Source organism: Heterodontus francisci, chromosome 24 (assembly GCF_036365525.1).
Source record: "Heterodontus francisci isolate sHetFra1 chromosome 24, sHetFra1.hap1, whole genome shotgun sequence".
NCBI classification, from domain to species: Eukaryota; Metazoa; Chordata; class Chondrichthyes; order Heterodontiformes; family Heterodontidae; genus Heterodontus; species Heterodontus francisci.
This window is the reverse complement of record NC_090394.1, coordinates 971,028-1,038,646: the sequence shown is the minus strand read 5'-3', so window position 1 is coordinate 1,038,646 and position 67,619 is coordinate 971,028.

Here is a 67,619-nt window from a genome sequence, read left to right as displayed (position 1 = left end):
GAGTGTCAGAGAGTGTCAGAGAGTGTCAGAGAGTGTCAGAGAGTGACAGAGAGTGACAGAGAGTGTCTGAGAGTGTCTGAAAGTGTCAGCGAGTGATAGAGAGTGGCAGAGAATGTCTGAAAGTGTCAGAGAGTGTCAGAGAGTGATCGTGAGTGGCCGAGAGTGTCTGAAAGTGTCAGAGAGTGTCAGAGAGTGATATTGAGTGTCAGCGAGTGGATGTGTGTGTCTGAGAGTGTCTGAGAGTGTCAGAGAGTGTCAGAGAGGGTCAGAGAGTGATAGAGAGAGTCAGAGAGTGTCAGAGAGTGGCAGAGAGTGTCAGAGTGTATCAGAGAGTATCAGAGAGTATCAGAGAGTGTCAGAGAGTGTCAGAGAGTGTCAGAGAGTGATAGAGAGTGTCTGAGACTGTCTGAGAGTGTCAGATTGACTCAGAGAGTGATAGAGAGTGGCGGAGAGTGTCTGAGAGGGTTAGAGTGTATCAGAGAGTGTCAGAGAGTGAATGAGAGTGGTAGAGAGTGTCTGAGTGTGTCAGAGAGTGTCTGAGAGTGTCAGAGTGTATCAGAGAGTGTCTGAGAGTGTCAGAGTGTATCAGAGAGTGTCAGAGAGTGTCAGAGAGTGATAGAGAGTGTCAGAGAGTGATAGAGAGTGTCAGAGAGTGTATGAGAGTGCCAGAGTGTATCAGAGAGTGTCAGAGAGTGATAGAGAGTGATAGAGAGTGATACAGCGTGATAGAGAGTGTTAGAGTGTGCCAGAGAGTGTCTGAGAGTGTCTGAGAGGGTCAGAGAGGGTCAGAGAGTGTCTGAGAGTGTCAGAGAGTGTCAGAGAGGGTCAGAGAGTGTCAGACAGTGTGCGAGTGTCAGAGAGTGTCAGAGAGAGTCAGAGAGTTTCAGAGAGTGATAGAGAGTGGCTGAGAGTGATAGAGAGTGATAGAGAGTGTCAGAGAGTGTCAGAGAGTGTCAGAGAGAGTCAGAGAGAGTCAGAGAGAGTCAGAGAGTGATTGAGAGTGATTGAGAATGATTCACAGTGATAGAGAGTGTCAGAGAGTGATAGAGTGTGCCAGAGAGTGTCAGAGAGTGTCAGAGAGGGTCAGAGGGGGTCAGAGAGTGTGAAAGAGTGTCAGAGAGTGGCAGAGAGTGGCAGAGAGTGTGCGAGTGTCAGAGAGTGATAGAGAGTTGCAGATAGTGTCTGAAAGTGTCAGAGAGTGTCAGAGAGTGTCAGAGAGTGTCAGAGAGTGATATAGAGTGATATAGAGTGATATAGAGTGATAGAGAGTGATAGAGAGTGATAGAGAGGGTCAGAGAGGGTCAGAGAGGGTCAGAGAGTGTGAAAGAGTGTCAGAGAGTGGCAGAGAGTGTGCGAGTTTCAGAGAGTGTGCGAGTGTCAGAGAGTGTCAGAGAGTGTCAGAGAGTGTCAGAGAGTGTCTGAAAGTGTCTGAAAGTGTCAGAGAGTGATATAGAGTGATATAGAGTGATAGAGAGTGGCAGAGAGTGTCTGAAAGTGTCAGAGAGTGATAGAGAGTGTCTGAGTGTGTCTGAAAGTGTCAGAGAGTGATAGAGAGTGTCTGAGTTTGTCAAAATCTGTCAGAGAGTGATAGAGTTCGTCAGAGAGTATCAGAGATTGTCAGAGAGGGTCAGAGAGTGTCAGAGAGTGTGAGAGAATGTCAGACAGTATGAGAGAGTGTCAGAGAGTGTTAGAGAGTGTGAGAGTGTCAGAGAGTGTGAGTGTCAGAGAGTGTGAGTGTCAGAGAGTGTGAGTGTCAGAGAGTGTCAGAGAGTGTCAGAGAGTGTCAGAGAGGGACAGAGTGTGTCAGAGAGTGTCAGAGAGTGTCAGAGAGTGTCAGAGAGTGTGAGATTGTCAGAGAGTGTCAGAGAGTGTCAGAGAGTGATAGAGAGTAGCAGATAGTGTCTGAAAGTGTCAGTGAGTGTCAGAGAGTGTCAGAGAGTGTCAGAGAGTGTCAGAGAGTGTCAGACAGTGATAGAGAGTGATAGAGAGTGATAGAGAGTGGCAGGGAGTGGCAGAGAGTGGCAGAGAGTGTCTGAAAGTGTCAGCGAGTTATATAGAGTGATAGAGAGTGGCAGATAGTGTCTGAAAGTGTCAGAGAGTGTCAGAGAGTGATCGAGAGTGTCAGAGAGTGTCTGAGTGTGTCTGAGATTGTCAGAGAGTGTCAGAGAGTGATAGAGAGTGTCAGAGAGTCTCAGCGAGTGTCAGGGAGGGTCAGAGAGTGTCAGAGAGTGTGAGAGAGGGTCAGAGAGAGTTTCAGAGAGTGATAGAGAGTGGCAGAGAGTGTCTGAAAGTGTCAGAGAGTGTCTGAGTGTGTCTGAGATTGTCAGAGAGTGTCAGAGAGTATCAGAGAGTGTCAGAGAGTGTCTGAGTGTGTATGAGATTGTCAGAGAGTGTCAGAGAGAGATGGAGAGTGTCAGAGTGTATGAGAGGGTATCAGAGAGTGTCAGAGAGTGTCAGAGATTGTCAGATAGTGATAGAGAGTGTCTGAGACTGTCTGAGAATGTCAGCGAATGTCAGATAGTGATAGAGAGTGTCTGAGAGGGTTAGAGTGTATCAGAGAGTGTCAGAGAGTGTCAGAGAGTGAATGAGAGTGGTAGAGAGTGTCTGAGTGTGTCAGAGAGTGTCAGAGAGTGTCTGAGAGTGTCAGAGTGTATCAGAGAGTGTCAGAGAGTGTCAGAGAGTGATAGAGAGTGTCAGAGAGTGTATGAGAGTGCCAGAGTGTATCAGAGAGTGTCAGAGAGTGTCAGAGAGTGTCAGAGAGTGATAGAGAGTGATAGAGAGTGTTAGAGTGTGCCAGAGAGTGTCTGAGAGTGTCAGAGAGTGTCAGAGAGGTTCAGAGAGGTTCAGAGAGGGTCAGAGAGTGTCAGAGAGTGTGAAAGAGTGTCAGAGAGTGTCAGAGAGTGTGCGAGTGTCAGAGAGTGTCAGAGAGAGTCAGAGAGTTTCAGAGAGTGATAGAGAGTGGCTGAGAGTGATAGAGAGTGATAGAGAGTGATAGAGAGTGATAGAGAGTGTCAGAGAGTGTCAGAGAGTGTCAGAGAGTTTCAGAGAGAGTCAGAGAGTGATTGAGAGTGATTGAGAATGATTCACAGTGATAGAGTGTGCCAGAGAGTGATAGAGTGTGCCAGAGAGTGTCAGAGAGGGTCAGAGAGGTTCAGAGGGGGTCAGAGGGGGTCAGAGGGGGTCAGAGGGGGTTAGAGAGTGGCAGAGAGTGGCAGAGAGTGGCAGAGAGTGTGCGAGTGTCAGAGAGTGATAGAGAGTTGCAGAGAGTGTCAGAGAGTGTCAGAGAGTGTCAGAGAGTGATAGAGAGTGATAGAGAGTGATAGAGAGTGATAGAGAGTGATAGAGCGTGTCTGAAAGTGTCAGAGAGTGATGTAGAGTGATGTAGAGTGATATAGAGTGATAGAGAGTGATAGAGAGTGATCGAGAGGGTCAGAGAGGGTCAGAGAGTGAGAAAGAGTGTCAGAGAGTGGCAGAGCGTGTGCGAGTGTCAGAGAGTGTCTGAAAGTGTCAGAGAGTGTGAGAGAATGTCAGAGAGTATGAGAGAGTGTCAGAGAGTGTTAGAGAGTGTGAGAGTGTCAGAGAGTGTGAGTGTCAGAGAGTGTGAGTGTCAGAGAGTGTGAGTGTCAGAGAGTGTCAGATAGTGTCAGAGAGTGTCAGAGAGGGACAGAGTGTGTCAGAGAGTGTCAGAGTGTGTGAGATTGTCAGAGAGTGTCAGAGAGTGTCAGAGTGTGATAGAGAGTAGCAGATAGTGTCTGAAAGTGTCAGAGAGTGTCAGAGAGTGTCAGAGAGTGTCAGAGAGTGTCAGACAGTGATAGAGAGTGATAGAGAGTGGCAGAGAGTGTCTGAAAGTGTCAGCGAGTTATATAGAGTGATAGAGAGTGTCAGAGAGTGTCTGAGTGTGTCTGAGATTGTCAGAGAGTGTCAGAGAGTGATAGAGAGTGTCAGAGAGTCTCAGCGAGTGTCAGGGAGGGTCAGAGAGTGTCAGAGAGTGTGGGAGAGGGTCAGAGAGAGTGTCAGAGAGTGTCAGAGAGTGATAGAGAGTGTCAGAGAGTGTATGAGAGTGATAGAGAGTATCAGAGAGTGTATGAGAGTGCCAGAGTGTATCAGAGAGTGATAGAGAGTGATAGAGAGTGATAGAGAGTGATAGAGAGTGTTAGAGTGTGCCAGAGAGTGTCTGAGAGTGTCAGAGAGTGTCAGAGAGTGTCAGAGAGGGTCAGAGAGGGTCAGAGAGGTTCAGAGAGGTTCAGAGAGGGTCAGAGAGTGTCAGAGAGTGTGAAAGAGTGTCAGAGAGTTTCAGAGAGTGTGCGAGTGTCAGAGAGTGTCAGAGAGAGTCAGAGAGTTTCAGAGAGTGATAGAGAGTGGCTGAGAGTGGCTGAGAGTGATAGAGAGTGTCAGAGAGTGTCAGAGAGAGTCAGAGAGTGATTGAGAGTGATTGAGAATGATTCACTGTGATAGAGTGTGCCAGAGAGTGATAGAGTGTGCCAGAGAGTGTCAGAGAGGGTCAGAGAGGGTCAGAGGGGGTCAGAGGGGGTCAGAGGGGGTCAGAGAGTGGCAGAGAGTGGCAGAGAGTGGCAGAGAGTGGCAGAGAGTGGCAGAGAGTGATAGAGAGTGTCAGAGAGTGTCAGAGAGTGTCAGAGAGTGTCAGAGAGTGTCAGAGAGTGATAGAGAGTGATAGAGAGTGAGAGAGAGTGATAGAGAGTGTCTGAAAGTGTCAGAGAGTGATATAGAGTGATATAGAGTGATAGAGAGTGATAGAGAGTGATAGAGAGGGTCAGAGAGGGTCAGAGAGTGTGAAAGAGTGTCAGAGAGTGGCAGAGAGTGTGCGAGTGTCAGAGAGTGTCTGAAAGTGTCAGAGAGTGATATAGAGTGATAGAGAGTGGCAGAGAGTGTCTGAAAGTGTCAGAGAGTGATAGAGAGTGTCTGAGTGTGTCTGAAAGTGTCAGAGAGTGATAGAGAGTGTCTGAGTTTGTCAAAATGTGTCAGAGAGTGGTAGAGTTCGTCAGAGAGTATCAGAGATTGTCAGAGAGGGTCAGAGAGTGTCAGAGAGTGTGAGAGAATGCCAGAGAGTATGAGAGAGTGTCAGAGAGTGTTAGAGAGTGTGAGAGTGTCAGAGAGTGTGAGTGTCAGAGAGTGTGAGTGTCAGAGAGTGTGAGTGTCAGAGAGTGTGAGTGTCAGAGAGTGTCAGATAGTGTCAGAGAGTGTCAGAGAGGGACAGAGTGTGTCAGGGAGTGTCAGAGTGTGTGAGAGAGTGTCAGAGAGTGTGAGATTGTCAGAGAGTGTCAGAGAGTGTCAGAGAGTGATAGAGAGTAGCAGATAGTGTCTGAAAGTGTCAGTGAGTGTCAGAGAGTGTCAGAGAGTGTCAGAGAGTGTCAGACAGTGATAGAGAGTGATAGAGAGTGGCAGAGAGTGTCTGAAAGTGTCAGCGAGTTATATAGAGTGATAGAGAGTGTCAGAGAGTGTCTGAGTGTGTCTGAGATTGTCAGAGAGTGTCAGAGAGTGATAGAGAGTGGCAGAGAGTGATAGAGAGTGTCTGAGTGTGTCTGAAAGTGTCAGAGAGTGATAGAGAGTGTCTGAGTTTGTCAAAATGTGTCAGAGAGTGATAGAGTTCGTCAGAGAGTATCAGAGATTGTCAGAGAGGGTCAGAGAGTGTCAGAGAGTGTGAGAGAATGTCAGAGAGTATGAGAGAGTGTCAGAGAGTGTTAGAGAGTGTGAGAGTGTCAGAGAGTGTGAGTGTCAGAGAGTGTGAGTGTCAGAGAGTGTGAGTGTCAGAGAGTGTCAGATAGTGTCAGAGAGTGTCAGAGAGGGACAGAGTGTGTCAGAGAGTGTCAGAGTGTGTGAGAGAGTGTCAGAGAGTGTGAGATTGTCAGAGAGTGTCAGAGTGTGATAGAGAGTAGCAGATAGTGTCTGAAAGTGTCAGAGAGTGTCAGAGAGTGTCAGAGAGTGTCAGAGAGTGTCAGACAGTGATAGAGAGTGATAGAGAGTGGCAGAGAGTGTCTGAAAGTGTCAGCGAGTTATATAGAGTGATAGAGAGTGATAGAGAGTGAGAGAGAGTGATAGAGAGTGTCTGAAAGTGTCAGAGAGTGATATAGAGTGATATAGAGTGATAGAGAGTGATAGAGAGGGTCAGAGAGGGTCAGAGAGTGTGAAAGAGTGTCAGAGAGTGGCAGAGAGTGTGCGAGTGTCAGAGAGTGTCTGAAAGTGTCAGAGAGTGATATAGAGTGATAGAGAGTGGCAGAGAGTGTCTGAAAGTGTCAGAGAGTGATAGAGAGTGTCTGAGTGTGTCTGAAAGTGTCAGAGAGTGATAGAGAGTGTCTGAGTTTGTCAAAATGTGTCAGAGAGTGGTAGAGTTCGTCAGAGAGTATCAGAGATTGTCAGAGAGGGTCAGAGAGTGTCAGAGAGTGTGAGAGAATGCCAGAGAGTATGAGAGAGTGTCAGAGAGTGTTAGAGAGTGTGAGAGTGTCAGAGAGTGTGAGTGTCAGAGAGTGTGAGTGTCAGAGAGTGTGAGTGTCAGAGAGTGTGAGTGTCAGAGAGTGTCAGATAGTGTCAGAGAGTGTCAGAGAGGGACAGAGTGTGTCAGGGAGTGTCAGAGTGTGTGAGAGAGTGTCAGAGAGTGTGAGATTGTCAGAGAGTGTCAGAGAGTGTCAGAGAGTGATAGAGAGTAGCAGATAGTGTCTGAAAGTGTCAGTGAGTGTCAGAGAGTGTCAGAGAGTGTCAGAGAGTGTCAGACAGTGATAGAGAGTGATAGAGAGTGGCAGAGAGTGTCTGAAAGTGTCAGCGAGTTATATAGAGTGATAGAGAGTGTCAGAGAGTGTCTGAGTGTGTCTGAGATTGTCAGAGAGTGTCAGAGAGTGATAGAGAGTGTCAGAGAGTCTCAGCGAGTGTCAGGGAGGGTCAGAGAGTGTCAGAGAGTGTGAGAGAGGGTCAGAGAGAGTGTCAGAGAGTGTCAGATACTGATAGAGAGTGTCAGAGAGTGTCAGAGAGTGGCAGAGAGTTTCAGAGAGTGATAGAGAGTGATAGAGAGTGGCAGAGAGTGTCTGAAAGTGTATGAGATTGTCAGAGAGTGTCAGAGAGTGTCAGAGATTGTCAGATAGTGATAGAGATTGTCTGAGACTGTCTGAGAGTGTCAGCGAATGTCAGATAGTGATAGAGAGTGTCAGAGAGTGTTAGAGTGTATCAGAGAGTGTCAGACAGTGTGAGAGAGTGATAGAGTGTGGCAGAGAATGTCTGAGTTTGCCACAGTGTATCAGAGAGTGTCAGAGAGTGATGGAGAGTGCAAGAGAGTGTCAGAGAGTGTCAGAGAGTGATAGAGAGTGTCAGAGAGTGTGAGAGAGTGTCAGAGAGTGTGAGAGAGTGTCAGAGAGTGTCAGAGAGAGTGAGAGTGCCAGAGAGTGATAGAGAGTGTCAGAGAGTGGCAGACAGTGACAGAGAGTGTCAGAGTGTGTCAGAGAGTGTCAGAGACTGTGTGAAACTGTGTGAGAGTGTCAGAGAGTGTGAGAGTGTCAGAGAGTGTCAGAGAGTGTCAGAGAGTGATAGAGAGTGCTAGAGAGTGAGAGAGAGAGATGCTTTGGAGAGGGTGCAGAGGAGGTTCACCAGGATGTTGCCTGGTATGGAGGGCGCTAGCTATGAAGAAAGGTTGAGCAGATTAGGATTATTTTCATTAGAAAGACGGAGGTTGAGGGGGGACCTGATTGAGGTGTACAAAATCATGAGAGGTATAGACAGGGTGGATAGCAAGAGGCTTTTTCCCAGAGTGGGGGTTTCAATTACTAGAGGACACGAGTTCAAAGTGAAAGGGGAAAAGTTTAGGGGGGATATGCGTGGAAAGTTCTTTACGCAGAGGGTGGTGGGCACCTGGAACGCATTGCCAGCGGAGGTGGTAGATGCGGGCACGATGGAGTCTTTTAATATGTATCTAGACAGATACATGAATGGGCAGGAAGAAAAGAGATACAGAACCTTAGAAAATAGGCGACATGTTTAGAGAGAGGATCTGGATCGGCGAAGGCTTGGAGGGCCGAAGGGCCTGTTCCTGTGCTGTAATTATCTTTGTTCTTTGTTCTTTGTTCTTCTTTGAGTGGCAGAGATTGTCTGAAAGTGTCAGAGAGTGTTAGAGAGTGATAGAGAGTGTCAGAGAGTGTCTGAGTGTGTCTGAGATTGTCAGAGAGTGTCAGAGAGTGATAGAGAGTGTCAGAGAGTGTCAGAAAGTGATAGAGAGTGTCAGAAAGGGTCCGAGAGTGTGAGAGTGTCGGAGAGTGTGAGAGTGTCAGAGAGTGTGAGAGTGTCAGAGAGTGTCAGAGAGTGTCAGAGAGTGACAGAGAGTGACAGAGAGTGATAGAGAGTGGCAGAGAGTGTCTGAAAGTGTCAGCGAGTGATAGAGAGTAATAGAGAGTGGCAGAGAATGTCTGAAAGTGTCAGAGAGTATCAGAGAGTGTCAGAGAGTGTCTGAATGTGTATGAGATTGTCAGAGAGTGTCAGAGAGTGTCAGAGATTGTCAGATAGTGATAGAGATTGTCTGAGACTGTCTGAGAGTGTCAGCGAATGTCAGATAGTGATAGAGAGTGTCAGAGAGTGTTAGAGTGTATCAGAGAGTGTCAGACAGTGTGAGAGAGTGATAGAGTGTGGCAGAGAATGTCTGAGTTTGCCACAGTGTATCAGAGAGTGTCAGAGAGTGATGGAGAGTGCAAGAGAGTGTCAGAGAGTGTCAGAGAGTGATAGAGAGTGTCAGAGAGTGTGAGAGAGTGTCAGAGAGTGTGAGAGAGTGTCAGAGAGTGTCAGAGAGAGTGAGAGTGCCAGAGAGTGATAGAGAGTGTCAGAGAGTGGCAGACAGTGACAGAGAGTGTCAGAGTGTGTCAGAGAGTGTCAGAGACTGTGTGAAACTGTGTGAGAGTGTCAGAGAGTGTGAGAGTGTCAGAGAGTGTCAGAGAGTGTCAGAGAGTGATAGAGAGTGCTAGAGAGTGAGAGAGAGAGATGCTTTGGAGAGGGTGCAGAGGAGGTTCACCAGGATGTTGCCTGGTATGGAGGGCGCTAGCTATGAAGAGAGGTTGAGCAGATTAGGATTATTTTCATTAGAAAGACGGAGGTTGAGGGGGGACCTGATTGAGGTGTACAAAATCATGAGAGGTATAGACAGGGTGGATAGCAAGAGGCTTTTTCCCAGAGTGGGGGTTTCAATTACTAGAGGACACGAGTTCAAAGTGAAAGGGGAAAAGTTTAGGGGGGATATGCGTGGAAAGTTCTTTACGCAGAGGGTGGTGGGCACCTGGAACGCATTGCCAGCGGAGGTGGTAGATGCGGGCACGATGGAGTCTTTTAATATGTATCTAGACAGATACATGAATGGGCAAGAAGAAAAGAGATACAGAACCTTAGAAAATAGGCGACATGTTTAGAGAGAGGATCTGGATCGGCGAAGGCTTGGAGGGCCGAAGGGCCTGTTCCTGTGCTGTAATTATCTTTGTTCTTTGTTCTTTGTTCTTCTTTGAGTGGCAGAGATTGTCTGAAAGTGTCAGAGAGTGTCAGAGAGTGATAGAGAGTGTCAGAGAGTGTCTGAGTGTGTCTGAGATTGTCAGAGAGTGTCAGAGAGTGATAGAGAGTGTCAGAGAGTGTCAGAAAGTGATAGAGAGTGTCAGAAAGGGTCCGAGAGTGCGAGAGTGTCGGAGAGTGTGAGAGTGTCAGAGAGTGTGAGAGTGTCAGAGAGTGTCAGAGAGTGTCAGAGAGTGACAGAGAGTGACAGAGAGTGATAGAGAGTGGCAGAGAATGTCTGAAAGTGTCAGAGAGTGTCAGAGAGTGAAAGTGAGTGTGAGCGAGGGTCTGCGTGGGTCTGAGAGTGCCAGAGAGGGTCAGAGAGTGATAGAGAGGGTCAGAGAGTGTCAAAGAGTGTTAGAGAGTGTCAGAGAGTGATAGAGAGTGGCAGAGAGTGTCTGAAAGTGTCAGAGAGTGTCAGAGAGTGATAGAGAGTGTCAGAGAGTGTCTGATTGTGTCTGAGATTGTCAGAGAGTATCAGAGAGTGATAGAGAGTGTCAGAGAGTGTCACAGTGTATCAGAGAGAATCAGTGAGTGTCAGAGAGTGTCAGAGAGTGATAGAGAGTGTCAGAGAGTGTCTGAGAGTGTTAGAGTGTATCAGAGAGTGTCAGAGAGTGATAGAGAGTGGTAGAGAATGTTCTGAGTGTGTCAGAGAGTGTCTGAGAGTGTCAGAGTGTATCAGAGAGTGTCAGAGAGTGATAGAGAGCGTCAGAGAGTGTGTGAGAGTGCCACAGTGTATCAGAGAGTGTCAGAGAGTGATGGAGAGTGAGAGAGAGTGTCTGAGTGTGTCTGAGAGTTTCTGAAAGTGCCAGAGAGTGTCAGAGAGGTTCAGAGAGTGATTGAGAGTGATTGAGAATGATTGACAGTGAAAGAGAGTGTCAGAGAGTGATAGAGTGTGCCAGAGAGTCTCTGAGAGTGTCAGAGAGGGTCAGAGAGGTTCAGAGAGTGTCAGAGAGTGTGAAAGAGTGTCAGAGAGGGTCAGAGAGTGTGCGAGTGTCAGAGAGTGTCAGAGAGTGATAGAGGGTGTCAGAGAGTTTCAGAGAGTGTCAGAGAGTTATAGAGAGGGCAGAGAGTGTCTGAAAGTGTCTGAGAGTGATAGAGAGTGTCAGAGAGTTTCAGAGAGTGTCAGAGAGTTATAGAGAGGGCAGAGAGTGTCTGAAAGTGTCTGAGAGTGATAGAGAGTGATAGAGAGTGTCAGAGAGTGTCAGAGAGTGTCAGAGAGCTTCAGAGAGCTTCAGAGAGCTTCAGAGAGTGATAGAGAGTGATAGAGAGTGTCAGAGAGTGTCAGAGAGTGTCAGAGAGTGTCAGAGAATGTCAGAGAGTGATAGAGAATGTCAGAGAGTGTCAGAGAGTGTCAGAGAGTGTCAGAGAGTGATAGAGAGTGTCAGAGAGTGATAGAGAGTGTCAGATTGAGTCAGAGAGTGATAGAGAGTGTCAGAGATTGCCTGAGAGTGTTAGAGTGTATCAGAGAGTGTCAGAGAGTGAATGAGAGTGGTAGAGAGTGTCTGAGTGTGTCAGAGAGTGTCAGCGAGTGTCTGAGAGTGCCAGAGTGTGTCAGAGAGTGTCAGAGAGTGATAGAGAGTGATAGAGAGTGATAGAGAGTGTCAGAGAGTGTCAGAGAGTGATAGAGTGTGCCAGAGAGTGTCAGAGAGTGTCAGAGAGTGTGAAAGAGTGTCAGAGAGTGTCAGAGAGTGTCAGAGAGTGTGCGAGTGTCAGAGAGTGTCAGAGAGTGTCAGAGAGTGTCAGAGAGTGTCAGAGAGTGATACAGAGAAGACTGAGAGTGATAGAGAGTGTCAGAGACTGTCAGAGAGTAATTGAGAGTGATTGAGAATGATTCACAGTGATAGAGAGTGTCAGAGAGTGATAGAGTGTGCCAGAGAGTGTCAGAGAGGGTCAGATGGGTGAGAGAGTGTGAAAGAGTGTCAGAGAGTGGCAGAGAGTGTGCGAGTGTCAGAGAGTGTCAGAGAGGGATAGAGAGTGTCAGAGAGTGTCTGAAAGTGTCAGAGAGTGTCGGAGAGTGATAGAGAGTGTCTGAGAGTGATAGAGAGTGTCTGAGAGTGTCAGAGAGTGTCTGAGTGTGTCAGAGAGTGTCAGAGAGTGATAAAGTTTGTCAGAGAGTGTCAGAGAGTGTCAGAGACTGTCAGAGAGTGTCAGAGAGTGTGAGAGAGTATGAGAGAGTATGAGAGAGTGTCAGAGAGTATGAGAGAGTGTGATAGTGTCAGAGAGTGTCAGATAGTGTCAGAGAGTGTCAGAGAGGGACAGAGTGTGTCAGAGAGTGTCAGAGAGTGTCAGAGAGTGATAGAGTGTGCCAGAGAGTGTCAGAGAGTGATAGAGTGTGCCAGAGAGTGTCAGAGAGGGTCAGAGAGGGTCAGAGAGGGTCAGAGAGCGTCAGAGAGTGTGAAAGAGTGTGTAAGAGTGTCAGAGAGTGTGCGAGTGTCAGAGAGTGTCAGAGAGGGATAGAGAGTGTCAGAGAGTGTCTGAAAGTGTCAGAGACTGTCTGAGAGTGATAGAGAGTGTCTGAGTGTGTCAGAGAGTGTCAGAGAGTGATAAAGTTTGTCAGAGAGTGTCAGAGAGTGTCAGAGAGTGTCAGAGAGTGAGAGAGAGTGTGAGATAGTGTGAGAGAGTGTCAGAGAGTGTCAGAGAGTGTCAGAGAGTATGAGAGAGTGTGATAGTGTCAGAGAGTGTGAGAGAGTGTGATAGTGTCAGAGAGTGTCAGATAGTGTCAGAGAGTGTCAGAGATGGACAGTGTGTGTCAGAGAGTGTGAGAGAGTGTGAGAGTGTCAGAGAGTGTCAGAGACTGTCAGAGAGTGATAGAGAGTAGCAGAGAGTGTCTGAAAGTATCAGAGAGTGTCAGAGAGTGATAGAGAGTGTCAGAGAGTGATAGAGAGTGTCAGAGAGTGTCAGAGAGTGATAGAAAGTGATAGAGAGTGGCAGAGAGTGTCTGAAAGTGTCAGCGAGTGATATAGAGTGATCGAGAGTGGCAGAGAGTGTGTGAAAGTGTCAGAGAGTGTCAGAGAGTGTTCGAGAGTGTCAGAGAGTCTCAGAGAGTGTCAGGGAGGGTCAGAGAGTGTCAGAGAGTGTGAGAGAGGGTCAGAGAGAGTGTCAGAGAGTTTCAGATAGTCATAGAGAGTGTCAGAGAGTGGCAGAGAGTTTCAGAGAGTGATAGAGAGTGATAGAGAGGGATAGAGAGTGGCAGAGAGTGTCTGAAATTGTCAGAGAGTGTCAGAGAGTGTCAGAGAGTGTCAGAGATGGACAGAGTGTGTCAGAGAGTGTGAGAGAGTGTGAGAGTGTCAGAGAGTGTCAGAGACTGTCAGAGAGTGATAGAGAGTAGCAGAGAGTGTCTGAAAGTATCAGAGAGTGTCAGAGAGTGATAGAGAGTGTCAGAGAGTGATAGAGAGTGTCAGAGAGTGTCAGAGAGTGATAGAAAGTGATAGAGAGTGGCAGAGAGTGTCTGAAAGTGTCAGCGAGTGATATAGAGTGATCGAGAGTGGCAGAGAGTGTGTGAAAGTGTCAGAGAGTGTCAGAGAGTGTTCGAGAGTGTCAGAGAGTCTCAGAGAGTGTCAGGGAGGGTCAGAGAGTGTCAGAGAGTGTGGGAGAGGGTCAGAGAGAGTGTCAGAGAGTTTCAGATAGTCATAGAGAGTGTCAGAGAGTGGCAGAGAGTTTCAGAGAGTGATAGAGAGTGATAGAGAGGGATAGAGAGTGGCAGAGAGTGTCTGAAATTGTCAGAGAGTGTCAGAGAGTGTCAGAGAGTGTCAGAGAGTGTCAGAGAGTGTCAGAGAGTGATAGAGAGTGTCAGAAAGTGATAGAGAGTGTCAGAGAGTGTCTGAGTGTGTATGAGATTGTCAGAGAGTGTCAGAGAGAGATAGAGAGTGTCAGAGTGTATTAGAGAGTATCAGAGAGTGTCAGAGAGTGTCAGAGAGTGATAGAGTGTGCCAGAGAGTGTCAGAGAGTGATAGAGTGTGCCAGAGAGTGTCAGAGAGGGTCAGAGAGGGTCAGAGAGGGTCAGAGAGTGTCAGAGAGTGTGAAAGAGTGTGTAAGAGTGTCAGAGAGTGTGCGAGTGTCAGAGAGTGTCAGAGAGTGTCTGAAAGTGTCAGAGACTGTCTGAGAGTGATAGAGAGTGTCTGAGTGTGTCAGAGAGTGTCAGAGAGTGATAAAGTTTGTCAGAGAGTGTCAGAGAGTGTCAGAGAGTGTCAGAGAGTGAGAAAGAGTGTGAGAGAGTGTGAGAGAGTGTCAGAGAGTGTCAGAGAGTGTCAGAGAGTATGAGAGAGTGTGATAGTGTCAGAGAGTATGAGAGAGTGTGATAGTGTCAGAGAGTGTCAGATAGTGTCAGAGAGTGTCAGAGATGGACAGAGTGTGTCAGAGAGTGTGAGAGAGTGTGAGAGTGTCAGAGAGTGTCAGAGACTGTCAGAGAGTGATAGAGAGTAGCAGAGAGTGTCTGAAAGTATCAGAGAGTGTCAGAGAGTGATAGAGAGTGTCAGAGAGTGATAGAGAGTGTCAGAGAGTGTCAGAGAGTGATAGAAAGTGATAGAGAGTGGCAGAGAGTGTCTGAAAGTGTCAGCGAGTGATATAGAGTGATCGAGAGTGGCAGAGAGTGTGTGAAAGTGTCAGAGAGTGTCAGAGAGTGTTCGAGAGTGTCAGAGAGTCTCAGAGAGTGTCAGGGAGGGTCAGAGAGTGTCAGAGAGTGTGAGAGAGGGTCAGAGAGAGTGTCAGAGAGTTTCAGATAGTCATAGAGAGTGTCAGAGAGTGGCAGAGAGTTTCAGAGAGTGATAGAGAGTGATAGAGAGGGATAGAGAGTGGCAGAGAGTGTCTGAAATTGTCAGAGAGTGTCAGAGAGTGTCAGAGAGTGTCAGAGATGGACAGAGTGTGTCAGAGAGTGTGAGAGAGTGTGAGAGTGTCAGAGAGTGTCAGAGACTGTCAGAGAGTGATAGAGAGTAGCAGAGAGTGTCTGAAAGTATCAGAGAGTGTCAGAGAGTGATAGAGAGTGTCAGAGAGTGATAGAGAGTGTCAGAGAGTGTCAGAGAGTGATAGAAAGTGATAGAGAGTGGCAGAGAGTGTCTGAAAGTGTCAGCGAGTGATATAGAGTGATCGAGAGTGGCAGAGAGTGTGTGAAAGTGTCAGAGAGTGTCAGAGAGTGTTCGAGAGTGTCAGAGAGTCTCAGAGAGTGTCAGGGAGGGTCAGAGAGTGTCAGAGAGTGTGAGAGAGGGTCAGAGAGAGTGTCAGAGAGTTTCAGATAGTCATAGAGAGTGTCAGAGAGTGGCAGAGAGTTTCAGAGAGTGATAGAGAGTGATAGAGAGGGATAGAGAGTGGCAGAGAGTGTCTGAAATTGTCAGAGAGTGTCAGAGAGTGTCAGAGAGTGTCAGAGAGTATCAGAGAGTGTCAGAGAGTGTCAGAGAGTGTCAGAGAGTGTCAGAGAGTGATAGAGAGTGTCAGAAAGTGATAGAGTGTGTCAGAGAGTGTCTGAGTGTGTATGAGAATGTCAGAGAGTGTCAGAGAGAGATAGAGAGTGTCAGAGTGTATTAGAGAGTATCAGAGAGTGTCAGAGAGTGTCAGAGAGTGTCAGAGAGTGTCAGAGAGTGTCAGAGATTTTCAGATAATGATAGAGATTGTCTGAGACTGTCTGAGAGTGTCAGCGAGTGTCAGATAGTGATAGAGAGCGTCAGAGAGTGTGTGAGAGTGTGTGAGAGTGTTAGGGTGTATCAGAGACTGTCAGACAGTGTGAGAGAGTGATAGAGTGTGGTAGAGAGTGTCTGAGTGTGTCAGAGTGTGTCTGAGAGTGTCACAGTGTATCAGAGAGTGTCAGAGAGTGATGGAAAGCGTAAGAGTGTGTCAGGGAGTGTCAGGGAGTGTCAGAGAGTGTCAGAGAGTGTGAGAGTGTCAGAGAGTGTCAGACAGTGACAGAAGTGTCTGAGTGGGTCAGAGAGTGTCAGAGAGTGTGTGAGAGTGTCAGAGTGTATGAGAGGGTATCAGAGAGTGTCAGAGAGTGTCAGAGATTGTCAGATAGTGATAGAGAGTGTCTGAGACTGTCTGAGAGTGTCAGCGAATGTCAGATAGTGATAGAGAGTGTCTGAGAGGGTTAGAGTGTATCAGAGAGTGTCAGAGAGTGTCAGAGAGTGAATGAGAGTGGTAGAGAGTGTCTGAGTGTGTCAGAGAGTGTCAGAGAGTGTCTGAGAGTGTCAGAGTGTATCAGAGAGTGTCAGAGAGTGTCAGAGAGTGATAGAGAGTGTCAGAGAGTGTATGAGAGTGCCAGAGTGTATCAGAGAGTGTCAGAGAGTGTCAGAGAGTGTCAGAGAGTGATAGAGAGTGATAGAGAGTGTTAGAGTGTGCCAGAGAGTGTCTGAGAGTGTCTGAGAGTGTCAGAGAGTGTCAGAGAGGTTCAGAGAGGTTCAGAGAGGGTCAGAGAGTGTCAGAGAGTGTGAAAGAGTGTCAGAGAGTGTCAGAGAGTGTGCGAGTGTCAGAGAGTGTCAGAGAGAGTCAGAGAGTTTCAGAGAGTGATAGAGAGTGGCTGAGAGTGATAGAGAGTGATAGAGAGTGATAGAGAGTGATAGAGAGTGTCAGAGAGTGTCAGAGAGTGTCAGAGAGTTTCAGAGAGAGTCAGAGAGTGATTGAGAGTGATTGAGAATGATTCACAGTGATAGAGTGTGCCAGAGAGTGATAGAGTGTGCCAGAGAGTGTCAGAGAGGGTCAGAGAGGTTCAGAGGGGGTCAGAGGCGGTCAGAGGGGGTCAGAGGGGGTTAGAGAGTGGCAGAGAGTGGCAGAGAGTGGCAGAGAGTGTGCGAGTGTCAGAGAGTGATAGAGAGTTGCAGAGAGTGTCAGAGAGTGTCAGAGAGTGTCAGAGAGTGATAGAGAGTGATAGAGAGTGATAGAGAGTGATAGAGAGTGATAGAGAGTGATAGAGCGTGTCTGAAAGTGTCAGAGAGTGATGTAGAGTGATATAGAGTGATAGAGAGTGATAGAGAGTGATCGAGAGGGTCAGAGAGGGTCAGAGAGTGAGAAAGAGTGTCAGAGAGTGGCAGAGCGTGTGCGAGTGTCAGAGAGTGTCTGAAAGTGTCAGAGAGTGATATAGAGTGATAGAGAGTGGCAGAGAGTGATAGAGAGTGTCTGAGTGTGTCTGAAAGTGTCAGAGAGTGATAGAGAGTGTCTGAGTTTGTCAAAATGTGTCAGAGAGTGATAGAGTTCGTCAGAGAGTATCAGAGATTGTCAGAGAGGGTCAGAGAGTGTCAGAGAGTGTGAGAGAATGTCAGAGAGTATGAGAGAGTGTCAGAGAGTGTAAGAGAGTGTGAGAGTGTCAGAGAGTGTGAGTGTCAGAGAGTGTGAGTGTCAGAGAGTGTCAGATAGTGTCAGAGAGTGTCAGAGAGGGACAGAGTGTGTCAGAGAGTGTCAGAGTGTGTGAGAGAGTGTCAGAGAGTGTGAGATTGTCAGAGAGTGTCAGAGAGTGTCAGAGTGTGATAGAGAGTAGCAGATAGTGTCTGAAAGTGTCAGAGAGTGTCAGAGAGTGTCAGAGAGTGTCAGAGAGTGTCAGACAGTGATAGAGAGTGATAGAGAGTGGCAGAGAGTGTCTGAAAGTGTCAGCGAGTTATATAGAGTGATAGAGAGTGTCAGAGAGTGTCTGAGTGTGTCTGAGATTGTCAGAGAGTGTCAGAGAGTGATAGAGAGTGTCAGAGAGTCTCAGCGAGTGTCAGGGAGGGTCATAGAGTGTCAGAGAGTGTGGGAGAGGGTCAGAGAGAGTGTCAGAGAGTGTCAGAGAGTGATAGAGAGTGTCAGAGAGTGTATGAGAGTGATAGAGAGTATCAGAGAGTGTATGAGAGTGCCAGAGTGTATCAGAGAGTGATAGAGAGTGATAGAGAGTGATAGAGAGTGTTAGAGTGTGCCAGAGAGTGTCTGAGAGTGTCAGAGAGTGTCAGAGAGTGTCAGAGAGGGTCAGAGAGGGTCAGAGAGGTTCAGAGAGGTTCAGAGAGGGTCAGAGAGTGTCAGAGAGTGTGAAAGAGTGTCAGAGAGTGTCAGAGAGTGTGCGAGTGTCAGAGAGTGTCAGAGAGAGTCAGAGAGTTTCAGAGAGTGATAGAGAGTGGCTGAGAGTGGCTGAGAGTGATAGAGAGTGTCAGAGAGTGTCAGAGAGAGTCAGAGAGTGATTGAGAGTGATTGAGAATGATTCACAGTGATAGAGTGTGCCAGAGAGTGATAGAGTGTGCCAGAGAGTGTCAGAGAGGGTCAGAGAGGGTCAGAGGGGGTCAGAGGGGGTCAGAGGGGGTCAGAGAGTGGCAGAGAGTGGCAGAGAGTGGCAGAGAGTGGCAGAGAGTGATAGAGAGTGTCAGAGAGTGTCAGAGAGTGTCAGAGAGTGTCAGAGAGTGTCAGAGAGTGATAGAGAGTGATAGAGAGTGAGAGAGAGTGATAGAGAGTGTCTGAAAGTGTCAGAGAGTGATATAGAGTGATATAGAGTGATAGAGAGTGATAGAGAGTGATAGAGAGGGTCAGAGAGGGTCAGAGAGTGTGAAAGAGTGTCAGAGAGTGGCAGAGAGTGTGCGAGTGTCAGAGAGTGTCTGAAAGTGTCAGAGAGTGATATAGAGTGATAGAGAGTGGCAGAGAGTGTCTGAAAGTGTCAGAGAGTGATAGAGAGTGTCTGAGTGTGTCTGAAAGTGTCAGAGAGTGATAGAGAGTGTCTGAGTTTGTCAAAATGTGTCAGAGAGTGGTAGAGTTCGTCAGAGAGTATCAGAGATTGTCAGAGAGGGTCAGAGAGTGTCAGAGAGTGTGAGAGAATGCCAGAGAGTATGAGAGAGTGTCAGAGAGTGTTAGAGAGTGTGAGAGTGTCAGAGAGTGTGAGTGTCAGAGAGTGTGAGTGTCAGAGAGTGTGAGTGTCAGGGAGTGTCAGAGTGTGTGAGAGAGTGTCAGAGAGTGTGAGATTGTCAGAGAGTGTCAGAGAGTGTCAGAGAGTGATAGAGAGTAGCAGATAGTGTCTGAAAGTGTCAGTGAGTGTCAGAGAGTGTCAGAGAGTGTCAGAGAGTGTCAGACAGTGATAGAGAGTGATAGAGAGTGGCAGAGAGTGTCTGAAAGTGTCAGCGAGTTATATAGAGTGATAGAGAGTGTCAGAGAGTGTCTGAGTGTGTCTGAGATTGTCAGAGAGTGTCAGAGAGTGATAGAGAGTGTCAGAGAGTCTCAGCGAGTGTCAGGGAGGGTCAGAGAGTGTCAGAGAGTGTGAGAGAGGGTCAGAGAGAGTGTCAGAGAGTGTCAGATACTGATAGAGAGTGTCAGAGAGTGTCAGAGAGTGGCAGAGAGTTTCAGAGAGTGATAGAGAGTGATAGAGAGTGGCAGAGAGTGTCTGAAAGTGTCAGAGCGTGTCTGAGTGTGTCTGAGATTGTCAGAGAGTGTCAGAGAGTATCAGAGAGTGTCAGAGAGTGTCTGAATGTGTATGAGATTGTCAGAGAGTGTCAGAGAGTGTCAGAGATTGTCAGATAGTGATAGAGATTGTCTGAGACTGTCTGAGAGTGTCAGCGAATGTCAGATAGTGATAGAGAGTGTCAGAGAGTGTTAGAGTGTATCAGAGAGTGTCAGACAGTGTGAGAGAGTGATAGAGTGTGGCAGAGAATGTCTGAGTTTGCCACAGTGTATCAGAGAGTGTCAGAGAGTGATGGAGAGTGCAAGAGAGTGTCAGAGAGTGTCAGAGAGTGATAGAGAGTGTCAGAGAGTGTGAGAGAGTGTCAGAGAGTGTGAGAGAGTGTCAGAGAGTGTCAGAGAGAGTGAGAGTGCCAGAGAGTGATAGAGAGTGTCAGAGAGTGGCAGACAGTGACAGAGAGTGTCAGAGTGTGTCAGAGAGTGTCAGAGACTGTGTGAAACTGTGTGAGAGTGTCAGAGAGTGTGAGAGTGTCAGAGAGTGTCAGAGAGTGTCAGAGAGTGATAGAGAGTGCTAGAGAGTGAGAGAGAGAGATGCTTTGGAGAGGGTGCAGAGGAGGTTCACCAGGATGTTGCCTGGTATGGAGGGCGCTAGCTATGAAGAAAGGTTGAGCAGATTAGGATTATTTTCATTAGAAAGACGGAGGTTGAGGGGGGACCTGATTGAGGTGTACAAAATCATGAGAGGTATAGACAGGGTGGATAGCAAGAGGCTTTTTCCCAGAGTGGGGGTTTCAATTACTAGAGGACACGAGTTCAAAGTGAAAGGGGAAAAGTTTAGGGGGGATATGCGTGGAAAGTTCTTTACGCAGAGGGTGGTGGGCACCTGGAACGCATTGCCAGCGGAGGTGGTAGATGCGGGCACGATGGAGTCTTTTAATATGTATCTAGACAGATACATGAATGGGCAGGAAGAAAAGAGATACAGAACCTTAGAAAATAGGCGACATGTTTAGAGAGAGGATCTGGATCGGCGAAGGCTTGGAGGGCCGAAGGGCCTGTTCCTGTGCTGTAATTATCTTTGTTCTTTGTTCTTTGTTCTTCTTTGAGTGGCAGAGATTGTCTGAAAGTGTCAGAGAGTGTCAGAGAGTGATAGAGAGTGTCAGAGAGTGTCTGAGTGTGTCTGAGATTGTCAGAGAGTGTCAGAGAGTGATAGAGAGTGTCAGAGAGTGTCAGAAAGTGATAGAGAGTGTCAGAAAGGGTCCGAGAGTGTGAGAGTGTCGGAGAGTGTGAGAGTGTCAGAGAGTGTGAGAGTGTCAGAGAGTGTCAGAGAGTGTCAGAGAGTGACAGAGAGTGACAGAGAGTGATAGAGAGTGGCAGAGAGTGTCTGAAAGTGTCAGCGAGTGATAGAGAGTAATAGAGAGTGGCAGAGAATGTCTGAAAGTGTCAGAGAGTGTCAGAGAGTGAAAGTGAGTGTGAGCGAGGGTCTGCGTGGGTCTGAGAGTGCCAGAGAGGGTCAGAGAGTGATAGAGAGGGTCAGAGAGTGTCAAAGAGTGTTAGAGAGTGTCAGAGAGTGATAGAGAGTGGCAGAGAGTGTCTGAAAGTGTCAGAGAGTGTCAGAGAGTGATAGAGAGTGTCAGAGAGTGTCTGATTGTGTCTGAGATTGTCAGAGAGTATCAGAGAGTGATAGAGAGTGTCAGAGAGTGTCACAGTGTATCAGAGAGAATCAGTGAGTGTCAGAGAGTGTCAGAGAGTGATAGAGAGTGTCAGAGAGTGTCTGAGAGTGTTAGAGTGTATCAGAGAGTGTCAGAGAGTGATAGAGAGCGTCAGAGAGTGTGTGAGAGTGCCACAGTGTATCAGAGAGTGTCAGAGAGTGATGGAGAGTGAGAGAGAGTGTCTGAGTGTGTCTGAGAGTTTCTGAAAGTGCCAGAGAGTGTCAGAGAGGTTCAGAGAGTGATTGAGAGTGATTGAGAATGATTGACAGTGAAAGAGAGTGTCAGAGAGTGATAGAGTGTGCCAGAGAGTCTCTGAGAGTGTCAGAGAGGGTCAGAGAGGTTCAGAGAGTGTCAGAGAGTGTGAAAGAGTGTCAGAGAGGGTCAGAGAGTGTGCGAGTGTCAGAGAGTGTCAGAGAGTGATAGAGAGTGTCAGAGAGTTTCAGAGAGTGTCAGAGAGTTATAGAGAGGGCAGAGAGTGTCTGAAAGTGTCTGAGAGTGATAGAGAGTGTCAGAGAGTTTCAGAGAGTGTCAGAGAGTTATAGAGAGGGCAGAGAGTGTCTGAAAGTGTCTGAGAGTGATAGAGAGTGATAGAGAGTGTCAGAGAGTGTCAGAGAGTGTCAGAGAGCTTCAGAGAGCTTCAGAGAGCTTCAGAGAGTGATAGAGAGTGATAGAGAGTGTCAGAGAGTGTCAGAGAGTGTCAGAGAATGTCAGAGAGTGATAGAGAATGTCAGAGAGTGTCAGAGAGTGTCAGAGAGTGTCAGAGAGTGATAGAGAGTGTCAGAGAGTGATAGAGAGTGTCAGATTGAGTCAGAGAGTGATAGAGAGTGTCAGAGATTGCCTGAGAGTGTTAGAGTGTATCAGAGAGTGTCAGAGAGTGAATGAGAGTGGTAGAGAGTGTCTGAGTGTGTCAGAGAGTGTCAGCGAGTGTCTGAGAGTGCCAGAGTGTGTCAGAGAGTGATAGAGAGTGATAGAGAGTGATAGAGAGTGATAGAGAGTGTCAGAGAGTGATAGAGTGTGCCAGAGAGTGTCAGAGAGTGTCAGAGAGTGTGAAAGAGTGTCAGAGAGTGTCAGAGAGTGTCAGAGAGTGTGCGAGTGTCAGAGAGTGTCAGAGAGTGTCAGAGAGTGTCAGAGAGTGTCAGAGAGTGATACAGAGAAGACTGAGAGTGATAGAGAGTGTCAGAGACTGTCAGAGAGTAATTGAGAGTGATTGAGAATGATTCACAGTGATAGAGAGTGTCAGAGAGGTTCAGAGAGTGTCAGAGAGTGTGAAAGAGTGTCAGAGAGGGTCAGAGAGTGTGCGAGTGTCAGAGAGTGTCAGAGAGTGATAGAGAGTGTCAGAGAGTTTCAGAGAGTGTCAGAGAGTTATAGAGAGGGCAGAGAGTGTCTGAAAGTGTCTGAGAGTGATAGAGAGTGTCAGAGAGTTTCAGAGAGTGTCAGAGAGTTATAGAGAGGGCAGAGAGTGTCTGAAAGTGTCTGAGAGTGATAGAGAGTGATAGAGAGTGTCAGAGAGTGTCAGAGAGTGTCAGAGAGCTTCAGAGAGCTTCAGAGAGCTTCAGAGAGTGATAGAGAGTGATAGAGAGTGTCAGAGAGTGTCAGAGAGTGTCAGAGAGTGTCAGAGAATGTCAGAGAGTGATAGAGAATGTCAGAGAGTGTCAGAGAGTGTCAGAGAGTGTCAGAGAGTGATAGAGAGTGTCAGAGAGTGATAGAGAGCGTCAGATTGAGTCAGAGAGTGATAGAGAGTGTCAGAGATTGCCTGAGAGTGTTAGAGTGTATCAGAGAGTGTCAGAGAGTGAATGAGAGTGGTAGAGAGTGTCTGAGTGTGTCAGAGAGTGTCAGCGAGTGTCTGAGAGTGCCAGAGTGTGTCAGAGAGTGTCAGAGAGTGATAGAGAGTGATAGAGAGTGATAGAGAGTGATAGAGAGTGTCAGAGAGTGATAGAGTGTGCCAGAGAGTGTCAGAGAGTGTCAGAGAGTGTGAAAGAGTGTCAGAGAGTGTCAGAGAGTGTCAGAGAGTGTGCGAGTGTCAGAGAGTGTCAGAGAGTGTCAGAGAGTGTCAGAGAGTGTCAGAGAGTGATACAGAGAAGACTGAGAGTGATAGAGAGTGTCAGAGACTGTCAGAGAGTAATTGAGAGTGATTGAGAATGATTCACAGTGATAGAGAGTGTCAGAGAGTGATAGAGTGTGCCAGAGAGTGTCAGAGAGGGTCAGATGGGTGAGAGAGTGTGAAAGAGTGTCAGAGAGTGGCAGAGAGTGTGCGAGTGTCAGAGAGTGTCAGAGAGGGATAGAGAGTGTCAGAGAGTGTCTGAAAGTGTCAGAGAGTGTCGGAGAGTGATAGAGAGTGTCTGAGAGTGATAGAGAGTGTCTGAGAGTGTCAGAGAGTGTCTGAGTGTGTCAGAGAGTGTCAGAGAGTGATAAAGTTTGTCAGAGAGTGTCAGAGAGTGTCAGAGACTGTCAGAGAGTGTCAGAGAGTGTGAGAGAGTATGAGAGAGTATGAGAGAGTGTCAGAGAGTATGAGAGAGTGTGATAGTGTCAGAGAGTGTCAGATAGTGTCAGAGAGTGTCAGAGAGGGACAGAGTGTGTCAGAGAGTGTCAGAGAGTGTCAGAGAGTGTCAGAGAGTGATAGAGTGTGCCAGAGAGTGTCAGAGAGTGATAGAGTGTGCCAGAGAGTGTCAGAGAGGGTCAGAGAGGGTCAGAGAGGGTCAGAGAGCGTCAGAGAGTGTGAAAGAGTGTGTAAGAGTGTCAGAGAGTGTGCGAGTGTCAGAGAGTGTCAGAGAGGGATAGAGAGTGTCAGAGAGTGTCTGAAAGTGTCAGAGACTGTCTGAGAGTGATAGAGAGTGTCTGAGTGTGTCAGAGAGTGTCAGAGAGTGATAAAGTTTGTCAGAGAGTGTCAGAGAGTGTCAGAGAGTGTCAGAGAGTGAGAGAGAGTGTGAGAGAGTGTGAGAGAGTGTCAGAGAGTGTCAGAGAGTGTCAGAGAGTATGAGAGAGTGTGATAGTGTCAGAGAGTATGAGAGAGTGTGATAGTGTCAGAGAGTGTCAGATAGTGTCAGAGAGTGTCAGAGATGGACAGTGTGTGTCAGAGAGTGTGAGAGAGTGTGAGAGTGTCAGAGAGTGTCAGAGACTGTCAGAGAGTGATAGAGAGTAGCAGAGAGTGTCTGAAAGTATCAGAGAGTGTCAGAGAGTGATAGAGAGTGTCAGAGAGTGATAGAGAGTGTCAGAGAGTGTCAGAGAGTGATAGAAAGTGATAGAGAGTGGCAGAGAGTGTCTGAAAGTGTCAGCGAGTGATATAGAGTGATCGAGAGTGGCAGAGAGTGATAGAGAGTGTCAGAGAGTGATAGAGAGTGTCAGAGAGTGATAGAGAGTGATAGAGAGTGTCAGAGAGTGTCAGAGAGTGATAGAAAGTGATAGAGAGTGGCAGAGAGTGTCTGAAAGTGTCAGCGAGTGATATAGAGTGATCGAGAGTGGCAGAGAGTGTGTGAAAGTGTCAGAGAGTGTCAGAGAGTGTTCGAGAGTGTCAGAGAGTCTCAGAGAGTGTCAGGGAGGGTCAGAGAGTGTCAGAGAGTGTCAGAGAGGGTCAGAGAGAGTGTCAGAGAGTTTCAGATAGTCATAGAGAGTGTCAGAGAGTGGCAGAGAGTTTCAGAGAGTGATAGAGAGTGATAGAGAGGGATAGAGAGTGGCAGAGAGTGTCTGAAATTGTCAGAGAGTGTCAGAGAGTGTCAGAGAGTGTCAGAGATGGACAGAGTGTGTCAGAGAGTGTGAGAGAGTGTGAGAGTGTCAGAGAGTGTCAGAGACTGTCAGAGAGTGATAGAGAGTAGCAGAGAGTGTCTGAAAGTATCAGAGAGTGTCAGAGAGTGATAGAGAGTGTCAGAGAGTGATAGAGAGTGTCAGAGAGTGTCAGAGAGTGATAGAAAGTGATAGAGAGTGGCAGAGAGTGTCTGAAAGTGTCAGCGAGTGATATAGAGTGATCGAGAGTGGCAGAGAGTGTGTGAAAGTGTCAGAGAGTGTCAGAGAGTGTTCGAGAGTGTCAGAGAGTCTCAGAGAGTGTCAGGGAGGGTCAGAGAGTGTCAGAGAGTGTGGGAGAGGGTCAGAGAGAGTGTCAGAGAGTTTCAGATAGTCATAGAGAGTGTCAGAGAGTGGCAGAGAGTTTCAGAGAGTGATAGAGAGTGATAGAGAGGGATAGAGAGTGGCAGAGAGTGTCTGAAATTGTCAGAGAGTGTCAGAGAGTGTCAGAGAGTGTCAGAGAGTGTCAGAGAGTGTCAGAGAGTGATAGAGAGTGTCAGAAAGTGATAGAGAGTGTCAGAGAGTGTCTGAGTGTGTATGAGATTGTCAGAGAGTGTCAGAGAGAGATAGAGAGTGTCAGAGTGTATTAGAGAGTATCAGAGAGTGTCAGAGAGTGTCAGAGAGTGATAGAGTGTGCCAGAGAGTGTCAGAGAGTGATAGAGTGTGCCAGAGAGTGTCAGAGAGGGTCAGAGAGGGTCAGAGAGGGTCAGAGAGTGTCAGAGAGTGTGAAAGAGTGTGTAAGAGTGTCAGAGAGTGTGCGAGTGTCAGAGAGAGTCAGAGAGTGTCTGAAAGTGTCAGAGACTGTCTGAGAGTGATAGAGAGTGTCTGAGTGTGTCAGAGAGTGTCAGAGAGTGATAAAGTTTGTCAGAGAGTGTCAGAGAGTGTCAGAGAGTGTCAGAGAGTGAGAAAGAGTGTGAGAGAGTGTGAGAGAGTGTCAGAGAGTGTCAGAGAGTGTCAGAGAGTATGAGAGAGTGTGATAGTGTCAGAGAGTATGAGAGAGTGTGATAGTGTCAGAGAGTGTCAGATAGTGTCAGAGAGTGTCAGAGATGGACAGAGTGTGTCAGAGAGTGTGAGAGAGTGTGAGAGTGTCAGAGAGTGTCAGAGACTGTCAGAGAGTGATAGAGAGTAGCAGAGAGTGTCTGAAAGTATCAGAGAGTGTCAGAGAGTGATAGAGAGTGTCAGAGAGTGATAGAGAGTGTCAGAGAGTGTCAGAGAGTGATAGAAAGTGATAGAGAGTGGCAGAGAGTGTCTGAAAGTGTCAGCGAGTGATATAGAGTGATCGAGAGTGGCAGAGAGTGTGTGAAAGTGTCAGAGAGTGTCAGAGAGTGTTCGAGAGTGTCAGAGAGTCTCAGAGAGTGTCAGGGAGGGTCAGAGAGTGTCAGAGAGTGTGAGAGAGGGTCAGAGAGAGTGTCAGAGAGTTTCAGATAGTCATAGAGAGTGTCAGAGAGTGGCAGAGAGTTTCAGAGAGTGATAGAGAGTGATAGAGAGGGATAGAGAGTGGCAGAGAGTGTCTGAAATTGTCAGAGAGTGTCAGAGAGTGTCAGAGAGTGTCAGAGATGGACAGAGTGTGTCAGAGAGTGTGAGAGAGTGTGAGAGTGTCAGAGAGTGTCAGAGACTGTCAGAGAGTGATAGAGAGTAGCAGAGAGTGTCTGAAAGTATCAGAGAGTGTCAGAGAGTGATAGAGAGTGTCAGAGAGTGATAGAGAGTGTCAGAGAGTGTCAGAGAGTGATAGAAAGTGATAGAGAGTGGCAGAGAGTGTCTGAAAGTGTCAGCGAGTGATATAGATTGATCGAGAGTGGCAGAGAGTGTGTGAAAGTGTCAGAGAGTGTCAGAGAGTGTTCGAGAGTGTCAGAGAGTCTCAGAGAGTGTCAGGGAGGGTCAGAGAGTGTCAGAGAGTGTGAGAGAGGGTCAGAGAGAGTGTCAGAGAGTTTCAGATAGTCATAGAGAGTGTCAGAGAGTGGCAGAGAGTTTCAGAGAGTGATAGAGAGTGATAGAGAGGGATAGAGAGTGGCAGAGAGTGTCTGAAATTGTCAGAGAGTGTCAGAGAGTGTCAGAGAGTGTCAGAGAGTATCAGAGAGTGTCAGAGAGTGTCAGAGAGTGTCAGAGAGTGTCAGAGAGTGATAGAGAGTGTCAGAAAGTGATAGAGTGTGTCAGAGAGTGTCTGAGTGTGTATGAGAATGTCAGAGAGTGTCAGAGAGAGATAGAGAGTGTCAGAGTGTATTAGAGAGTATCAGAGAGTGTCAGAGAGTGTCAGAGAGTGTCAGAGAGTGTCAGAGAGTGTCAGAGATTTTCAGATAATGATAGAGAGTGTCTGAGACTGTCTGAGAGTGTCAGCGAGTGTCAGATAGTGATAGAGAGCGTCAGAGAGTGTGTGAGAGTGTGTGAGAGTGTTAGGGTGTATCAGAGACTGTCAGACAGTGTGAGAGAGTGATAGAGTGTGGTAGAGAGTGTCTGAGTGTGTCAGAGTGTGTCTGAGAGTGTCACAGTGTATCAGAGAGTGTCAGAGAGTGATGGAAAGCGTAAGAGTGTGTCAGGGAGTGTCAGGGAGTGTCAGAGAGTGTCAGAGAGTGTGAGAGTGTCAGAGAGTGTCAGACAGTGACAGAAGTGTCTGAGTGGGTCAGAGAGTGTCAGAGAGTGTGTGAGAGTGCGTGAGATTGTCAGAGAGTGTGAGAGTGTCAGAGAGTGTCAGAGAGTGAGAGAGAGTGGCAGAGAGTGTCTGAAAGTGTCAGAGAGTGACAGAGAGTGTCAGAGAGTGATAGAGAGTGTAAGAGTGTCAGAGAGTGTGAGAGTGTCAGAGAGTGTGAGAGTGTCAGAGAGTGACAGAGAGTGGCAGAGAGTGTCTGAAAGTGTCAGCGAGTGATAGAGAGTAATAGAGAGTGGCAGAGAATGTCTGAAAGTGTCAGAGAGTGTCAGAGAGTGAAAGTGAGTGTCAGCGAGTGTCAGCGTAGGTCTGAGTGTGCCAGAGAGGGTCAGAGAGTGTCAGAGAGTGTCAGAGAGTGCTGGAGAGTGTTAGAGAGTGTCAGAGAGGGTCAGAGAGTGTCAGAGAGTGCCAGAGAGTGTCTGAGAGTTTCTGTGATGGTCAGAGAGTGTCAGAGAGTGTCAGAGAGTGGCAGAGAGTGTGCGAGTGTCAGAGAGTGTCAGAGAGTGATAGAGAGTGGCAGAGAGTGTCTGAAAGTGTCAGAGAGTGATAGAGAGTGTCAGAGAGTGTCAGAGAGTGGCAGAGAGTGTCAGAGAGTGTCAGAGAGTGTCAGAGGGTGTCAGAGAGTGATAGAGAGTGAGAGAGAGTGAGAGAGAGTGTCTGAAAGTGTCAGAGAGTGATGTGGAGTGATGGAGAGTGGCAGAGAGTGTCTGAAAGTGTCAGAGAGTGTCAGAGAGGGTCAGAGAGTGTCAGAGAGTGTCAAAGAGTGTGAGAGAATGTCAGAGAGCGCGAGAGAGTGTCAGAGAGTGTCAGATAGTGTCAGAGAGTGTCAGAGAGTGTCAGAGAGTGTGAGAGAGTGTGAGAGAGTGTGAGAGAGTGTCAGAGAGTGTCAGATAGTGTCAGAGAGTGATAGAGAGTGTCAGAGAGTGATAGAGAATGTCAGAGAGTGTCAGAGAGGGTCCGAGAGTGTGAGAGTGTCAGAGGGTGTGAGAGTGTCAGAGGGTGTCAGAGAGTGATGGAAAGTGATAGAGAGTGACAGAGAGTTTCTGAAAGTGTCAGCGAGTGATAGAGAGTGATAGTGAGTGGCAGAGAGTGTCTGAAAGTGTCAGAGAGTGTCAGAGAGTGATCGAGAGTGCATGAGAGTTTCTGAGTGTGTCTGAGATTGTCAGAGAGTGTCAGAGAGTGTCAGAGTGATAGAGAGTGTCAGAGTGTTTCAGAGAGTGATAGAGAGTGATTGAGTGTGTCAGAGAGTGCCAGAGAGCGATAGAGAGTGTCAGAGAGCGATAGAGAGTGTCTGAGAGTGTCTGAGAGTGACAGAGAGTGAAAGAGAGTGTCTGAGAGTGTCTGAGAGTGTCAGTGAGTGTCAGAGACTGATAGAGAGTGTCTGAGAGTGTCTGAGAGTGTCAGTGAGTGTCAGAGACTGATAGAGAGTGTCTGAGAGTGTCAGTGAGTGATAGAGAGTGATAGAGACCCTCTGAGAGTGTCAGAGAGTGATAGAGAGTGTCAGAGGGTGTCAGAGAGTGATAGAGAGTGATAGAGAGCCTATGAGAGTGTCAGAGAGTGTCATAGAGTAATAGAGAGGGATAGAGAGTGTCACAGAGTGTCATTGAGTAATCGAGAGTGTCAGAAAGTGCCAGAGTGTGATAGAGAGCGTCTGAGAGTGTCAGAGAGTGTCAGAGTGTGTCAGAGTGTGTCAGAGTGTGTCAGAGAGTGATAGAGAGTGATAGAGAGTGATAGAGAGTGATAGAGAGTGTCAGAGAGTGTCAGAGAGTGATAGAGAGTGTCAGAGTGTGTCAGAGAGTGATAGAGAGTGATAGAGAGTGATAGAGAGTGATTGAGTGTGTCAGAGAGTGTCAGAGAGCGATAGAGAGTGTCAGAGAGAGATAGACAGTGTCAGAGAGTCATAGAGAATGTCTGAGAGAGTCTGAGAGTGACAGAGAGTGTCAGAGAGTGATATAGAGTGTCAGAGAGAGATAGACAGTGTCAGGGAGTGATAGAGAGTGTCTGAGAGAGTCTGAGAGTGACAGAGAGTGTCAGAGAGTGATATAGAGTGTCAGAGAGAGATAGACAGTGTCAGGGAGTGATAGAGAGTGTCAGAGAGTGTCTGAGTGTGTCAGAGAGTGATAAAGTTTGTCAGAGAGTGTCAGAGAGTGTCAGAGACTGTCAGAGAGTGTCAGAGAGTGTGAGAGAGTATGAGAGAGTATGAGAGAGTGTCAGAGAGTATGAGAGAGTGTGATAGTGTCAGAGAGTGTCAGATAGTGTCAGAGAGTGTCAGAGAGGGACAGAGTGTGTCAGAGTGTGTCAGAGAGTGTCAGAGAGTGTCAGAGAGTGTCAGAGAGTGATAGAGTGTGCCAGAGAGTGTCAGAGAGTGATAGAGTGTGCCAGAGAGTGTCAGAGAGGGTCAGAGAGGGTCAGAGAGGGTCAGAGAGTGTCAGAGAGTGTGAAAGAGTGTGTAAGAGTGTCAGAGAGTGTGCGAGTGTCAGAGAGTGTCAGAGAGGGATAGAGAGTGTCAGAGAGTGTCTGAAAGTGTCAGAGACTGTCTGAGAGTGATAGAGAGTGTCTGAGTGTGTCAGAGAGTGTCAGAGAGTGATAAAGTTTGTCAGAGAGTGTCAGAGAGTGTCAGAGAGTGTCAGAGAGTGAGAGAGAGTGTGAGAGAGTGTGAGAGAGTGTCAGAGAGTGTCAGAGAGTGTCAGAGAGTATGAGAGAGTGTGATAGTGTCAGAGAGTATGAGAGAGTGTGATAGTGTCAGAGAGTGTCAGATAGTGTCAGAGAGTGTCAGAGATGGACAGAGTGTGTCAGAGAGTGTGAGAGAGTGTGAGAGTGTCAGAGAGTGTCAGAGACTGTCAGAGAGTGATAGAGAGTAGCAGAGAGTGTCTGAAAGTATCAGAGAGTGTCAGAGAGTGATAGAGAGTGTCAGAGAGTGATAGAGAGCGTCAGAGAGTGTCAGAGAGTGATAGAAAGTGATAGAGAGTGGCAGAGAGTGTCTGAAAGTGTCAGCGAGTGATATAGAGTGATCAAGAGTGGCAGAGAGTGTGTGAAAGTGTCAGAGAGAGTCAGAGAGTGTTCGAGAGTGTCAGAGAGTCTCAGAGAGTGTCAGGGAGGGTCAGAGAGTGTCAGAGAGTGTGAGAGAGGGTCAGAGAGAGTGTCAGAGAGTTTCAGATAGTCATAGAGAGTGTCAGAGAGTGGGAGAGAGTTTCAGAGAGTGATAGAGAGTGATAGAGAGGGATAGAGAGTGGCAGAGAGTGTCTGAAATTGTCAGAGAGTGTCAGAGAGTGTCAGAGAGTGTCAGAGATGGACAGAGTGTGTCAGAGAGTGTGAGAGAGTGTGAGAGTGTCAGAGAGTGTCAGAGACTGTCAGAGAGTGATAGAGAGTAGCAGAGAGTGTCTGAAAGTATCAGAGAGTGTCAGAGAGTGATAGAGAGTGTCAGAGAGTGTCAGAGAGTGATAGAAAGTGATAGAGAGTGGCAGAGAGTGTCTGAAAGTGTCAGCGAGTGATATAGAGTGATCGAGAGTGGCAGAGAGTGTGTGAAAGTGTCAGAGAGTGTCAGAGAGTGTTCGAGAGTGTCAGAGAGTCTCAGAGAGTGTCAGGGAGGGTCAGAGAGTGTCAGAGAGTGTGAGAGAGGGTCAGAGAGAGTGTCAGAGAGTTTCAGATAGTCATAGAGAGTGTCAGAGAGTGGCAGAGAGTTTCAGAGAGTGATAGAGAGTGATAGAGAGGGATAGAGAGTGGCAGAGAGTGTCTGAAATTGTCAGAGAGTGTCAGAGAGTGTCAGAGAGTGTCAGAGAGTGTCAGAGAGTGATAGAGAGTGTCAGAAAGTGATAGAGAGTGTCAGAGAGTGTCTGAGTGTGTATGAGATTGTCAGAGAGTGTCAGAGAGAGATAGAGAGTGTCAGAGTGTATTAGAGAGTATCAGAGAGTGTCAGAGAGTGTCAGAGAGTGTCAGAGAGTGTCAGATAATGATAGAGAGTGTCTGAGACTGTCTGAGAGTGTCAGCGAGTGTCAGATAGTGATAGAGAGCGTCAGAGAGTGTGTGAGAGTGTGTGAGAGTGTTAGGGTGTATCAGAGACTGTCAGACAGTGTGAGAGAGTGATAGAGTGTGGTAGAGAGTGTCTGAGTGTGTCAGAGTGTGTCTGAGAGTGTCACAGTGTATCAGAGAGTGTCAGAGAGTGATGGAAAGCGTAAGAGTGTGTCAGGGAGTGTCAGGGAGTGTCAGAGAGTGTCAGAGAGTGTGAGAGTGTCAGAGAGTGTCAGACAGTGACAGAAGTGTCTGAGTGGGTCAGAGAGTGTCAGAGAGTGTGTGAGAGTGCGTGAGATTGTCAGAGAGTGTCAGAGAGTGAGAGAGAGTGGCAGAGAGTGTCTGAAAGTGTCAGAGAGTGACAGAGAGTGTCAGAGAGTGATAGAGAGTGTGAGAGTGTCAGAGAGTGTGAGAGTGTCAGAGAGTGACAGAGAGTGGCAGAGAGTGTCTGAAAGTGTCAGCGAGTGATAGAGAGTAATAGAGAGTGGCAGAGAATGTCTGAAAGTGTCAGAGAGTGTCAGAGAGTGAAAGTGAGTGTCAGCGAGTGTCTGCGTAGGTCTGAGAGTGCCAGAGAGGGTCAGAGAGTGTCAGAGAGTGTCAGAGAGTGCTGGAGAGTGTTAGAGAGTGTCAGAGAGGGTCAGAGAGTGTCAGAGAGTGCCAGAGAGTGTCTGAGAGTTTCTGTGATGGTCAGAGAGTGTCAGAGAGTGTCAGAGAGTGGCAGAGAGTGTGCGAGTGTCAGAGAGTGTCAGAGAGTGATAGAGAGTGGCAGAGAGTGTCTGAAAGTGTCAGAGAGTGATAGAGAGTGTCAGAGAGTGTCAGAGAGTGGCAGAGAGTGTCAGAGAGTGTCAGAGAGTGTCAGAGGGTGTCAGAGAGTGATAGAGAGTGAGAGAGAGTGAGAGAGAGTGTCTGAAAGTGTCAGAGAGTGATGTGGAGTGATGGAGAGTGGCAGAGAGTGTCTGAAAGTGTCAGAGAGTGTCAGAGAGGGTCAGAGAGTGTCAGAGAGTGTCAAAGAGTGTGAGAGAATGTCAGAGAGCGCGAGAGAGTGTCAGAGAGTGTCAGATAGTGTCAGAGAGTGTCAGAGAGTGTCAGAGAGTGTGAGAGAGTGTGAGAGAGTGTGAGAGAGTGTCAGAGAGTGTCAGATAGTGTCAGAGAGTGATAGAGAGTGTCAGAGAGTGATAGAGAATGTCAGAGAGTGTCAGAGCGGGTCCGAGAGTGTGAGAGTGTCAGAGGGTGTGAGAGTGTCAGAGGGTGTCAGAGAGTGATGGAAAGTGATAGAGAGTGACAGAGAGTTTCTGAAAGTGTCAGCGAGTGATAGAGAGTGATAGTGAGTGGCAGAGAGTGTCTGAAAGTGTCAGAGAGTGTCAGAGAGTGATCGAGAGTGCAAGAGAGTTTCTGAGTGTGTCTGAGATTGTCAGAGAGTGTCAGAGAGTGTCAGAGTGATAGAGAGTGTCAGAGTGTTTCAGAGAGTGATAGAGAGTGATTGAGTGTGTCAGAGAGTGCCAGAGAGCGATAGAGAGTGTCAGAGAGCGATAGAGAGTGTCTGAGAGTGTCTGAGAGTGACAGAGAGTGAAAGAGAGTGTCTGAGAGTGTCTGAGAGTGTCAGTGAGTGTCAGAGACTGATAGAGGGTGTCTGAGAGTGTCTGAGAGTGTCAGAGATGGACAGAGTGTGTCAGAGAGTGTGAGAGAGTGTGAGAGTGTCAGAGAGTCTCAGAGAGTGTCAGGGAGGGTCAGAGAGTGTCAGAGAGTGTGAGAGAGGGTCAGAGAGAGTGTCAGAGAGTTTCAGATAGTTATAGAGAGTGTCAGAGAGTGGCAGAGAGTTTCAGAGAGTGATAGAGAGTGATAGAGAGGGATAGAGAGTGGCAGAGAGTGTCTGAAATTGTCAGAGAGTGTCAGAGAGTGTCAGAGAGTGTCAGAGATGGACAGAGTGTGTCAGAGAGTGTGAGAGAGTGTGAGAGTGTCAGAGAGTGTCAGAGACTGTCAGAGAGTGATAGAGAGTAGCAGAGAGTGTCTGAAAGTATCAGAGAGTGTCAGAGAGTGATAGAGAGTGTCAGAGAGTGATAGAGAGTGTCAGAGAGTGTCAGAGAGTGATAGAAAGTGATAGAGAGTGGCAGAGAGTGTCTGAAAGTGTCAGCGAGTGATATAGAGTGATCGAGAGTGGCAGAGAGTGTGTGAAAGTGTCAGAGAGTGTCAGAGAGTGTTCGAGAGTGTCAGAGAGTCTCAGAGAGTGTCAGGGAGGGTCAGAGAGTGTCAGAGAGTGTGAGAGAGGGTCAGAGAGAGTGTCAGAGAGTTTCAGATAGTCATAGAGAGTGGCAGAGAGTTTCAGAGAGTGATAGAGAGTGATAGAGAGGGATAGAGAGTGGCAGAGAGTGTCTGAAATTGTCAGAGAGTGTCAGAGAGTGTCAGAGAGTGTCAGAGAGTGTCAGAGAGTGTCAGAGAGTGTCAGAGAGTGATAGAGAGTGTCAGAAAGTGATAGAGAGTGTCAGGGAGTGTCTGAGTGTGTATGAGATTGTCAGAGAGTGTCAGAGAGAGATAGAGAGTGTCAGAGTGTATTAGAGAGTATCAGAGAGTGTCAGAGAGTGTCAGAGAGTGTCAGAGAGTGTCAGAGATTGTCAGATAGTGATAGAGAGCGTCAGAGAGTGTGTGAGAGTGTGTGAGAGTGTTAGGGTGTATCAGAGACTGTCAGACAGTGTGAGAGAGTGATAGAGTGTGGTAGAGAGTGTCTGAGTGTGTCAGAGTGTGTCTGAGAGTGTCACAGTGTATCAGAGAGTGTCAGAGAGTGATGGAAAGCGTAAGAGTGTGTCAGGGAGTGTCAGGGAGTGTCAGAGAGTGTCAGAGAGTGTGAGAGTGTCAGAGAGTGTCAGACAGTGACAGAAGTGTCTGAGTGGGTCAGAGAGTGTCAGAGAGTGTGTGAGAGTGCGTGAGATTGTCAGAGAGTGTGAGAGTGTCAGAGAGTGTCAGAGAGTGAGAGAGAGTGGCAGAGAGTGTGTGAAAGTGTCAGAGAGTGACAGAGAGTGTCAGAGAGTGATAGAGAGTGTAAGAGTGTCAGAGAGTGTGAGAGTGTCAGAGAGTGTGAGAGTGTCAGAGAGTGACAGAGAGTGGCAGAGAGTGTCTGAAAGTGTCAGCGAGTGATAGAGAGTAATAGAGAGTGGCAGAGAATGTCTGAAAGTGTCAGAGAGTGTCAGAGAGTGAAAGTGAGTGTCAGCGAGTGTCTGCGTAGGTCTGAGAGTGCCAGAGAGGGTCAGTGAGTGTCAGAGAGTGTCAGAGAGTGCTGGAGAGTGTTAGAGAGTGTCAGAGAGGGTCAGAGAGTGTCAGAGAGTGCCAGAGAGTGTCTGAGAGTTTCTGTGATGGTCAGAGAGTGTCAGAGAGTGTCAGAGAGTGGCAGAGAGTGTGCGAGTGTCAGAGAGTGTCAGAGAGTGATAGAGAGTGGCAGAGAGTGTCTGAAAGTGTCAGAGAGTGATAGAGAGTGTCAGAGAGTGGCAGAGAGTGTCAGAGAGTGTCAGAGAGTGTCAGAGGGTGTCAGAGAGTGATAGAGAGTGAGAGAGAGTGAGAGAGAGTGTCTGAAAGTGTCAGAGAGTGTCAGAGAGTGATAGAGAATGTCAGAGAGTGTCAGAGAGGGTCTGAGAGTGTGAGAGTGTCAGAGGGTGTGAGAGTGTCAGAGGGTGTCAGAGAGTGATGGAAAGTGATAGAGAGTGACAGAGAGTTTCTGAAAGTGTCAGCGAGTGATAGAGAGTGATAGTGAGTGGCAGAGAGTGTTTGAAAGTGTCAGAGAGTGTCAGAGAGTGATCGAGAGTGCAAGAGAGTTTCTGAGTGTGTCTGAGATTGTCAGAGAGTGTCAGAGAGTGTCAGAGTGATAGAGAGTGTCAGAGTGTTTCAGAGAGTGATAGAGAGTGATTGAGTGTGTCAGAGAGTGCCAGAGAGCGATAGAGAGTGTCAGAGAGCGATAGAGAGTGTCTGAGAGTGTCTGAGAGTGACAGAGAGTGAAAGAGAGTGTCTGAGAGTGTCTGAGAGTGTCAGTGAGTGTCAGAGACTGATAGAGAGTGTCTGAGAGTGTCAGTGAGTGATAGAGAGTGATAGAGACCCTCTGAGAGTGTCAGAGAGTGATAGAGAGTGTCAGAGAGTGTCAGAGAGTGATAGAGAGTGATAGAGAGCCTATGAGAGTGTCAGAGAGTGTCATAGAGTAATAGAGAGGGATAGAGAGTGTCACAGAGTGTCATTGAGTAATAGAGAGTGTCAGAAAGTGCCAGAGAGTGATAGAGAGTGTCAGAGATTGTCAGAGAGTGTCAGAGAGTGATACGGAGTGTGATAGAGAGTGTCTGAGAGTGTCAGAGAGTGTCAGAGTGTGTCAGAGTGTGTCAGAGTGTGTCAGAGAGTGATAGAGAGTGATAGAGAGTGATAGAGAGTGATAGAGAGTGATAGAGAGTGTCAGAGAGTGTCAGAGAGTGTCAGAGAGTGATAGAGAGTGTCAGAGTGTGTCAGAGAGTGATAGAGAGTGATAGAGAGTGATAGAGAGTGATTGAGTGTGTCAGAGAGTGTCAGAGAGCGATAGAGAGTGTCAGAGAGAGATAGACAGTGTCAGAGAGTCATAGAGAATGTCTGAGAGAGTCTGAGAGTGACAGAGAGTGTCAGAGAGTGATATAGAGTGTCAGAGAGAGATAGACAGTGTCAGGGAGTGATAGAGAGTGTCTGAGAGAGTCTGAGAGTGACAGAGAGTGTCAGAGAGTGATATAGAGTTACAGAGAGTGTCAGAGAGTGTCAGAGATTGTCAGAGTGTGTCAGAGTGTGTCAGAGTGTGTCAGAGAGTGATAGAGAGTGATAGAGAGTGATAGAGAGTGATAGAGAGTGTCAGAGAGTGTCAGAGAGTGATAGAGAGTGTCAGAGTGTGTCAGAGAGTGATAGAGAGTGATAGAGAGTGATAGAGAGTGATTGAGTGTGTCAGAGAGTGTCAGAGAGCGATAGAGAGTGTCAGAGAGAGATAGACAGTGTCAGAGAGTCATAGAGAATGTCTGAGAGAGTCTGAGAGTGACAGAGAGTGTCAGAGAGTGATATAGAGTGTCAGAGAGAGATAGACAGTGTCAGGGAGTGATAGAGAGTGTCTGAGAGAGTCTGAGAGTGACAGAGAGTGTCAGAGAGTGATATAGAGTTACAGAGAGTGTCAGAGAGTGTCAGAGATTGTCAGAGTGTGTCAGAGAGTGTCAGAGAGTCATAGAGAGTGTCACAGAGTGTCATTGATTAATAGAGAGTGTCAGAGAGAGATAGACAGTGTCAGAGAGTGAAAGAGAGTGTCTGAGAGTGTCAGTGAGTGTCAGAGAGTGATATAGAGTGTCTGAGAGTGTCAGTGAGAGATTGAGAGTGATAGAGAGCCTCTGAGAGTGTCAGAGAGTGTCAGAGAGTGATAGAGATTGTCTGAGAGTGGTAGAGAGTGTCAGAGAGTGATAGAGAATGTCAGAGTGTGATAGAGAGTGACAGAGAGTGTCAGAGAGTGTCAGAGAGTGTCAGAGAGTGACAGAGAGTGATAGACAGTGTCAGAGAGTGTCATAGAGTGATAGAGTGTGATTGAATGTGTCAGAGAGTGTCAGAGATCTATAGACAGTTTCAGAGAGTGATAGAGTCTGTCTGAGATTGTCTGAGAGTGACAGGGAGTGATAGAGAGTGTCAGTGAGTGTCAGAGAGTGATAGAGAGTGATAGAGAGTGATAGAGAGTGATAGAGAGTGTAAGAGAGTGATAGAGAGTGTCAGAGAGTGATAGAGAGTGATAGAGAGTGTCAGAGAGTGATAGAGAGTTACAGAGAGTGTCAGAGAGTGTCAGAGATTGTCAGAGTGTGTCAGAGAGTGTCAGAGAGTCATAGAGAGTGTCACAGAGTGTCATTGATTAATAGAGAGTGTCAGAGAGTGTGAGAGAGTGATAGAGAGTGTCAGAGAGTGATAGAGAGTGTCAGAGAGTGTCAGAGAGTGATAGAGAGTTACAGAGAGTGTCAGAGAGTGTCAGAGAGTGTCAGAGTGTGTCAGAGAGTGTCAGAGAGTGATGGAGAGTGATAGAGAGTGTCACAGAGGGTCATTGAGTGATAGAGAGTGTCAGAGAGTGTCAGAGAGTGACAGAGAGTGATAGAGAGTCTCTGAGAGTGTCAGAGAGTGTCAGAGAGCGAAAGGGAGTGTCAGTGAGTGACAGAGAGTGACAGAGAGTCTCTGAAAGTGTCAGAGAGTGTCAGAGAGTGAAAGAGAGTGTCAGTGAGTGACAGAGAGTGTCAGAGAGTGATAGAGAGTGTCAGAGAGTGTCAGAGAGTGACAGAGTGTGACAGAGAGTGTCAGAGAGTGACAGAGAGTGTCTGAGAGTGACAGCGAGTGTCTGAGAGTGTCTGAGAGTGTCAGTGAGTGTCAGAGAGTGTCAGTGAGTGATAGAGAGTGATTGGGAGTGATAGAGAGTGATAGGGAGTGATAGACAGTTTCAGAGTGTGTCATTGAGTGATAGAGAGTGTCAGAGAGTGTCAGAGTGTGATAGAGAGTGTCAGAGAGTGTCAGAGAGTGTCAGAGAGTGATAGAGAGTGTAAGAGAGTGATAGAGAGTGATAGAGAGTGTCAGAGAGTGTCAGAGTGTGTCAGAGAGAGATAGAGAGTGATAGAGAGTGATAGAGAGTGTCAGAGAGTGTCATAGAGTGTCATAGAGTGTCATAGAGTGATAGAGAGTGTCAGAGAGTGTCAGAGTGTGTCAGAGTGTGTCAGAGAGTGATAGAGAGTGATAGAGAGTGTCAGAGAGTGTCAGAGTGTGTCAGAGAGTGATAGAGAGTGATAGAGAGTGATAGAGAGTGATAGAGAGTGTCAGAGAGTGTCATAGAGTTTCATAGAGTGATAGAGAGTGTCAGAGAGTGTCAGAGTGTGTCAGAGTGTGTCAGAGTGTGTAAGAGAGTGATAGAGAGTGATAGAGAGTGTCAGAGAGTGTCAGAGTGTGTCAGAGAGTGATAGAGAGTGATAGAGAGTGATAGAGAGTGATAGAGAGTGTCAGAGAGTGTCAGAGAGTGTCATAGAGTGTCATAGAGTGATAGAGAGTGTCAGAGAGTGTCAGAGTGTGTCAGAGTGTGTCAGAGAGTGATAGAGAGTGATTGAGTGTGTCAGAGAGTGTCAGAGAGGGATAGAGAGTGTCAGAGAGTGATAGAGAGTGTCAGAGAGTGTCAGAGAGTGATAGAGAGTGTCTGAGAGTGTCTGAGAGTGTCAGTGAGTGTCAGACACTGATAGAGAGTGTCTGAGAGTGTCAGTGAGTGATAGAGAGTGATAGAGACCCTCTGAGAGTGTCAGAGAGTGTCAGAGAGTGTCAGTGTGTCAGAGGGTGTCAGAGAGTGTCAGAGGGTGTCAGAGAGTGTCAGAGGGTGTCAGAGAGTGTCAGAGAGTCATAGAGGGTGATAGAGAGTTTCAGAGAGTGTCAGAGAGTGATGGAGAGTGTCAGAGAGTGTCACAGGGTGTCAGAGAGTGATAGAGAGTGATAGAGAGTGATAGAGAGTGTCAGAGTGTGTCAGAGAGTGTCAGAGAGTGATAGAGAGTGATAGAGAGTGATAGAGAGTGATAGATAGCTTCAGAGAGTGTCATAGAGTGATAGAGAGTGTCAGAAAGTGTCAGAGAGTGTCAGAGAGTGTCAGAGAGTGATACGGAGTGTGATTGAGAGTGTCTGAGACTGTCAGAGTGTGTCAGAGAGTGTCAGCGTGTGTCAGAGAGTGATGGAGAGAGATAGAGAGTGTCATTGAGTGATAGAGAGTGTCAGAGAGTGTCAGAGAGTGTCAGAGAGTGTCAGAGAGTGATAGAGAGTGATAGAGAGTGATAGAGAGTGTCAGCAGAGTGTCGGAGAGTGAAAGAGAGTTTCAGAGAGTGATAGAGAATGTCAGAGAGTGATCGAGAGTGATAGAGAGGTTCAGAGAGTGTCAGAGAGTAATAGAGAGTGATAGGGAGTGTCAGAGAGTGTCAGAGAGTGTCAGAGAGCGATAGAGAGTGATACAGAGTGTCAGAGAGTGATAGAGAGTGTCAGAGAGTGTCAGAGAGCGATAAAGAGTGATAGAGCGTGTCTGAGAGTGTCAGAGAGTGTCAGTGAGTGATAGAGAGTGTCAGAGAGTGATAGAGAGTGTCAGAGAGTGATAGAGAGTGATAGAGAGAGATAGAGTGTGTCAGAGAGTGTCAGAGAGTGTCAGAGAGTGATAGACAGTGTCAGAGAGAGATAGAGAGTGTCAGAGAGCGATAGACAGTGTCAGAGAGAAATAGACAGTGTCAGAGATTGAAAGAGAGTGTCCGAGAGTGTCAGTGAGTGACAGAGAGGGTCTGAGAGTGTCAGAGAGTGTCAGAGAGTGTCAGAGAGTGTCAGAGAGTGTCAGAGAGTGTCAGAGTGTGTCAGAGAGTGACAGAGAGTGATAGAGAGTGTCAGAGAGTGTCATAGAGTGATAGAGAGAGTCAGAGTGTGTCAGAGAGTGTCAGAGAGCTATAGACAGTTTCAGAGAGTGATAGAGTGTGTCTGAGATTGTCTGAGAGTGACAGGGAGTGTCAGAGAGTGATAGAGAGTGTCTGAGAGTGTCAGTGAGTGATAGAGAGTGATAGAGAGCCTCTGAGAGTGTCAGAGAGATTCAGAGAGTGATAGAGAGAGTCAGAGAGTGAGAGTGAGTGGCAGAGAGTGTCTGAGAGTGTCAGTGAGTGTCAGAGAGTGATAGAGAGTGTCAGAGAGTGTAAGAGAGTGATAGAGAGTGTCAGAGAGTGTCATAGAGTGATGGAGAGTCTCAGAGAGTGTCAGAGAGTGTCAGAGAGTGATAGAGAGTGATAGAGAGCGTCAGAGTGTGTCAAAGATTTTCAGAGAGTCATAGAGAGTGTCACAGAGTGTCATTGATTAATAGAGAGTGTCAGAGAGTGTCAGAGATTGATAGAGAGTGATAGAGAGTGTCAGAGAGTGTCAGAGAGTGAAAGAGAGTGATAGAGATTGTCAGAGTGTGTCAGAGAGTGATAGAGACTGTCAGAGAGTGATAGAGAGTATCAGAGAGTGATAGTGTGTGTCACAGAGTATCAGAGAGTGATACGGAGTATGATAGAGAGTGTCTGAGAGTGTCAGAGTGTGTCAGAGAGTGTCAGAGAGTGATACGGAGTATGATAGAGAGTGTCTGAGAGTGACAGAGAGAGTCTGAGAATGTCAGAGAGTGATAGAGAGTGTCAAAGAGTGATAGAGAGTGATAGAGAGTGATAGAGAGTCTCTGAGAGTGTCAGAGCGTTTCAGAGAGTGAGAGAGAGATTCTGAGAGTGTCAGAGTGTGTCAGAGAGTGATAGAGAGTGATAGAGAGTCTCTGAGAGTGTCAGAGAGTGTCTGAGAGTGACAGCGAGTGTCTGAGAGTGTCAGTGAGTGTCAGAGAGTGTCAGTGAGTGATAGAGAGTGATTGGGAGTGATAGAGAGTGATAGGGAGTGATAGACAGTTTCAGAGTGTGTCATTGAGTGATAGAGAGTGTCAGAGAGTGTCAGAGTGTGATAGAGAGTGTCAGAGAGTGTCAGAGAGTGATAGAGAGTGTAAGAGAGTGATAGAGAGTGATAGAGAGTGTCAGAGAGTGTGAGAGTGTGTCAGAGAGAGATAGAGAGTGATAGAGAGTGATAGAGAGTGTCAGAGAGGGTCATCGAGTGTCATAGAGTGTCATAGAGTGATAGAGAGTGTCAGAGAGTGTCAGAGTGTGTCAGAGTGTGTCAGAGAGTGATAGAGAGTGATAGAGAGTGTCAGAGAGTGTCAGAGTGTGTCATAGAGTTTCATAGAGTGATAGAGAGTGTCAGAGAGTGTCAGAGTGTGTCAGAGTGTGTAAGAGAGTGATAGAGAGTGATAGAGAGTGTCAGAGAGTGTCAGAGTGTGTCAGAGAGTGATAGAGAGTGATAGAGAGTGATAGAGAGTGTCAGAGAGTGTCATAGAGTGTCATAGAGTGATAGAGAGTGTCAGAGAGTGTCAGAGTGTGTCAGAGTGTGTCAGAGAGTGATAGAGAGTGATTGAGTGTGTCAGAGAGTGTCAGAGAGGGATAGAGAGTGTCAGAGAGTGATAGAGAGTGTCTGAGAGTGTCTGAGAGTGTCAGTGAGTGTCAGAGACTGATAGAGAGTGTCTGAGAGTGTCAGTGAGTGATAGAGAGTGATAGAGACCCTCTGAGAGTGTCAGAGAGTGTTAGAGAGTGTCAGAGTGTGTCAGAGGGTGTCAGAGAGTGTCAGAGGGTGTCAGAGAGTGTCAGAGGGTGTCAGAGAGTGTCAGAGAGTGATAGAGAGTGATAGAGAGTTTCAGAGAGTGTCAGAGAGTGATGGAGAGTGTCAGAGAGTGTCACAGGGTGTCAGAGAGTGATAGAGAGTGATAGAGAGTGATAGAGAGTGTCAGAGTGTGTCAGAGAGTGTCAGAGAGTGATAGAGAGTGATAGAGAGTGATAGAGAGTGATAGATAGCGTCAGAGAGTGTCATAGAGTGATAGAGAGTGTCAGAAAGTGTCAGAGAGTGTCAGAGAGTGTCAGAGAGTGATACGGAGTGTGATTGAGAGTGTCTGAGACTGTCAGAGTGTGTCAGAGAGTGTCAGCGTGTGTCAGAGAGTGATGGAGAGAGATAGAGAGTGTCATTAAGTGATAGAGAGTGTCATAGAGTGTCAGAGAGTGTCAGAGAGTGTCAGAGAGTGATAGAGAGTGATAGAGAGTGATAGAGAGTGTCAGCAGAGTGTCAGAGAGTGAAAGAGAGTTTCAGAGAGTGATAGAGAGTGTCAGAGAGTGATCGAGAGTGATAGAGAGGTTCAGAGAGTGTCAGAGAGTAATAGAGAGTGATAGGGAGTGTCAGAGAGTGTCAGAGAGCGATAGAGAGTGATACAGAGTGTCAGAGAGTGATAGAGAGTGTCAGAGAGTGTCAGAGAGCGATAAAGAGTGATAGAGCGTGTCTGAGAGTGTCAGAGAGTGTCAGAGAGTGATAGAGAGTGTCAGAGAGTGATAGAGAGTGTCAGAGAGTGATAGAGAGTGATAGAGAGTGATAGAGTGTGTCAGAGAGTGTCAGAGAGTGTCAGAGAGCGATAGACAGTGTCAGAGAGAGATAGAGAGTGTCAGAGAGCGATAGACAGTGTCAGAGAGAGATAGACAGTGTCAGAGATTGAAAGAGAGTGTCCGAGAGTGTCAGTGAGTGACAGAGAGGGTCTGAGAGTGTCATAGAGTGTCAGAGAGTGTCAGAGAGTGTCAGAGAGTGTCAGAGAGTGTCAGAGTGTGTCAGAGTTTGTCAGAGAGTGACAGAGAGTGATAGAGAGTGTCAGAGAGTGTCATAGAGTGATAGAGAGAGTCAGAGTGTGTCAGAGAGCTATAGACAGTTTCAGAGTGTGATAGAGTGTGTCTGAGAGTGTCAGTGAGTGATAGAGAGCCTCTGAGAGTGTCAGAGAGATTCAGAGAGTGATAGAGAGAGTCAGAGAGTGAGAGTGAGTGGCAGAGAGTGTCTGAGAGTGTCAGTGAGTGTCAGAGAGTGATAGAGAGTGTCAGAGAGTGTAAGAGAGTGATGGAGAGTCTCAGAGAGTGTCAGAGAGTGTCAGAGAGTGATAGAGAGTGATAGAGAGCGTCAGAGTGTGTCAAAGAGTTTCAGAGAGTCATAGAGAGTGTCACAGAGTGTCATTGATTAATAGAGAGTATCAGAGAGTGTCAGAGATTGATAGAGAGTGATAGAGAGTGTCAGAGAGTGTCAGAGAGTGAAAGAGAGTGATAGAGAGTGTCAGAGTGTGTCAGAGAGTGATAGAGAGTGATAGAGAGTTTCATTGAGTGATAGAGAGTGATAGAGAGTGTCAGAGAGTGTCAGAGAGTGTCAGAGAGTGTCAGAGAGTGATAGAAGTGATACAGAGTGTCTGAGCGTTTCTGAGAGTGACAGAGAGTGACAGAGAGTGACAGAGAGTGACAGAGAGTGACAGAGAGTGTCTCAGAGTGTCTCAGAGTGTCAGTGAGTGTCAGAGAGTGATAGAGAGTGTCTGAGAGTGATAGAGAGTGTCAGAGAGTGATAGAGAATGTCAGAGAGTGATAGAGAGTGACAGAGAGGGTCTGAGAGTGTCAGAGAATGTCAGAGTGTGTCAGACAGTGACAGAGAGAGTCAGAGAGTGTCATAGAGTGATAGAGAGTGATAGAGAGTGTCAGTGAGTGATAGAGAGTGATAGAGACCCTCTGAGAGTGTCAGAGAGTGATAGAGAGTGTCAGAGAGTGTCAGAGAGTGATAGAGAGTGACAGAGAGTGATGGAGAGTGATAGAGAGCCTATGAGAGTGTCAGAGAGTGTCAGAGTGTGTCAGAGGGTGTCAGAGAGTGTCAGAGAGTGTCAGGGAGTGATAGAGAGTGATAGAGAGTGATAGAGAGTGTCAGAGAGTGATGGAGAGTGTCAGAGTGTGTCAGAGAGTGTCAGAGAGTGATAGAGAGTGATAGATAGCGTCAGAGAGTGTCATAGAGTGATGGAGAGGGATAGAGAGGGATAGAGAGTGTCACAGAGTGTCATTGAGTGATAGAGAGTGTCAGAAAGTGTAAGAGAGTGATATAGAGTGTAAGAGAGTGTCAGAGAGTGTCAGAGCGTGATACGGAGTGTGATTGAGAGTGTCTGAGAGTGTCAGAGTGTGTCAGAGAGTGTCAGAGAGTGAGGGAGAGTGATAGAGAGTGTCATTGAGTGATATAGAGTGTCAGAGAGTGATATAGAGTGACAGAGAGTGACAGAGAGTGTCAGAGAGTGTCAGAGAGTGGTAGAGAGTGTGAGAGAGTGTCAGAGAGTGTCAGAGAGTGATAGAGAGTGATAGAGCGTGTCAGAGAGTGTCATAGCTTGATAGAGAACGTCAGAGAGTGTCAGAGAATGTCAGAGAGTGATAGAGAGTGACAGAGAGTGTCAGAGTGTGTCAGTGAGTGTCATAGAGTGATAGAGAGTGTCAGAGTGTGTCACAGAAAGTCTGAGAGTGTCAGAGAGTGTCACAGAGTGATACAGAGTGTCAGAGAGTGATAGAGAGAGATAGAGAGTGTCACAGAGTGATTAAGAGTGTCAGAGAGTGTTAGAGAGTGATACAGAGTGATAGAGAGTATCTGAGAGTATCTGTGAGTGTCAGAGAGCGTCAGAGAGTGCCAGAGATCGATAGAGAGTGTCAGAGAGAGATAGACAGTGTCAGAGAGTGATAGAGAGTGTCTGAGAGTGACAGAGAGTGAAAGAGAGTGTCTGAGAGTGTCAGTGAGTGATTGAGAGTGATAGAGAGCCTCTGAGAGTGTCAGAGAGTGTCAGAGAATGATAGAGAGTGTCAGAGTGTTTCAGAGAGTGATAGAGAGTGATTGAGTGTGTCAGAGAGTGCCAGAGAGCGATAGAGAGTGTCAGAGAGTGATAGAGAGTGTCAGAGAGTGATAGAGAGTGATAGAGAGTGTCTGAGAGTGTCTGAGAGTGACAGAGAGTGAAAGAGAGTGTCTGAGAGTGTCAGTGAGTGTCAGTGAGTGTCAGAGACTGATAGAGAGTGTCTGAGAGTGTCAGTGAGTGACAGAGAGTGATAGAGACCCTCTGAGAGTGTCAAAGAGTGTCAGAGAGTGATAGAGAGTGATAGAGAGTGATAGATTGCCTATGAGAGTGTCAGAGAGTGTCAGAGTGTGTCAGAGGGTGTCAGAGAGTGTCAGAGAGTGTCAGAGTGTGTCAGAGAGTGATAGAGAGTGATAGAGAGTGATAGAGAGTGTCAGAGAGTGTCATAGAGTGTCATAGAGTGATAGAGAGTGTCAGAGAGTGTCAGAGTGTGTCAGAGTGTGTCAGAGAGTGATAGAGAGTGATTGAGTGTGTCAGAGAGTGTCAGAGAGGGATAGAGAGTGTCAGAGAGTGATAGAGAGTGTCTGAGAGTGTCTGAGAGTGTCAGTGAGTGTCAGAGACTGATAGAGAGTGTCTGAGAGTGTCAGTGAGTGATAGAGAGTGATAGAGACCCTCTGAGAGTGTCAGAGAGTGTTAGAGAGTGTCAGAGTGTGTCAGAGGGTGTCAGAGAGTGTCAGAGGGTGTCAGAGAGTGTCAGAGGGTGTCAGAGAGTGTCAGAGAGTGATAGAGAGTGATAGAGAGTTTCAGAGAGTGTCAGAGAGTGATGGAGAGTGTCAGAGAGTGTCACAGGGTGTCAGAGAGTGATAGAGAGTGATAGAGAGTGATAGAGAGTGTCAGAGTGTGTCAGAGAGTGTCAGAGAGTGATAGAGAGTGATAGAGAGTGATAGAGAGTGATAGATAGCGTCAGAGAGTGTCATAGAGTGATAGAGAGTGTCAGAAAGTGTCAGAGAGTGTCAGAGAGTGTCAGAGAGTGATACGGAGTGTGATTGAGAGTGTCTGAGACTGTCAGAGTGTGTCAGAGAGTGTCAGCGTGTGTCAGAGAGTGATGGAGAGAGATAGAGAGTGTCATTGAGTGATAGAGAGTGTCAGAGAGTGTCAGAGAGTGTCAGAGAGTGTCAGAGAGTGATAGAGAGTGATAGAGAGTGATAGAGAGTGTCAGCAGTGTGTCAGAGAGTGAAAGAGAGTTTCAGAGAGTGATAGAGAGTGTCAGAGAGTGATCGAGAGTGATAGAGAGGTTCAGAGAGTGTCAGAGAGTAATAGAGAGTGATAGGGAGTGTCAGAGAGTGTCAGAGAGCGATAGAGAGTGATACAGAGTGTCAGAGCGTGATAGAGAGTGTCAGAGAGTGTCAGAGAGCGATAAAGAGTGATAGAGCGTGTCTGAGAGTGTCAGAGAGTGTCAGAGAGTGATAGAGAGTGTCAGAGAGTGATAGAGAGTGTCAGAGAGTGATAGAGAGTGATAGAGAGTGATAGAGTGTGTCAGAGAGTGTCAGAGAGTGTCAGAGAGCGATCGACAGTGTCAGAGAGAGATAGAGAGTGTCAGAGAGCGATAGACAGTGTCAGAGAGAGATAGACAGTGTCAGAGATTGAAAGAGAGTGTCCGAGAGTGTCAGTGAGTGACAGAGAGGGTCTGAGAGTGTCATAGAGTGTCAGAGAGTGTCAGAGAGTGTCAGAGTGTGTCAGAGAGTGTCAGAGAGTGTCAGAGTGTGTCAGAGTTTGTCAGAGAGTGACAGAGAGTGATAGAGAGTGTCAGAGAGTGTCATAGAGTGATAGAGAGAGTCAGAGTGTGTCAGAGAGCTATAGACAGTTTCAGAGTGTGATAGAGTGTGTCTGAGAGTGTCAGTGAGTGATAGAGAGCCTCTGAGAGTGTCAGAGAGATTCAGAGAGTGATAGAGAGAGTCAGAGAGTGAGAGTGAGTGGCAGAGAGTGTCTGAGAGTGTCAGTGAGTGTCAGAGAGTGATAGAGAGTGTCAGAGAGTGTAAGAGAGTGATAGAGAGTGTCAGAGAGTGTCATAGAGTGATGGAGAGTCTCAGAGAGTGTCAGAGAGTGATAGAGAGTGATAGAGAACGTCAGAGTGTGTCAAAGAGTTTCAGAGAGTCATGGAGAGTGTCACAGAGTGTCATTGATTAATAGAGAGTATCAGAGAGTGATAGAGAGTCATGGAGAGTGTCACAGTGTGTCATTGAGTGATAGAGAGTGTCAGAGAGTGATAGAGAGTGATAGAGAGTGTCAGAGAGTGTCAGAGAGTGATGGAGAGTGTCAGAGAGTGTCACAGGGTGTCAGAGAGTGATAGAGAGTGATAGAGAGTGATAGAGAGTGTCAGAGTGTGTCAGAGAGTGTCAGAGAGTGATAGAGAGTGATAGAGAGTGATAGATAGCGTCAGAGAGTGTCATAGAGTGATAGAGAGGGATAGAGAGTGTCACAGAGTGTCATTGAGTAATAGAGAGTGTCAGAAAGTGTCAGAGTGATATAGAGTGTCAGAGAGTGTCAGAGAGTGTCAGAGAGTGATACGGAGTGTGACTGAGAGTGTCAGAGAGTGTCAGAGAGTGAAAGAGAGTTTCAGAGAGTGATAGAGAGTGTCAGAGAGTGATCGAGAGTGATAGAGAGCTTCAGAGAGTGTCATAGAGTGATAGAGAGTGATAGGGAGTGTCAGAGAGTGTCAGAGAGCGATAGAGAGTGATACAGAGTGTCAGAGAGTGATAGAGAGTGTCAGGGAGTGATAGAGAGTGATATAGAGTGTCAGAGAGTGATACGGAGTGTGACTGAGAGTATCAGAGAGTGTCAGAGAGTGTCAGAGAGTGTCAGAGAGTGTCAGAGAGTGATAGAGAGTTTCATTGAGTGATAGAGAGTGATAGAGAGTGTCAGAGAGTGTCAGAGAGTGTCAGAGAGTGTCAGAGAGTGATAGAAGTGATACAGAGTGTCTGAGCGTTTCTGAGAGTGACAGAGAGTGACAGAGAGTGACAGAGAGTGACAGAGAGTGTCTCAGAGTGTCTCAGAGTGTCAGTGAGTGTCAGAGAGTGATAGAGAGTGTCTGAGAGTGATAGAGAGTGTCAGAGAGTGATAGAGAATGTCAGAGAGTGATAGAGAGTGACAGAGAGTGTCTGAGAGTGTCAGAGAATGTCAGAGTGTGTCAGACAGTGACAGAGAGAGTCAGAGAGTGTCATAGAGTGATAGAGAGTGATAGAGAGTGTCAGTGAGTGATAGAGAGTGATAGAGACCCTCTGAGAGTGTCAGAGAGTGATAGAGAGTGTCAGAGAGTGTCAGAGAGTGATAGAGAGTGACAGAGAGTGATGGAGAGTGATAGAGAGCCTATGAGAGTGTCAGAGAGTGTCAGAGTGTGTCAGAGGGTGTCAGAGAGTGTCAGAGAGTGTCAGGGAGTGATAGAGAGTGATAGAGAGAGATAGAGAGTGTCAGAGTGTGTCAGAGAGTGTCAGAGAGTGATAGAGAGTGATAGAGAGTGATAGATAGCGTCAGAGAGTGTCATAGAGTGATAGAGAGGGATAGAGAGTGTCACAGAGTGTCATTGAGTAATAGAGAGTGTCAGAAAGTGTCAGAGTGATATAGAGTGTCAGAGAGTGTCAGAGAGTGTCAGAGAGTGATACGGAGTGTGACTGAGAGTGTCAGAGAGTGTCAGAGAGTGAAAGAGAGTTTCAGAGAGTGATAGAGAGTGTCAGAGAGTGATCGAGAGTGATAGAGAGCTTCAGAGAGTGTCATAGAGTGATAGAGAGTGATAGGGAGTGTCAGAGAGTGTCAGAGAGCGATAGAGAGTGATACAGAGTGTCAGAGAGTGATAGAGAGTGTCAGGGAGTGATAGAGAGTGATATAGAGTGTCAGAGAGTGATACGGAGTGTGACTGAGAGTATCAGAGAGTGTCAGAGAGTGTCAGAGAGTGTCAGAGAGTGTCAGAGAGTGATAGAGAGTTTCATTGAGTGATAGAGAGTGATAGAGAGTGTCAGAGAGTGTCAGAGAGTGTCAGAGAGTGTCAGAGAGTGATAGAAGTGATACAGAGTGTCTGAGCGTTTCTGAGAGTGACAGAGAGTGACAGAGAGTGACAGAGAGTGACAGAGAGTGACAGAGAGTGTCTCAGAGTGTCTCAGAGTGTCAGTGAGTGTCAGAGAGTGATAGAGAGTGTCTGAGAGTGATAGAGAGTGTCAGAGAGTGATAGAGAATGTCAGAGAGTGATAGAGAGTGACAGAGAGGGTCTGAGAGTGTCAGAGAATGTCAGAGTGTGTCAGACAGTGACAGAGAGAGTCAGAGAGTGTCATAGAGTGATAGAGAGTGATAGAGAGTGTCAGTGAGTGATAGAGAGTGATAGAGACCCTCTGAGAGTGTCAGAGAGTGATAGAGAGTGTCAGAGAGTGTCAGAGAGTGATAGAGAGTGACAGAGAGTGATGGAGAGTGATAGAGAGCCTATGAGAGTGTCAGAGAGTGTCAGAGTGTGTCAGAGGGTGTCAGAGAGTGTCAGAGAGTGTCAGGGAGTGATAGAGAGTGATAGAGAGTGATAGAGAGTGTCAGAGAGTGATGGAGAGTGTCAGAGTGTGTCAGAGAGTGTCAGAGAGTGATAGAGAGTGATAGATAGCGTCAGAGAGTGTCATAGAGTGATGGAGAGGGATAGAGAGGGATAGAGAGTGTCACAGAGTGTCATTGAGTGATAGAGAGTGTCAGAAAGTGTAAGAGAGTGATATAGAGTGTAAGAGAGTGTCAGAGAGTGTCAGAGCGTGATACGGAGTGTGATTGAGAGTGTCTGAGAGTGTCAGAGTGTGTCAGAGAGTGTCAGAGAGTGAGGGAGAGTGATAGAGAGTGTCATTGAGTGATATAGAGTGTCAGAGAGTGATATAGAGTGACAGAGAGTGACAGAGAGTGTCAGAGAGTGTCAGAGAGTGGTAGAGAGTGTGAGAGAGTGTCAGAGAGTGTCAGAGAGTGATAGAGAGTGATAGAGCGTGTCAGAGAGTGTCATAGCTTGATAGAGAACGTCAGAGAGTGTCAGAGAATGTCAGAGAGTGATAGAGAGTGACAGAGAGTGTCAGAGTGTGTCAGTGAGTGTCATAGAGTGATAGAGAGTGTCAGAGTGTGTCACAGAAAGTCTGAGAGTGTCAGAGAGTGTCACAGAGTGATACAGAGTGTCAGAGAGTGATAGAGAGAGATAGAGAGTGTCACAGAGTGATTAAGAGTGTCAGAGAGTGTTAGAGAGTGATACAGAGTGATAGAGAGTATCTGAGAGTATCTGTGAGTGTCAGAGAGCGTCAGAGAGTGCCAGAGATCGATAGAGAGTGTCAGAGAGAGATAGACAGTGTCAGAGAGTGATAGAGAGTGTCTGAGAGTGACAGAGAGTGAAAGAGAGTGTCTGAGAGTGTCAGTGAGTGATTGAGAGTGATAGAGAGCCTCTGAGAGTGTCAGAGAGTGTCAGAGAATGATAGAGAGTGTCAGAGTGTTTCAGAGAGTGATAGAGAGTGATTGAGTGTGTCAGAGAGTGCCAGAGAGCGATAGAGAGTGTCAGAGAGTGATAGAGAGTGTCAGAGAGTGATAGAGAGTGATAGAGAGTGTCTGAGAGTGTCTGAGAGTGACAGAGAGTGAAAGAGAGTGTCTGAGAGTGTCAGTGAGTGTCAGTGAGTGTCAGAGACTGATAGAGAGTGTCTGAGAGTGTCAGTGAGTGACAGAGAGTGATAGAGACCCTCTGAGAGTGTCAAAGAGTGTCAGAGAGTGATAGAGAGTGATAGAGAGTGATAGATTGCCTATGAGAGTGTCAGAGAGTGTCAGAGTGTGTCAGAGGGTGTCAGAGAGTGTCAGAGAGTGTCAGAGTGTGTCAGAGAGTGATAGAGAGTGATAGAGAGTGATAGAGAGTGATAGAGAGTGTCAGAGAGTGTCATAGAGTGTCATAGAGTGATAGAGAGTGTCAGAGAGTGTCAGAGTGTGTCAGAGTGTGTCAGAGAGTGATAGAGAGTGATTGAGTGTGTCAGAGAGTGTCAGAGAGGGATAGAGAGTGTCAGAGAGTGATAGAGAGTGTCTGAGAGTGTCTGAGAGTGTCAGTGAGTGTCAGAGACTGATAGAGAGTGTCTGAGAGTGTCAGTGAGTGATAGAGAGTGATAGAGACCCTCTGAGAGTGTCAGAGAGTGTTAGAGAGTGTCAGAGTGTGTCAGAGGGTGTCAGAGAGTGTCAGAGGGTGTCAGAGAGTGTCAGAGGGTGTCAGAGAGTGTCAGAGAGTGATAGAGAGTGATAGAGAGTTTCAGAGAGTGTCAGAGAGTGATGGAGAGTGTCAGAGAGTGTCACAGGGTGTCAGAGAGTGATAGAGAGTGATAGAGAGTGATAGAGAGTGTCAGAGTGTGTCAGAGAGTGTCAGAGAGTGATAGAGAGTGATAGAGAGTGATAGAGAGTGATAGATAGCGTCAGAGAGTGTCATAGAGTGATAGAGAGTGTCAGAAAGTGTCAGAGAGTGTCAGAGAGTGTCAGAGAGTGATACGGAGTGTGATTGAGAGTGTCTGAGACTGTCAGAGTGTGTCAGAGAGTGTCAGCGTGTGTCAGAGAGTGATGGAGAGAGATAGAGAGTGTCATTGAGTGATAGAGAGTGTCAGAGAGTGTCAGAGAGTGTCAGAGAGTGTCAGAGAGTGATAGAGAGTGATAGAGAGTGATAGAGAGTGTCAGCAGTGTGTCAGAGAGTGAAAGAGAGTTTCAGAGAGTGATAGAGAGTGTCAGAGAGTGATCGAGAGTGATAGAGAGGTTCAGAGAGTGTCAGAGAGTAATAGAGAGTGATAGGGAGTGTCAGAGAGTGTCAGAGAGCGATAGAGAGTGATACAGAGTGTCAGAGCGTGATAGAGAGTGTCAGAGAGTGTCAGAGAGCGATAAAGAGTGATAGAGCGTGTCTGAGAGTGTCAGAGAGTGTCAGAGAGTGATAGAGAGTGTCAGAGAGTGATAGAGAGTGTCAGAGAGTGATAGAGAGTGATAGAGAGTGATAGAGTGTGTCAGAGAGTGTCAGAGAGTGTCAGAGAGCGATAGACAGTGTCAGAGAGAGATAGAGAGTGTCAGAGAGCGATAGACAGTGTCAGAGAGAGATAGACAGTGTCAGAGATTGAAAGAGAGTGTCCGAGAGTGTCAGTGAGTGACAGAGAGGGTCTGAGAGTGTCATAGAGTGTCAGAGAGTGTCAGAGAGTGTCAGAGTGTGTCAGAGAGTGTCAGAGAGTGTCAGAGTGTGTCAGAGTTTGTCAGAGAGTGACAGAGAGTGATAGAGAGTGTCAGAGAGTGTCATAGAGTGATAGAGAGAGTCAGAGTGTGTCAGAGAGCTATAGACAGTTTCAGAGTGTGATAGAGTGTGTCTGAGAGTGTCAGTGAGTGATAGAGAGCCTCTGAGAGTGTCAGAGAGATTCAGAGAGTGATAGAGAGAGTCAGAGAGTGAGAGTGAGTGGCAGAGAGTGTCTGAGAGTGTCAGTGAGTGTCAGAGAGTGATAGAGAGTGTCAGAGAGTGTAAGAGAGTGATAGAGAGTGTCAGAGAGTGTCATAGAGTGATGGAGAGTCTCAGAGAGTGTCAGAGAGTGATAGAGAGTGATAGAGAACGTCAGAGTGTGTCAAAGAGTTTCAGAGAGTCATGGAGAGTGTCACAGAGTGTCATTGATTAATAGAGAGTATCAGAGAGTGTCAGAGATTGATAGAGAGTGATAGAGAGTGTCAGAGAGTGTCAGAGAGTGAAAGAGAGTGATAGAGAGTGTCAGAGTGTGTCAGAGAGTGATAGAGAGTGTCAGAGAGTGATAGAGAGTATCAGAGAGTGATAGTGTGTGTCACAGAGTATCAGAGAGTGATACGGAGTATGAAAGAGAGTGTCTGAGAGTGTCAGAGTGTGTCAGAGAGTGTCAGAGAGTGCTACGGAGTATGATAGAGAGTGTCTGAGAGTGACAGAGAGAGTCTGAGAATGTCAGAGAGTGATAGAGAGTGTCAAAGAGTGATAGAGAGTGATAGAGAGTGATAGAGAGTCTCTGAGAGTGTCAGAGCGTTTCAGAGAGTGAGAGAGAGATTCAGAGAGTGTCAGAGTGTGTCAGAGAGTGATAGAGAGTGATAGAGAGTCTCTGAGAGTGTCAGAGAGTGTCAGAGAGCGAAAGAGAGTGTCAGTGAGTGACAGAGAGTGTCAGAGAGTGATAGCGAGTGTAAGAGAGTGTCACAGAGGGTCATTAAGTGATAGACAGTTTCAGAGTGTGTCATTGAGTAATATAGAGTGTCAGAGAGTGTCAGAGCGTGTCAGAGAGTGTCAGAGAGTGTCAGAGAGTGATAGAGAGTGTAAGAGAGTGATAGAGAGTGATAGAGAGTGATAGAGAGGTTCAGAGATTGATAGAGAGTGACAGAGAGTGACAGAGTGTGTCAGAGAGTGTCAGAGAGTGATAGAGAGTGTCAGAGAATGTCAGAGTGTGTCAGAGTGTGTCAGAGAGTGTCAGAGAGTGATAGAGAGTGTCAGAGAGTGTCAGAGAGTGATAGGGAGTGTCAGAGAGTGACAGAGAGAGTCTGAGAATGTCAAGAGTGATAGAGAGTGTCAGAGAGTGATAGAGAGTGTCAGAGAGTGATAGAGAGTGATAGAGAGTGATAGAGAGTCTCTGAGAGTGTCAGAGGGTTTCAGAGAGTGAGAGAGAGTGATAGAGAGTCTCTGAGAGTGTCAGAGAGTGTCAGAGAGCGAAAGAGAGTGTCAGTGAGTGACAGAGAGTGACAGAGTGTGTCAGAGAGTGATAGAGAGTGTCAGAGAGAGTCAGAGAGTGTCAGAGAGTGTCAGAGTGTGTCAGAGAGTGTCAGAGAGTGATAGAGAGTGTCAGAGAGTGTCAGAGAGTGATAGGGAGTGTCAGAGAGTGACAGAGAGAGTCCGAGAATGTCAGAGAGTGATAGAGAGTGATAGAGAGTGATAGAGAGTGTCAGATAGTGATAGAGAGTGTCAGAGAGTGATAGAGAGTGTCAGAGAGTGTCACAGAGTGTCATTGAGTGATAGACAGTTTCCGAGTGTGTCATTGAGTGATAGAGAGTGTCAGAGAGTGATAGAGAGTGATAGAGAGTGTCAGAGAGTGTCAGAGAGTGATGGAGAGTGTCAGAGAGTGTCACAGGGTGTCAGAGAGTGATAGAGAGTGATAGAGAGTGATAGAGAGTGTCAGAGTGTGTCAGAGAGTGTCAGAGAGTGATAGAGAGTGATAGAGAGTGATAGATAGCGTCAGAGAGTGTCATAGTGTGATAGAGAGGGATAGAGAGTGTCACAGAGTGTCATTGAGTAATAGAGAGTGTCAGAAAGTGTCAGAGTGATATAGAGTGTCAGAGAGTGTCAGAGAGTGTCAGAGAGTGATACGGAGTGTGACTGAGATTGTCAGAGAGTGTCAGAGAGTGAAAGAGAGTTTCAGAGAGTGATAGAGCGTGTCAGAGAGTGATCGAGAGTGATAGAGAGCTTCAGAGAGTGTCATAGAGTGATAGAGAGTGATAGGGAGTGTCAGAGAGTGTCAGAGAGTGATAGAGAGTGATAGAGAGTGTCTGAGAGTGTCTGAGAGTGACAGAGAGTGAAAGAGAGTGTCTGAGAGTGTCAGTGAGTGTCAGTGAGTGTCAGAGACTGATAGAGAGTGTCTGAGAGTGTCAGTGAGTGACAGAGAGTGATAGAGACCCTCTGAGAGTGTCAAAGAGTGTCAGAGAGTGATAGAGAGTGATAGAGAGTGATAGATTGCCTATGAGAGTGTCAGAGAGTGTCAGAGTGTGTCAGAGGGTGTCAGAGAGTGTCAGAGAGTGTCAGAGTGTGTCAGAGAGTGATAGAGAGTGATAGAGAGTGATAGAGAGTGATAGAGAGTGTCAGAGAGTGTCATAGAGTGTCATAGAGTGATAGAGAGTGTCAGAGAGTGTCAGAGTGTGTCAGAGTGTGTCAGAGAGTGATAGAGAGTGATTGAGTGTGTCAGAGAGTGTCAGAGAGGGATAGAGAGTGTCAGAGAGTGATAGAGAGTGTCTGAGAGTGTCTGAGAGTGTCAGTGAGTGTCAGAGACTGATAGAGAGTGTCTGAGAGTGTCAGTGAGTGATAGAGAGTGATAGAGACCCTCTGAGAGTGTCAGAGAGTGTTAGAGAGTGTCAGAGTGTGTCAGAGGGTGTCAGAGAGTGTCAGAGGGTGTCAGAGAGTGTCAGAGGGTGTCAGAGAGTGTCAGAGAGTGATAGAGAGTGATAGAGAGTTTCAGAGAGTGTCAGAGAGTGATGGAGAGTGTCAGAGAGTGTCACAGGGTGTCAGAGAGTGATAGAGAGTGATAGAGAGTGATAGAGAGTGTCAGAGTGTGTCAGAGAGTGTCAGAGAGTGATAGAGAGTGATAGAGAGTGATAGAGAGTGATAGATAGCGTCAGAGAGTGTCATAGAGTGATAGAGAGTGTCAGAAAGTGTCAGAGAGTGTCAGAGAGTGTCAGAGAGTGATACGGAGTGTGATTGAGAGTGTCTGAGACTGTCAGAGTGTGTCAGAGAGTGTCAGCGTGTGTCAGAGAGTGATGGAGAGAGATAGAGAGTGTCATTGAGTGATAGAGAGTGTCAGAGAGTGTCAGAGAGTGTCAGAGAGTGTCAGAGAGTGATAGAGAGTGATAGAGAGTGATAGAGAGTGTCAGCAGTGTGTCAGAGAGTGAAAGAGAGTTTCAGAGAGTGATAGAGAGTGTCAGAGAGTGATCGAGAGTGATAGAGAGGTTCAGAGAGTGTCAGAGAGTAATAGAGAGTGATAGGGAGTGTCAGAGAGTGTCAGAGAGCGATAGAGAGTGATACAGAGTGTCAGAGCGTGATAGAGAGTGTCAGAGAGTGTCAGAGAGCGATAAAGAGTGATAGAGCGTGTCTGAGAGTGTCAGAGAGTGTCAGAGAGTGATAGAGAGTGTCAGAGAGTGATAGAGAGTGTCAGAGAGTGATAGAGAGTGATAGAGAGTGATAGAGTGTGTCAGAGAGTGTCAGAGAGTGTCAGAGAGCGATAGACAGTGTCAGAGAGAGATAGAGAGTGTCAGAGAGTGATAGACAGTGTCAGAGAGAGATAGACAGTGTCAGAGATTGAAAGAGAGTGTCCGAGAGTGTCAGTGAGTGACAGAGAGGGTCTGAGAGTGTCATAGAGTGTCAGAGAGTGTCAGAGAGTGTCAGAGTGTGTCAGAGAGTGTCAGAGAGTGTCAGAGTGTGTCAGAGTTTGTCAGAGAGTGACAGAGAGTGATAGAGAGTGTCAGAGAGTGTCATAGAGTGATAGAGAGAGTCAGAGTGTGTCAGAGAGCTATAGACAGTTTCAGAGTGTGATAGAGTGTGTCTGAGAGTGTCAGTGAGTGATAGAGAGCCTCTGAGAGTGTCAGAGAGATTCAGAGAGTGATAGAGAGAGTCAGAGAGTGAGAGTGAGTGGCAGAGAGTGTCTGAGAGTGTCAGTGAGTGTCAGAGAGTGATAGAGAGTGTCAGAGAGTGTAAGAGAGTGATAGAGAGTGTCAGAGAGTGTCATAGAGTGATGGAGAGTCTCAGAGAGTGTCAGAGAGTGATAGAGAGTGATAGAGAACGTCAGAGTGTGTCAAAGAGTTTCAGAGAGTCATAGAGAGTGTCACAGAGTGTCATTGATTAATAGAGAGTATCAGAGAGTGTCAGAGATTGATAGAGAGTGATAGAGAGTGTCAGAGAGTGTCAGAGAGTGAAAGAGAGTGATAGAGAGTGTCAGAGTGTGTCAGAGAGTGATAGAGAGTGTCAGAGAGTGATAGAGAGTATCAGAGAGTGATAGTGTGTGTCACAGAGTATCAGAGAGTGATACGGAGTATGAAAGAGAGTGTCTGAGAGTGTCAGAGTGTGTCAGAGAGTGTCAGAGAGTGCTACGGAGTATGATAGAGAGTGTCTGAGAGTGACAGAGAGAGTCTGAGAATGTCAGAGAGTGATAGAGAGTGTCAAAGAGTGATAGAGAGTGATAGAGAGTGATAGAGAGTCTCTGAGAGTGTCAGAGCGTTTCAGAGAGTGAGAGAGAGATTCAGAGAGTGTCAGAGTGTGTCAGAGAGTGATAGAGAGTGATAGAGAGTCTCTGAGAGTGTCAGAGAGTGTCAGAGAGCGAAAGAGAGTGTCAGTGAGTGACAGAGAGTGTCAGAGAGTGATAGCGAGTGTAAGAGAGTGTCACAGAGGGTCATTAAGTGATAGACAGTTTCAGAGTGTGTCATTGAGTAATATAGAGTGTCAGAGAGTGTCAGAGCGTGTCAGAGAGTGTCAGAGAGTGTCAGAGAGTGATAGAGAGTGTAAGAGAGTGATAGAGAGTGATAGAGAGTGATAGAGAGGTTCAGAGATTGATAGAGAGTGACAGAGAGTGACAGAGTGTGTCAGAGAGTGTCAGAGAGTGATAGAGAGTGTCAGAGAATGTCAGAGTGTGTCAGAGTGTGTCAGAGAGTGTCAGAGAGTGATAGAGAGTGTCAGAGAGTGTCAGAGAGTGATAGGGAGTGTCAGAGAGTGACAGAGAGAGTCTGAGAATGTCAAGAGTGATAGAGAGTGTCAGAGAGTGATAGAGAGTATCAGAGAGTGATAGAGAGTGATAGAGAGTGATAGAGAGTCTCTGAGAGTGTCAGAGGGTTTCAGAGAGTGAGAGAGAGTGATAGAGAGTCTCTGAGAGTGTCAGAGAGTGTCAGAGAGCGAAAGAGAGTGTCAGTGAGTGACAGAGAGTGACAGAGTGTGTCAGAGAGTGATAGAGAGTGTCAGAGAGAGTCAGAGAGTGTCAGAGAGTGTCAGAGTGTGTCAGAGAGTGTCAGAGAGTGATAGAGAGTGTCAGAGAGTGTCAGAGAGTGATAGGGAGTGTCAGAGAGTGACAGAGAGAGTCCGAGAATGTCAGAGAGTGATAGAGAGTGATAGAGAGTGATAGAGAGTGATAGAGAGTGTCAGAGAGTGATAGAGAGTGTCAGAGAGTGATAGAGAGTGTCAGAGAGTGTCACAGAGTGTCATTGAGTGATAGACAGTTTCCGAGTGTGTCATTGAGTGATAGAGAGTGTCAGAGAGTGATAGAGAGTGATAGAGAGTGTCAGAGAGTGTCAGAGAGTGATGGAGAGTGTCAGAGAGTGTCACAGGGTGTCAGAGAGTGATAGAGAGTGATAGAGAGTGATAGAGAGTGTCAGAGTGTGTCAGAGAGTGTCAGAGAGTGATAGAGAGTGATAGAGAGTGATAGATAGCGTCAGAGAGTGTCATAGTGTGATAGAGAGGGATAGAGAGTGTCACAGAGTGTCATTGAGTAATAGAGAGTGTCAGAAAGTGTCAGAGTGATATAGAGTGTCAGAGAGTGTCAGAGAGTGTCAGAGAGTGATACGGAGTGTGACTGAGATTGTCAGAGAGTGTCAGAGAGTGAAAGAGAGTTTCAGAGAGTGATAGAGCGTGTCAGAGAGTGATCGAGAGTGATAGAGAGCTTCAGAGAGTGTCATAGAGTGATAGAGAGTGATAGGGAGTGTCAGAGAGTGTCAGAGAGCGATAGAGAGTGATACAGAGTGTCAGAGAGTGATAGAGAGTGTCAGGGAGTGATAGAGAGTGATATAGAGTGTCAGAGAGTGATACGGAGTGTGACTGAGAGTATCAGAGAGTGTCAGAGAGTGTCAGAGAGTGTCAGAGAGTGTCAGAGAGTGATAGAGAGTTTCATTGAGTGATAGAGAGTGATAGAGAGTGTCAGAGAGTGTCAGAGAGTGTCAGAGAGTGTCAGAGAGTGATAGAAGTGATACAGAGTGTCTGAGCGTTTCTGAGAGTGACAGAGAGTGACAGAGAGTGACAGAGAGTGACAGAGAGTGTCTCAGAGTGTCTCAGAGTGTCAGTGAGTGTCAGAGAGTGATAGAGAGTGTCTGAGAGTGATAGAGAGTGTCAGAGAGTGATAGAGAATGTCAGAGAGTGATAGAGAGTGACAGAGAGGGTCTGAGAGTGTCAGAGAATGTCAGAGTGTGTCAGACAGTGACAGAGAGAGTCAGAGAGTGTCATAGAGGGATAGAGAGTGATAGAGAGTGTCAGTGAGTGATAGAGAGTGATAGAGACCCTCTGAGAGTGTCAGAGAGTGATAGAGAGTGTCAGAGAGTGTCAGAGAGTGATAGAGAGTGACAGAGAGTGATGGAGAGTGATAGAGAGCCTATGAGAGTGTCAGAGAGTGTCAGAGTGTGTCAGAGGGTGTCAGAGAGTGTCAGAGAGTGTCAGGGAGTGATAGAGAGTGATAGAGAGTGTCAGAGTGTGTCAGAGAGTGTCAGAGAGTGATAGAGAGTGATAGAGAGTGATAGATAGCGTCAGAGAGTGTCATAGAGTGATAGAGAGGGATAGAGAGTGTCACAGAGTGTCATTGAGTAATAGAGAGTGTCAGAAAGTGTCAGAGTGATATAGAGTGTCAGAGAGTGTCAGAGAGTGTCAGAGAGTGATACGGAGTGTGACTGAGAGTGTCAGAGAGTGTCAGAGAGTGAAAGAGAGTTTCAGAGAGTGATAGAGAGTGTCAGAGAGTGATCGAGAGTGATAGAGAGCTTCAGAGAGTGTCATAGAGTGATAGAGAGTGATAGGGAGTGTCAGAGAGTGTTAGAGAGCGATAGAGAGTGATACAGAGTGTCAGAGAGTGATAGAGAGTGTCAGGGAGTGATAGAGAGTGATATAGAGTGTCAGAGAGTGATACGGAGTGTGACTGAGAGTATCAGAGAGTGTCAGAGAGTGTCAGAGAGTGTCAGAGAGTGTCAGAGAGTGATAGAGAGTTTCATTGAGTGATAGAGAGTGATAGAGAGTGTCAGAGAGTGTCAGAGAGTGTCAGAGAGTGTCAGAGAGTGATAGAAGTGATACAGAGTGTCTGAGCGTTTCTGAGAGTGACAGAGAGTGACAGAGAGTGACAGAGAGTGACAGAGAGTGTCTCAGAGTGTCTCAGAGTGTCAGTGAGTGTCAGTGAGTGTCAGAGAGTGATAGAGAGTGTCTGAGAGTGATAGAGAGTGTCAGAGAGTGATAGAGAATGTCAGAGAGTGATAGAGAGTGACAGAGAGGGGCTGAGAGTGTCAGAGAATGTCAGAGTGTGTCAGACAGTGACAGAGAGAGTCAGAGAGTGTCATAGAGTGATAGAGAGTGATAGAGAGTGTCAGTGAGTGATAGAGAGTGATAGAGACCCTCTGAGAGTGTCAGAGAGTGATAGAGAGTGTCAGAGAGTGTCAGAGAGTGATAGAGAGTGACAGAGAGTGATGGAGAGTGATAGAGAGCCTATGAGAGTGTCAGAGAGTGTCAGAGTGTGTCAGAGGGTGTCAGAGAGTGTCAGAGAGTGTCAGGGAGTGATAGAGAGTGATAGAGAGTGTCAGAGAGTGATGGAGAGTGTCAGAGTGTGTCAGAGAGTGTCAGAGAGTGATAGAGAGTGATAGAGAGTGATAGATAGCGTCAGAGAGTGTCATAGAGTGATGGAGAGGGATAGAGAGGGATAGAGAGTGTCACAGAGTGTCATTGAGTGATAGAGAGTGTCAGAAAGTGTAAGAGAGTGATATAGAGTGTAAGAGAGTGTCAGAGAGTGTCAGAGCGTGATACGGAGTGTGATTGAGAGTGTCTGAGAGTGTCAGAGTGTGTCAGAGAGTGTCAGAGAGTGAGGGAGAGTGATAGAGAGTGTCATTGAGTGATATAGAGTGTCAGAGAGTGATATAGAGTGACAGAGAGTGACAGAGAGTGTCAGAGAGTGTCAGAGAGTGTCAGAGAGTGGTAGAGAGTGTGAGAGAGTGTCAGAGAGTGTCAGAGAGTGATAGAGAGTGATAGAGCGTGTCAGAGAGTGTCATAGCTTGATAGAGAACGTCAGAGAGTGTCAGAGAATGTCAGAGAGTGATAGAGAGTGACAGAGAGTGTCAGAGTGTGTCAGTGAGTGTCATAGAGTGATAGAGAGTGTCAGAGTGTGTCACAGAAAGTCTGAGAGTGTCAGAGAGTGTCACAGAGTGATACAGAGTGTCAGAGAGTGATAGAGAGAGATAGAGAGTGTCACAGAGTGATTAAGAGTGTCAGAGAGTGTTAGAGAGTGATACAGAGTGATAGAGAGTATCTGAGAGTATCTGTGAGTGTCAGAGAGCGTCAGAGAGTGCCAGAGATCGATAGAGAGTGTCAGAGAGAGATAGACAGTGTCAGAGAGTGATAGAGAGTGTCTGAGAGTGACAGAGAGTGAAAGAGAGTGTCTGAGAGTGTCAGTGAGTGATTGAGAGTGATAGAGAGCCTCTGAGAGTGTCAGAGAGTGTCAGAGAATGATAGAGAGTGTCAGAGTGTTTCAGAGAGTGATAGAGAGTGATTGAGTGTGTCAGAGAGTGCCAGAGAGCGATAGAGAGTGTCAGAGAGTGATAGAGAGTGTCAGAGAGTGATAGAGAGTGATAGAGAGTGTCTGAGAGTGTCTGAGAGTGACAGAGAGTGAAAGAGAGTGTCTGAGAGTGTCAGTGAGTGTCAGTGAGTGTCAGAGACTGATAGAGAGTGTCTGAGAGTGTCAGTGAGTGACAGAGAGTGATAGAGACCCTCTGAGAGTGTCAAAGAGTGTCAGAGAGTGATAGAGAGTGATAGAGAGTGATAGATTGCCTATGAGAGTGTCAGAGAGTGTCAGAGTGTGTCAGAGGGTGTCAGAGAGTGTCAGAGAGTGACAGAGAGTGATAGAGAGTTTCAGAGAGTGTCAGAGAGTGATGGAGAGTGTCAGAGATTGTCACAAATTGTCAGAGAGTGATAGAGAGTGATAGAGAGTGATAGAGAGTGTCAGAGTGTGTCAGAGAGTGTCAGAGTGTGATAGAGAGTGTCAGAGAGTGATAGAGAGTGATAGATAGCGTCAGAGAGTGTCATAGAGTGATAGACAGGGATAGAGAGTGTCACAGAGTGTCATTGAGTAATAGAGAGTGTCAGAAAGTGTCAGAGAGTGTCAGAGAGTGTCAGAGAGTGTCAGAGAGTGATACGGAGTGTGATTGAGAGTGTCAGAGAGTGTCAGAGAGTGTCAGAGAGTGTCAGAGAGTGATGGAGAGTGTCAGACCGTGTCAGAGTGTGATAGAGAGCGTCAGAGAGTGTCAGAGAGTGTCAGAGAGTGTCAGAGTGTGTCAGAGAGTGATAGAGAGTGATTGAGTGTGTCAGAGAGTGTCAGAGAGCGATAGAGAGTGTCAGAGAGAGATAGACAGTGTCAGAGAGTGATAGCGAGTGTCTGAGAGTGACAGAGAGTGAAAGAGTGCGTCTGAGAGTGTCAGTGAGTGTCAGTGAGTGATTGAGAGTGACAGAGAGCCTCTGAGAGTGTCAGAGAGTGTCAGAGAGTGGTAGAGAGTGACAGAGAGTGTCTGAGAGTGATAGAGAGTGTCAGAGAGTGATAGAGAATGTCAGAGAGTGTCAGAGAGTGTCAGAGAGTGATAGAGAGTGTCAGAGAGTGTCATAGAGTGTCATAGAGTGATGGAGTGTCTCAGTGAGTGTCAGAGTTTGATAGAGAGTGTCAGAGAGTGTAAGAGAGTGATAGAGAGTGTCAGAGAGTGTCAGAGAGTGATAGAGAGTGTCAGAGAGTGTCATAGAGTGATGGAGTGTCTCAGAGAGTGTCAGAGAGTGATAGAGAGTGATAGAGAGTGTCAGAGTGTGTCAGAGAGTTTCAGAGAATCATAGAGAGTGTCACAGAGTGTCATTGATTAATAGAGAGTGTTAGAGATTGATAGAGAGTGATAGAGAGTGTCAGAGAGTGTCAGAGAGTGTCAGAGAGTGAAAGAGAGTGAAAGAGAGTGATAGAGCGTGTCAGAGAGTGTCAGAGGGTGATAGAGGGTGATAGAGAGTGATAGAGAGTGTCTGAGAGTGTCTGAGAGTGTCAGAGAGTGTCAGAGAGTGATAGAGAGTGATAGAGCGTATCAGAGATTGTCATTGAGTGATAGAGAACGTCAGAGTGTGTCAGTGAGTGTCATAGAGTGATAGAGAGTGTCAGAGTGTGTCACAGAAAGTCTGAGAGTGTCAGAGAGTGTCACAGAGTGATACAGAGTGTCAGAGAGTGATAGAGAGAGATAGAGAGTGTCACAGAGTGATTAAGAGTGTCAGAGAGTGTTAGAGAGTGATACAGAGTGATAGAGAGTATCTGAGAGTATCTGTGAGTGTCAGAGAGCGTCAGAGAGTGCCAGAGATCGATAGAGAGTGTCAGAGAGAGATAGACAGTGTCAGAGAGTGATAGAGAGTGTCTGAGAGTGACAGAGAGTGAAAGAGAGTGTCTGAGAGTGTCAGTGAGTGATTGAGAGTGATAGAGAGCCTCTGAGAGTGTCAGAGAGTGTCAGAGAATGATAGAGAGTGTCAGAGTGTTTCAGAGAGTGATAGAGAGTGATTGAGTGTGTCACAGAGTGCCAGAGAGCGATAGAGAGTGTCAGAGAGTGATAGAGAGTGTCAGAGAGTGATAGAGAGTGATAGAGAGTGTCTGAGAGTGTCTGAGAGTGACAGAGAGTGAAAGAGAGTGTCTGAGAGTGTCAGTGAGTGTCAGTGAGTGTCAGAGACTGATAGAGAGTGTCTGAGAGTGTCAGTGAGTGACAGAGAGTGATAGAGACCCTCTGAGAGTGTCAAAGAGTGTCAGAGAGTGATAGAGAGTGATAGAGAGTGATAGATTGCCTATGAGAGTGTCAGAGAGTGTCAGAGTGTGTCAGAGGGTGTCAGAGAGTGTCAGAGAGTGATAGAGAGTTTCAGAGAGTGTCAGAGAGTGATGGAGAGTGTCAGAGATTGTCACAAATTGTCAGAGAGTGATAGAGAGTGATAGAGAGTGATAGAGAGTGTCAGAGTGTGTCAGAGAGTGTCAGAGTGTGATAGAGAGTGTCAGAGAGTGATAGAGAGTGATAGATAGCGTCAGAGAGTGTCATAGAGTGATAGACAGGGATAGAGAGTGTCACAGAGTGTCATTGAGTAATAGAGAGTGTCAGAAAGTGTCAGAGAGTGTCAGAGAGTGTCAGAGAGTGTCAGAGAGTGATACGGAGTGTGATTGAGAGTGTCAGAGAGTGTCAGAGAGTGTCAGAGAGTGTCAGAGAGTGATGGAGAGTGTCAGACCGTGTCAGAGTGTGATAGAGAGCGTCTGAGAGTGTCAGAGAGTGTCAGAGAGTGTCAGAGTGTGTCAGAGAGTGATAGAGAGTGATTGAGTGTGTCAGAGAGTGTCAGAGAGCGATAGAGAGTGTCAGAGAGAGATAGACAGTGTCAGAGAGTGATAGCGAGTGTCTGAGAGTGACAGAGAGTGAAAGAGTGCGTCTGAGAGTGTCAGTGAGTGTCAGTGAGTGATTGAGAGTGACAGAGAGCCTCTGAGAGTGTCAGAGAGTGTCAGAGAGTGGTAGAGAGTGACAGAGAGTGTCTGAGAGTGATAGAGAGTGTCAGAGAGTGATAGAGAATGTCAGAGAGTGTCAGAGAGTGTCAGAGAGTGATAGAGAGTGTCAGAGAGTGTCATAGAGTGTCATAGAGTGATGGAGTGTCTCAGTGAGTGTCAGAGTTTGATAGAGAGTGTCAGAGAGTGTAAGAGAGTGATAGAGAGTGTCAGAGAGTGTCAGAGAGTGATAGAGAGTGTCAGAGAGTGTCATAGAGTGATGGAGTGTCTCAGAGAGTGTCAGAGAGTGATAGAGAGTGATAGAGAGTGTCAGAGTGTGTCAGGGAGTTTCAGAGAATCATAGAGAGAGTCACAGAGTGTCATTGATTAATAGAGAGTGTTAGAGATTGATAGAGAGTGATAGAGAGTGTCAGAGAGTGTCAGAGAGTGTCAGAGAGTGAAAGAGAGTGAAAGAGAGTGATAGAGCGTGTCAGAGAGTGTCAGAGGGTGATAGAGGGTGATAGAGAGTGATAGAGAGTGTCTGAGAGTGTCTGAGAGTGTCAGAGAGTGTCAGAGAGTGATAGAGAGTGATAGAGCGTATCAGAGATTGTCATTGAGTGATAGAGAACGTCAGAGTGTGTCAGTGAGTGTCATAGAGTGATAGAGAGTGTCAGAGTGTGTCACAGAAAGTCTGAGAGTGTCAGAGAGTGTCACAGAGTGATACAGAGTGTCAGAGAGTGATAGAGAGAGATAGAGAGTGTCACAGAGTGATTAAGAGTGTCAGAGAGTGTTAGAGAGTGATACAGAGTGATAGAGAGTATCTGAGAGTATCTGTGAGTGTCAGAGAGCGTCAGAGAGTGCCAGAGATCGATAGAGAGTGTCAGAGAGAGATAGACAGTGTCAGAGAGTGATAGAGAGTGTCTGAGAGTGACAGAGAGTGAAAGAGAGTGTCTGAGAGTGTCAGTGAGTGATTGAGAGTGATAGAGAGCCTCTGAGAGTGTCAGAGAGTGTCAGAGAATGATAGAGAGTGTCAGAGTGTTTCAGAGAGTGATAGAGAGTGATTGAGTGTGTCACAGAGTGCCAGAGAGCGATAGAGAGTGTCAGAGAGTGATAGAGAGTGTCAGAGAGTGATAGAGAGTGATAGAGAGTGTCTGAGAGTGTCTGAGAGTGACAGAGAGTGAAAGAGAGTGTCTGAGAGTGTCAGTGAGTGTCAGTGAGTGTCAGAGACTGATAGAGAGTGTCTGAGAGTGTCAGTGAGTGACAGAGAGTGATAGAGACCCTCTGAGAGTGTCAAAGAGTGTCAGAGAGTGATAGAGAGTGATAGAGAGTGATAGATTGCCTATGAGAGTGTCAGAGAGTGTCAGAGTGTGTCAGAGGGTGTCAGAGAGTGTCAGAGAGTGATAGAGAGTTTCAGAGAGTGTCAGAGAGTGATGGAGAGTGTCAGAGATTGTCACAAATTGTCAGAGAGTGATAGAGAGTGATAGAGAGTGATAGAGAGTGTCAGAGTGTGTCAGAGAGTGTCAGAGTGTGATAGAGAGTGTCAGAGAGTGATAGAGAGTGATAGATAGCGTCAGAGAGTGTCATAGAGTGATAGACAGGGATAGAGAGTGTCACAGAGTGTCATTGAGTAATAGAGAGTGTCAGAAAGTGTCAGAGAGTGTCAGAGAGTGTCAGAGAGTGTCAGAGAGTGATACGGAGTGTGATTGAGAGTGTCAGAGAGTGTCAGAGAGTGTCAGAGAGTGTCAGAGAGTGATGGAGAGTGTCAGACCGTGTCAGAGTGTGATAGAGAGCGTCTGAGAGTGTCAGAGAGTGTCAGAGAGTGTCAGAGTGTGTCAGAGAGTGATAGAGAGTGATTGAGTGTGTCAGAGAGTGTCAGAGAGCGATAGAGAGTGTCAGAGAGAGATAGACAGTGTCAGAGAGTGATAGCGAGTGTCTGAGAGTGACAGAGAGTGAAAGAGTGCGTCTGAGAGTGTCAGTGAGTGTCAGTGAGTGATTGAGAGTGACAGAGAGCCTCTGAGAGTGTCAGAGAGTGTCAGAGAGTGGTAGAGAGTGACAGAGAGTGTCTGAGAGTGATAGAGAGTGTCAGAGAGTGATAGAGAATGTCAGAGAGTGTCAGAGAGTGTCAGAGAGTGATAGAGAGTGTCAGAGAGTGTCATAGAGTGTCATAGAGTGATGGAGTGTCTCAGTGAGTGTCAGAGTTTGATAGAGAGTGTCAGAGAGTGTAAGAGAGTGATAGAGAGTGTCAGAGAGTGTCAGAGAGTGATAGAGAGTGTCAGAGAGTGTCATAGAGTGATGGAGTGTCTCAGAGAGTGTCAGAGAGTGATAGAGAGTGATAGAGAGTGTCAGAGTGTGTCAGGGAGTTTCAGAGAATCATAGAGAGAGTCACAGAGTGTCATTGATTAATAGAGAGTGTTAGAGATTGATAGAGAGTGATAGAGAGTGTCAGAGAGTGTCAGAGAGTGTCAGAGAGTGAAAGAGAGTGAAAGAGAGTGATAGAGCGTGTCAGAGAGTGTCAGAGGGTGATAGAGGGTGATAGAGAGTGATAGAGAGTGTCTGAGAGTGTCTGAGAGTGTCAGAGAGTGTCAGAGAGTGATAGAGAGTGATAGAGCGTGTCAGAGATTGTCATTGAGTGATAGAGAACGTCAGAGAGTGTCAGAGAGTGTCAGAGAGTGACAGAGAGTGTCAGAGTGTGTCAGTGAGTGTCATAGAGTGATAGAGAGTGATAGAGAGTTTCAGAGAGTGTCAGAGAGTGTCAGAGAGTGATTGAGAGTGTCACAGAGTGATTGAGAGTGTCAGAGAGTGATAGAGTGTGTCAGAGAGTGATAGAGAGTGTCAGAGAGTGATAGAGAGATTTAGAGAGTGTCACAGAGTGATTAAGAGTGTCAGAGAGTGTTAGAGAGTGATACAGAGGGATAGACAGTATCTGAGAGTATCTGTGAGTGTCAGAGAGCGTCAGAGAGTGTCAGAGATCGATAGAGAGTGTCAGAGAGTGTCTGAGAGTGATAGAGAGTGATTGAGTGTGTCAGACAGTGCCAGAGAGCGATAGAGAGTGTCAGAGAGTGATAGAGAGTGTCAGAGAGTGATAGAGAGTGTCTGAGAGTGTCTGAGAGTGACAGAGAGTGACAGAGAGTGACAGAGAGTGAAAGAGAGTGTCTGAGAGTGTCAGTGAGTGTCAGAGACTGATAGAGAGTGTCTGAGAGTGTCAGTGACTGATAGAGAGTGATAGAGACCCTCTGAGAGTGTCAGAGAGTGTCAGAGAGTGATAGAGAGTGTCAGAGAGTGTCAGAGAGAGATAGAGAGTGACAGAGAGTGATAGAGAGTGATAGAGAGCCTATGAGAGTGTCAGAGAGTGTCAGAGTGTGTCAGAGGGTGTCAGAGAGTGTCAGAGAGTGATAGAGAGTGATAGAGAGTTTCAGAGAGTGTCAGAGAGTGTCTTGGAGTGATGGAGAGTGTCAGTGATTGTCACAAATTGTCAGAGAGTGATAGAGAGTGATAGAGAGTGATAGAGAGTGTCAGAGTGTGTCAGAGTGTGTCAGAGAGTGTCAGAGAGTGTCAGAGAGTGATAGAGAGTGATAGATAGCGTCAGAGAGTGTCATAGAGTGATAGAGAGGGATAGAGAGTGTCACAGAGTGTAATTGAGTAATAGAGAGTGTCAGAAAGTGTCAGAGAGTGATCGAGAGTGTCAGAGAGTGTCAGAGAGTGTCAGAGAGTGTCAGAGAGTGATGGAGAGTGTCAGAGAGTGATGGAGAGTGTCAGACCGTGTCAGAGTGTGATAGAGAGTGTCAGAGAGTGTCAGAGAGTGTCAGAGTGTGTCACAGAGTGATAGAGAGTGATAGAGAGTGTCAGAGAGTGTCAGAGAGTGTCAGAGAGTGTCAGAGAGTGATAGAGAGTGATAGAGAGTGTCAGAGTGTGTCAGAGAGTGAGAGAGAGTGATTGAGTGTGTCAGAGAGTGTCAGTGAGCGATAGAGAGTGTCAGAGAGAGATAGACAGTGTCAGAGAGTGATAGACAGTGTCAGAGAGTGATAGAGAGTGTCTGAGAGTGACAGAGAGTGAAAGAGTGCGTCTGAGAGTGTCAGTGAGTGTCAGAGAGTGATAGAGAGTGTCTGAGAGTGATAGAGAGTGTCAGAGAGTGATAGAGAGTGTCTGAGAGTGTCAGAGAGTGTCATAGAGTGATGGAGTGTCTCAGAGAG